The sequence below is a fragment of the Dipteris shenzhenensis genome, chromosome 17 (assembly GCF_047967505.1).
Source record: "Dipteris shenzhenensis isolate YYH24624 ecotype China chromosome 17, Dip_SZ_1.0, whole genome shotgun sequence".
NCBI classification, from domain to species: Eukaryota; Viridiplantae; Streptophyta; class Polypodiopsida; order Gleicheniales; family Dipteridaceae; genus Dipteris; species Dipteris shenzhenensis.
In genome coordinates, this window is record NC_141612.1 from 1,982,108 (window position 1) to 2,054,196 (window position 72,089).

The window sequence follows — 72,089 nt, forward strand, 5'->3', positions numbered from 1 at the left end:
AGATTGTACTCTGACTCCTTTTCAACCATACAAGTGTGCAAAAATAGTACGTCAAGCTAGCACATAATCATTGAATTACAAGCAGACAGGCATCTGACTACGCAACAAGCATAATCAAGTACTGAATGCGACAAGATCGAGCAAGTGCAAGAAGATTCCTTATCAAACTGCACTAGAGACACCTCAGCAGTAGCCAGTGACTACAGTGCTCTATTTCTCTCTTACATGGCAAGTACCTTGGTCCATGTCAGATAACTCTCAGGAGAAAACATCATCTTGCCGAATTAGCTATGCCTATTTCATAAGAAACCATGCTAGACTGGAAGCGAGCACACAAACGTATGATCAAGACAACATTTTCCACGATCCAAATTACACATCGAGTGGAACAAAGTTATTCTAATAACTCTGTGCATGGCATAGAAATAAGTGAAGTTCAAATCGAACTTAGCAAATTGATGGTGCAATCACCTACTGAAGAATTAATCAAGAGGAGTATTGCAACAAATTTCATAACATGCTTATTCGTTCAGGCTCAAAGGAAACTCAACTTCAATCCACTACCTCCACCTGCAAAAAGGAAACAACAACCTCAAGCTCAAAGACAACAACAACAGCCAATAATGCAGAATCGTTTAGTGAAGTCAACTAAATTCACTGGCGAGAAAGGACAAGATCAAGACAGTCATGTCGGACAATTTGAAACAAGGTGGCTGCAAGCGGATTCGGACAACTCCCGAACTTCACCAAAAAATAGCAGTTTGCAAGAATTTTTAATGGTAAGGCAATGATTTGGCTTATGCAATATGGTGTAGCTCATTTTTGCATCTTATGATGACTTGAAAATTGCATTTTTAAGCCGTTTTAGTAAAGAAAAATCTCCAAAAGACATACTCAAGAAGCTTTGAAATATGAAGCAAAAACATCTATTAGTTGAAGACTATGCACAAATGTTCATAAATCTGAACATGAGGTTGACAAACAATCAACAACCCACTGATGAACAATTGGGAGATTATTTTTGTAAGGGGCTAAACAAAGAATTACGGACAACAGTAGCTGGCAGAGATTAGCTTGGAGGAGTAAATGATTTTAACAACATGGTTTATGCTGCACAAAGAGTAGAACAAAGACTCAGCACAAAGTCAAGGTCTAGAAAATAGAAGAAGAAAAGGCATTTCGACTCTGACACAGATTTTGAAATAGAAACAGATACTAATGCAAAAGACGAGGAAAGTGATGCTACCAAAGATGACAATTCAGATGACGAAAGTGAAGAGGAAGAGATCTCAAAAAAAAAGAAAAGGCAGAGCAAGAACACAGAAAAATCAAAAGGCTCTTAAGAAGAAAATAGACAAGCTCTCTAAGCTAGAGCAAATGATTAAGGAGCAATTGGAAACTTTAGAAACACCCCCACCCTGCCCAAAGTTACTTGTGCATTTTGTGGGAAGGACAATCATGAGAAAGAGAGATGCTGGTATAATCCAAATTATAGAGGGAGTGTTCCTCCTCATGTACAAAACCCAAGCCCCACCCGTGGTAGCTAATCAGATTGCAATAGGTAGGAAAGGACAACAAAGATTCAACAATGCACCACCAAGAAGACCCAATCAGCAGAATTGGTGAAATCAACAAGGACAAAACCAGGATCAAGCATGCACATAATGTGGCATGGAAGGACACATACAAGGTCCTCAATGTGAGCTTTGGTGCAAGCACAGAGGAGAAATAGGAATCCCCATCATCAATTATAATGCAATAGGTAACGAGAATCAGCAGCAGTAGCCACCACCAAGTGTTCATATGGTGTACTTAGATCCTATAAATGAGTTTTACAATCAACAAAATCAAAGAAGTTAGGGTAAGTGACCAGATCTAAAGCTATAAAGCCCATGCCCGGCCTAGGAGATGCACCAAGGATGATAGCAAAACCAATGAACTAGCCCAATCAAGCACAAGTCAGAAATAAAGCTCTACAGCAAATACCTGACAATAATGCGGCAAACTAAAGCAAGAACATCACAACTCCAAAACAAGGGTAAGGCTCCTCTCGACCTTGGACAACTCCAAACACAGTCCGACAGTCTTTCGACAGAAAACGTCCGACATCAAGCTACAGCTAATCAACTTTAGCAAGGCAACATCCAACAACTTAACAAGGTTCCAGATACACACACAATAGTATAAGCTTCTTCCAACCAGCTATATATTCCAAAAGAAAAAAATGATTTGCTAGCCAGGACCAGCTCAAACTCAATAGAATAGAAAAACAATGGTGATAGGGTCAAGCTAACAAACATCAAAGAGGAACAAGCCGTTCCAATTGCAGACACCACACTGAAGAACACAAGTCAGATATAGGAAAAGGCCAAACATGAACATGAAGACCCCACACTCTTCTTTAAAGAGCTTTTGGATTCCAAAAAATAATGTTGGATCAACTTTTGGATCTTGTTCCAGCCTTCAAGAATCAATTATGTCAGAATTTGCATTTTACTGACGTTCCTCAACCAACAAATCACCCACAGAGCGATGATGAAGAGGAAACACCCAACATTTACACATCCAGCATTGAAGATGTAAATTATCAAGTCCCACTCATAGATGTGGATTATAAAAGGCAAAGGATCCCAGAAGTACTGGTAGATGGAGGATCAGGAGTGAAATCCTCTCTGAGGATCTATTTAAGAAATTTTGTTGCAATGAACTTGCACCAGCACCATTTCAGGTTAGAATGAATGACCAAAGAAGGATACAACCTCTTGGAATACTAAGAGGATAGGAAATTACCATTATGGGACTATCCTTTACAGTTACATTTGTAGTACTCAGAATGGAGGAAAGAGATTGTGCCTATTCCATGTTGTTGGGAAGGTCATGGCTGAGAGCTACTGCCAAAGTAAGACAAGACTGGGGGATCAGAAAGAATTACGATCAGGAAAGGCAAAAAGAAGTTTAAAATCAATCTCTCTTCAAAAAGAAGCTTCCCAAAACATGTTCAACCACTACAAGTAGAGGGCATCAACATGATAGCTGAATTTGAGGAAGATGAGGAGGAAATTTTCCTTAGGAAAAATCCTACTGTTTTCCCCATATTTGAAATTGATGTAATCAAAATCATTGATCAGTATACATGCTCAAATCAACAAACAAAACCACCCAACCTACATCCCATCACGGTAGAACAAAACATGGTTACAGAGTAGACCTTTCCTAGTCATTGCTGGTGTTTTGTATAGAAGAGGAATTGACCAGGTAATCAAAAGATGTGTCCAAGATCATGAGCAAAATGTCATCCTAGCTGAAGCCCATGGAGGACCAACAGGAGGGCACTTTTTTGGAGACATTATAGGTAAGAAGATTTTGCAAGCTGGTTTATGGTGGCCTATATTTTAAAAGATGCTCATAATTGGGTCAAAGCATGTTTGCCATGTCAAAGAGATGATAGACCATTGGACAGAGATAGGATGCCCCATCAACCAATTCTCCCCTTGGGAACTTTTTAGAAATGGGGATTGGATTTTATTGGACCCATCAAACCTCCAGCAAATTTTTCAGGTAATCAATATATTTTAAGTGCCACTGACTATTGTACAAAATGGATTGAAGCTGTAGCACTCAAAACATGCAAGGCTAGGATTGTGGCACATTTCCTTTATCACAACATTGTCACCACGTTTGGTATTCCTATTGAAATAGTGTCAGATAGAGGCACCCATTTCCTCAACAAAACAATTATGAAGATGACTAAAGGATACAGAAGAACAATAGTTGATCACCCAGAGGATTGGGATCAGCACTTGGATTCAGTACTATGGGCACTTAGAATAGCACACAAGGTTGCAGCTGGATTAACACCTTTTAGGTTGATGTATGGCTGTGAAGCAGTAGTACCTATGGAATTTCTGGCAGGTAGCTTGAGAGTGGCAATAGATAATAGATTATCCCCAAAAGATTCCATCAATGCAAGATTAGAACAACTTCTGCAGTTGAATGAGGATAGGCTCACAAGTTCACATACTACTGATATTATTCAGAAAAGGAGGGTAGCATGGATTGATAGAAACATTAAGTTCAAATTGTTCAAGAAGGAGAGATACTGGTTGGAAGAATACTCTCTCTCTTTGATTGAGGGTGCACAACATCTGTTTCAACAAACTCAAATGTGTCAAAGTTGACAATGATATGTCTTTGTCTTATTTGTTTGTTAAAGTGAAATAGCAGTATGAACAGAGAATTGCAACATTGGAGGTTTTGATTTAACTCAAATCGAAAGGACCTAACATATATACAAATATATTAATTTATGGAAAATTAGGCTCTATTGCTACAATGTTTCCATATATATTTTTTCTTTTATGACGTAGTTATCTTCTCTTTAAGTCCATTTGGTAACAATGTAGCAATTGATACCATTTTTTCTTGCAAACCACAACACTTTATTTTCGATCTTTTAGTTTGATTAGGAAAAAGAAATGTGGGGGGATAGGGCTTATTTCCTCTTTAAATTCATTTATAAATATTGCAGAAAATGATAGCATTCTTTTATTGATTCATAACAAATTTTTTTATCTTTTAATTTGATTAGCAAAATCGAGATGTGGGGGGCTATATAACCTATATGCCATTTAAACATTCACAAACTTGGAGACTCAATCACATATAATGCAATAAAGCAAGCAAAGAATATACAACAAAACATTAAATTCATTTACAAATATTGCAAAAAATGATAGCATTCTTTTATTGATTCATAACAATTTTGTTTGTCTTTTAATTTGATTAGCAAAATCGGGATATGGGGGGCTATATAACCTATATCCCATCCAAACATTCACAAACTTAGAGACAATCACACAATGCAATAAAACAAGCAGAGAATATACAACAAAACATGATGCATGAATAACTGTCGAGCCACAGCACCATCAAACCACACTTACTTCCTTCTAAGGACCAACGTTGTTAACAAACTAGCAGCATGAAAACCCAACCATACAGCTTAAATCCCTACGATCAAACCCATGCAACAAAGCTAATGCTGCAACTAAGGACCTGACAAACTACATTGTTGCAAGAATCTAATCACCCGAATATGCTAAGCACTACACTCTTGTCATGGACCACCATAACGCTATGATAAAATTCTTCCTAAATGCCATGGAGCAGCCTAACATACACATGAAACACCACTCGCCACTCTATTCTCCTCTACACAGCAAACCATCAAACCCCCAGGACATGCGCATGCTCAGATAGTCCATTCTTCTCTACACCACAGACCACCAAACCCTCAAGACACCCGCGCAAGCACTCGCCACTCCATTCTCCTCAATGCAGCAAACCATCGAACCCCCAGGACACACACGCATGCTTCATTCTCCTCTACACAGCAGACCATCGAACCCCCAAGACACAAGCACAAGCATGCACTTCATGGAAAACACCACCCAAATGTCCCAGCCTATGTTTGCAGTTCTGCAATAGACGCAACCCCAAAAATGAAGCCCAAACACTGAACTATAGAGCTTGTGCAACAATGGCATCCCCTCCCATCCACAACACTTGCATGTACTGTAAACCAAGCATTTGAACCAACAACTACAAAGAAAACATTCCCAAATCAGCTGATTCGACCTTTGGAGTCAGCCATCTCTGTATCAAAATCTGCACAGCAAGAGTCACACAATGCGTATACAACCATCGCAATCTCACAGCCAAACCAATATACACGCAAACATGCTTGCTTCACTCAATGCTTCTTCTAAATCGTGTGAGAGCATATAGAAATCTGCCTGACACAATCACCCCCATGCATCTATTTCTAATTATTTAGAGAGGTGCAAGCTAAGAATGGCTTACTCTATCTTCCCTATCTTACTGGAAAACAACACATGGGATGGACGTCCATCCCATCCAAGTTATTCTCCACCATCGTCATGCCGCACAACAGTAGAATCCACCATAGAAGAGAGAATCGTAGCGCGCCACAGATCACCACAAAGCCCTCGCCCATGACAAGCAGTAGAACCCTCCATAGGAGCCCATCACCCGCCCCAGAGATCCTATCCACCGCCACAGGGGCTGTCGCCCAAACGAAGTGAAGGCGCGCATTCATTACCTGCACAAAACAACAAGGTGAGTACCCTAATCTAATGCTATAACCCTAAACTAATCACTAACCTACTGATTAGGTTTGGCCAACTTGACCAAACACTAACTAAAAATTTGGATGGCCCTCTTTAGGGTCCATCCAGTCCACTAACCACTAAGGACCCTTGCAGGGCCAAAAATGAGGACTGATTTTCATCAATCGGGCCGTATGGAAGAATAGTTCATGTTGGCCACGATTCAATACCAACAAATGGCACTCAACATCTTCCGGGCATCTTCCAGTAGCACCATGAAGCACAAGTTGCCATAGCCACCCAACTCATTATGGCCAATCTCTAGGGTGATGAGCTGCAGCAATAGTTAACCAATGAACGACAAAGTTTGGCCATGCCCAAGCAATCGGAGAGGCCAGCATACAAATGACAAAGAAATACAAAAAGTAGGCAAGGGAGATGCAAACTTGCCTTAAGCAACTCGAGGACCAACTGGTTGAGGAGAAGTGTTGTAATGAAGAGCTGCACTAGCAGTCCCTCACCTTCCAAGATGACAATTTAATGCTCAAAAAGGAATTTGAAGACTACTAGGTGGCCAGGGGAGATGTAGGCAGTATCCCTCAATATTCAGATCTACGCACAGAGAGAGATAGCAATTGGCAACTACGGAATACTCTCCTCAAAATAAGTAGCAAACAGAGGACTTTGTGTGGCTCACTAGTGCATCCCGTTATCTTGCCACACAAGCACTTGGCCAAGGCATCATTGAAATCACATTCACACACTTTTACGCCACACTCACCGCACAATCCACCCCCTATAATTTTGATCTCACCACACCACTACCTTCTAATGCAATCCAAGCCCCTATCTGCTGACGCTTTATCTTTTTTTGCAAGCCCATTTTAGCCATGGCCTTTTTAGAGACCAAGAGATGGCCTTAGAACAACCCTTCGATATTCTCTAGCTTAACCTACACCTCATTATGTCAAAATTTCAAGCTTGCTATAGGGTACTCCAAGAGTCCTCTCTTTTTCCCATGGATGAGGACATTTTGCAACTATCTAAGCTTGATAACTTGTCTACCTACCCTAGAAACTCACATTTCTTGTATGAAGGCCTTCATGGTTCTTGGTGGTTGCAACACCAGGAATATCAATAGGCCATCGAGACACGAGAATATGTGCTTTATAACAATGTCCAGTAGGATACAATCGCATTCTGGATGCCATGCAAAAAATGTCACAAATTAAGCATGAGCAATTTTGATACAAGCCATGTCGCCTATACCGAAGAAATTCCAAAAGAAGGAAACAATACTGCCCTAGCCATTTTTTACTCCACCACACCTCCTTCCCTTAAAGATACCCCATAGCCTAGTCTCTACCGTCGACCTCGTCCCCTCCCGACACCTATACCGACAACCCTCCTTAATCATGTCATGCCCATCATACACACACACACACACCACCTCGTGCTACATCTTCTCATGCATCTAACACCGCACTTCCATCCACTGCACAAGCAACCACTGGCACTCACATCGAGACACAGGATCCACTGCTTGAGTTGCTCAATACAGTGAAAGATAATCCAGTCAACAACACACTGCTGCAACAAATACTCAACCTCTCCAAAACTGATACTCCTCCAGATCCTTTTGTAGCCGATCCATCTCTTGACGAGGAAGAAAATTTTCCCATGACAAAAGAGCACCAACTCCAATGAGAGCCCCTATCCCCTTATCTCTTGATTGGTTACTTGATCCCTTCTAGCCATTGATTAGTCTAGAGAAACTCCAACACTAGAAGATGCAGTTAGAAGGGTCTGACCTCCGGTTGGTTAATGTAATGGAGGTAAAGGCACTTACAACTTGCACTAGAAAAAGTTATCGATAATGGCGTAAAGAGCACCCTTGGGAGACCAGATGTAGATACTAGGATCTAGATCCTTCTAAACCTCCAATACAAGATGACAATGCTAGGATCTAGCCAACCTAGCACATTCCATTCCTAAAGCAACCACAATTTTGGACAATCTATTACAGAGCTAGTTGAGACTAGTGAGTTCATCCAACCTACATGCCAGCATCATCGGTGGACTTGGCCGTAGTCACCAAACAAATGACCCTAACATGTTGTCCAATTTTCCTTGCTCCAGCTTTCCCCTAGTCCCCACGATAGCGATCTCATATACCAACTACGCAGTTTCATGATACTTATAGCTTGTTTCCCGATCCTGCATTAGTGGCCACAGTACACTTTTTTTTGCTTATCATCAATTTGCTATGGGACCTTCCCGAACGAGGAAAAATAGCAAAAGAGCGCGACCTTTGCCTCGACTATGAAACTATCTTTGATTTAAATGAGGGGATGCCTCAAGGTCACGTTTAGTAATCTTCATGGCTATAATATTCACACCTACAAGGACATGCATCACACGCACTTCTAGAAGCCGTGGGCCCGATTTTGTAAAATCTCACCTCGACAACTCGACTGCTATTCACTTATGCAAGTAGACATTAGCTCCAATGTGCTACATCAAGTATGATCTAGGGATGGACCACGTAGGGGTAGTCAATAGAGCGAGCGAGAATTTGTTGAAGTGATAGGAAAATCAAGTAAGAAAAGATAGATCTAAGTATCCCATAAAATAATTTCTTAAAGTAGAAGGTAATTTCTCCATGAGATGTCTGGTGGGTGTAAGTGCCTCACATAGCAAAGCCGGCTCTCAAAAGAAAACAAAAAAGAAGGTATTCAAAAGGGGAGTTATGGGTCACATTTCTTGAAATTGGGTAGTCCAAAGTTAAGGACTATTTTAATGTGACCCATTTGGGTTTGGCAATTACTCTGGCGAGGGGGGGGAGGGCGATCACTCATAAACATGTAACATAGCACTTTAGTGCACCGAGGGGTATTTTTTAATGGGGGGACTTACATGCCTTTTTTGTGCTTGAGGGGATTTATAAAATAGCAATTTAACATAATTTATATATGTAGATTTATGAAGGGGTGTCACAATTTCAAGATTGAAAATGTAAACATGAATAGGGTTTTGAGAAATTACATGAGAAGCTGTAAAAATACAAGAATAGGAGTAAATTTTAACATGTGCTTGCTTGCACATGCTTTATGGGTGTATGAAGAGTGACCCCCCAAGCGCACTTAAAAGGTAGAGGATGTTAAAATTTGGCTATTTTTTTTGCCAAAATAGACAGTGTCTTCTCGCTCCCTATTATGGGAAACCTTGCTTGAAATTTGGTGCAACGGCTAGAAAAAATCATATCTTGATTCACATAATTTTTTAGGTGGTGGCAAAAGGGTTGATATTCATCTAAATCATGCCTTGTCATTTGATTTGATAATGTAGCATTATGCCATTTGGATTTGACAATCAAACGATGCAGGGATGTCAAAAAATCATCTTTTGGGCCAAAACAATCAAATCTCGACAGCTTGCAAAGATACATGGATGTAAAAATGTCATCTTTTGGGCCAAAACAAGGAGCACGTTAACGTGCTCCCTATTTTGGCCCAAAAGATGACATTTTCACATCCCTATATTGTTTGATTTACAGGTCCAAATGGGATCATGTTACATATCAAATCAAATGGCAAGGCATGATTATTCAACATGGTTGAAGGATGAGAAGAATGGCTCTGTGTGGCTATACTCATGTAAAAAGTATCTAAATGTACTTATGTAAAAAGTATATTTATATAGATATGTGCAGTTACTTTCACATTGGGATGTGTGGGGAAAAAATAAGTATCTTGTTGTTATTAGGCAAATTGATGTCAATACTCTCTGGCAAGGGAGTGTTGGGAAATTCAACCATGGTGAATGTGAGGTTGAAGGATGAGAATGAAAATGTTCATGTGGTCGTAGTCTAGGTCACAATAACAATGGCTTTCATGTTGCTAAAGATCAAACCTAAGAGTTGATCTAAGCGATGCCTTATTCATGTATTTGTTAGGCTTTAGATCCCAAAATCTGCCATTTTATAATCAGCATGAACTTGGTAATTAAAGCACTAACCTTACATTTTGCAAGGAGGATCACCTTGTGTTTGTTGCATGTCCATGACTTTATTCATTCCTTTATTCCTTCAAAGAAAGATAAAATGTGGTTGTGTGTCAAAATAGAAATTTAGTGTTCCATAAAAAATAAAAGCATTCTGAATTAGAGATGAAATGTTCTATGACAAAAAGAAACTATAAAAAATTGGGTTTTATCAATAAATGAATACAAATACCTAATGTAAGTATGAGCCAATACTGTAACCAATGTCACAGAAACAAATTTTTAGAATTTTACAGGCGTTTCGTCTAGAAACTTCCAAAAATATATATTTTGTATAAACTATCTTTAACCTATTAACCATGGACAAGGAAAGAAATAAGGGAGGATTGAGGAGAGAGGAGTTGCCACGTGTCAGTATTCTAGGATGTTAGATGTTAGAAGAGCAGAAGAGAAGAGACGATTGACGATTGACGTTTGCAATTCAAATCTGCATGCATTTAGGAACTATAATTCTCATCATTGAGATGAGACACTTTGCTGGTGTGATCTACGTCGATTCTCATGTAGTTGTGCTGCAAAGCTGCTCCAACCAGTTTGACCCTACTTCCTCCTACACTGGCGGTGCATCAACCTTCGTCTCTCTTCGGTATGATGCTCTTGCTTGTGGTATTTAGTGCATAATACTTGATAACATTTCTCCATCTCCGGAGGGTGTCCAAAAGCCGACCCTCAAGATGCACAGCTTCGTATACATACCTTGGCACTACCACGAGTAGCAGACATTGCATTGAAGACAATGTACTCATTTTTAGCATAAACATATCGTTTCAAGTCTGGAGGCATGTTTTGAGTTGTGTGTTGAAAGAGGAAAATAAAATGCACAGCGTAGGCCACGTTTGAAGGATAGTCTCCAGAATACAGAAGGAGGGGTGTGTCGAGATAGCAGGCTTGCTCCATATTGGCCGCAATGATGTGATTATCGATGCAATTACAAGTATACCAAATGCTAGGAGAGTGGTTTTATATTTTTGTAATGCAAATCCCTCGCGTTTAAATCTAGCAGAGCTAGCAGCCATTAAGAAGGTAACTACAGAGGATGGGTTTCAGAAGGGAGAATCAACAAAATAAAAGGGCTCCATTGCGCGAATCTAATACAGAGGAAGTGCCACAAGTAGAGTTGAGGAGGGTGAATCGGATATAAGCGGACAATGTTTCTTAGGGTATGTTCATGAGATAAAGGGAGGCAGCAAATGGTCTTAAATCTAGCAGAGCTAGCAGCCATTAAGAAGCTAACTACAGAGGATGGGTTTCAGAAGGGAGAATCAACAGAATAAAAGGGCTCCATTGCGTGAATCTAATACAGGAGGAGTGCCAAGTAGAGTTGAGGAGGGTGAATCAGATATAAGCGGACAATGTTTCTTAGGGTATGTTCATGAGATAAAGGGGAGGCAGCAAATGGTCTTGGAGGGATAGGAAAACGCCAGGAAAACATGAAGCTAGGTTGGTGACAGTTAGTAGAAGGGGGCGCGAAGTATGGAAACAAGGATTGCGAGTAAGCAGTGTGAGGATGGGGTTGGAGATGGAGGGGAGTATATGAAAGCAAAGAAATTGGATAACAATCTAGCATGGGAAAGGGGAAGTCTTGGTCAAGATCGTGCAGAGGGGTGGGACATGGTATGATGGAGATGGAGCAAATCAATCAAGATTCCTGATAGCCTTTTACAGTCAAGGTGTTCTCCGAAAGTATCGATTTAGAACTCCATCAATGATGATAAAGTGTTGGAAGCTGAATGTAGATGTTATCTTCTTCAATATTTGCTCAAGCTACGTATGACTATTGATCCGTCAAGTTTCAACCTTCCATGTAAATTAATTATTTTGCCACAGCAAAGCGCGGGTAGCACACTAGTATACGTTACATAAACACATATACCTCTTAGATACACACACACATACACACTGAGCACTTTGAAAATTCAAAAGACACAGGCTACAGGTGACAACCTATAGGCAAAGAGTCGAGTCTTGATCTATAGGCTATAATTTAGAAAGTGTTGAAGACAATGGACATTTGACATAGATCTTACTGGTTGCAAGTGCATTATGCTGGCACATGTAAACTTTATAATTCAAAATCAAGATTCATTCAACTTTCAAAATTCAAGTTTAAAGTTTAAACTTAAATTTAAATCTTTAATGCCCATTTAAAGTTTAAACTTTGAAGATACGCATTGCGAAAGATGGTATATGGATCAAATTTCATTGCTTAAGCCTTAAGAGTCAATCAATTAATTCAAAAGACGACAAAATGTAATACATGCCTGATGTCATAATGATATACTGTATACATAATCCATGAATCCAAGGTCCAAGCCTCAAAGGCCTACATGCCGTAGGCTACAAGCTATCTACTACACTCTAGTCTCTAGAGCTAGGCGAGAGCTAGGGCCTTGGCTCCTCTCCAAGATCTGCTGCCTCATCACAATGATTATTAGATGAATATGCATCCTCTGAAGAGGAAGAGGAAGTCCTAGGGTGCCAACTCAATATGTAATATGTTACTACCCTCGTCTAAAATCCAAGGTATGGCAGGACAAGGTCCATATATAATATGCATAGATTTGTTTAAAAGTTTTTAAATATGCAAGGGAAAAATATGAAAATTTCATGTCCCCCCTCCCACAAAATATAAGTTATATACCTTGAAAATATGCAAAATTTTAAGATTTGTACATGTTTTTCATAATATCTGAGGCCCAAGGGGGGGATCGGATGAGGGGGGGTAAAACAAAAAATACACTAAAATATGAAAACCCTTCTCCTTTCAAATTAATGTAACTTTTTCATGTGTTACCCAAATTTCAAGATGTAAAGACATATTTGAAGCTCTTTTGGTGTAGAACACAACCATGTTATTTTGAATAATTTCTACTCATGGCATATTGTTAAATTCATCTCATACTCAAGATTTTGATAGGTTTTCTCACTAAAGGGATTGGTGCCTCAGGGAGGAAGTATCACCCTCGAACCAACATGTGGCTTGCAACTGATTTGAGTCCTTTGAGTCTGTGGTGTTTGCCAATGCTTCCTCCTACTTTGTCGCATATTTGCCTCGACATCCTTAGGATGATGCAAGAACAAATACATGTGATTCCCCTGGTGAGGCTCGTGCTCTTCATCGCTATTAACCACGAATCTAAGGAGGAGCCTATGACGAATCTCGAGGCTATGGCAGGTGTCTCTGTATCCTCTACAGTAGTACCAGCAAGTACTTGTGGTGCACGAACTCGAGCCATCGAAAATGTCTAACGCTGGAACCTATCGCAGGAAGTCGTAGACATCGTTGTCCTCTTGACTTCGTCGGATGATAAACTTATCGACATGTTTCAGCTTTATCTTTTTGGTGTTACTGCTCTAGCTCCACCACTCAGGGCTTCTAGTACCACTTGAAGACTTGTATGTCTCAAATAGACGTAGGTTTGCATTTATATACACCAACTTGTTGAGCCGCTCCACGCTCAACCTGACATAAATTATAAAGTACAAAGAAGTCAATTCCCATGACTTAAGAGTTATTTTTCAAAATACAACTTATAATCTATATGTGTTGACTAAGCAATTAAGAACTTACTTGTTCTCTTCTCGGTGTGTATGTCTGCACTTATACTCCATATCCTCTCAATTGGACCTGGTGTGCAATCTTTGTGAGAGGATGCGAAGAGCTAGGGTCTGCAATGAGGGATTCAAAATCCCAAATTTCTCCCACCAAGTAAGAGCCCTGTTCACATTAAAAATAGAACTACATGCTTGGGTTTCTAGAAGATCCACAAAAAAAACCATAGTGTTTTGCCTACCTTGCTAGATGTTCTATAGCAACGTAGACTGTTGCAACTAGATTGACATGCACCGCTTGCCTTAAAATCCAAAAGATTGTTGTTGGATGCAAGCTTCTAAGAGGTTGTCCCCATAGATCCCCTACATCGGCTATGTAGGATGGCCTCGCCATTATGAGGGTCGTCCCCACAAGCACCGTCCAAAATAAGATCGCCACCTTTTGACGACGGTCTAAGGGGTGCCTGGGGGTACTTCTACAGTTGTCTCGTGGTGATACAATCTAGACGTGGTCGACTTTGCATCCCACAATCCACCGTGTGTGTAGCCATCTTCTACATCCATCACTGCCCCCATCTTCTGACATCACCCTAGAAAGAGGGTGTCGCACCTTCGCTCTCTGCAATATGAGGATGCCCTCTAGTTAGAGAGCCTCCTCGTGTAAAGTTGGAACTCTAGCAAGGAGATGCTAAGCCAGCATTGCTGATTCTAGCTTGTGAGCAATGAGGACCTGAGAGGGTTGTTGTTGCAGGTCGTTTCAGCCAATCGGAAAGAAGCTCGAAGTGTGGAGTGGAATGTTGAGCTAGAATTGGCAAAATCCTCACAAGTGTTGCATGCCCCTCAAAGAGTAGCCTACTAACGACAAAGGGTGGCTTACTAACGACACACCGGGTCAACAGGAGAGGTGAACTCCATAATCATCCGACGGGAGCGTCCTCCTCCCCATCATCACCGGCCTCTCCGGATGATCCTCGAAGATCACGCTCCATACCACAGGATTGGCACCAGATCGGCCGCAGGCGCTGCAGTCCTTTCTTGCAATTCCACTCTTATAGGAAAAGTCTGTTTTGCAAATCCGAGCACCCGCACGGCCTCTCATGATCCCCTGTGTTTGAAGAAGGGGTAGTAGATCTACGCCGAGGGAAGGGATGTTCTCTCTGCTGTACGGGTTGTGGAAATATCTGTTTAGTAAAGCGGAGTTTCATGCCCTCATACTGGGCATCGATAAGGCCGGGAAAACGGTAATTGCCTACACCCGATAGCCGTTCGTATGTATTCGTTCTTTTTTAAATCTGACAGTACTGTGGTTATTCTTCCCCTTGCGGTCGCTGCGTTGTGCACACATTAGCTCTTAAAGATCTGCCGTTTGTGTAGACGTTATTGGAGAAATTGAAGACGCTTTATTCAGAGCTTGAAGGGCTCCCACCTGATCGCATAGTTCCGACCGTGGGGCTAAACATCGGCCGGGCTGAGGCATTTAAGTCAAAGCTTATTTTTTGGGATTTGGGAGGTCAGGTACGACATCGTGATCTATTCACGCGTTGAGAATCTTGAGCATGGAGGAAGACTAACAATGGCTTGCAGTGGGTGCTCCGTCTGTGTTTTTTTCGTTGCTGTAGATGAAGTTGTGTAAAACAGAGAAAGGGGAAGTTTCCTGCTCTCCTACTAATCCGTGAAGCATTCACGTTAGGCCTAGGCTTGGGTCATCGAGTTTTCGATGGATTTCGTTAGTCTTGGATGAATGAGTCTTCGCTCGAGGCATTCCTGGTAGACTTAGATTAATGAGTCTCCGAGGGGTCTTTAGAAATCCAGTATGGCTGCTTATGCTTGGGCACTGATGTCGACATAAACATTGCTTTGCTTGCTAGATATATTTTTCAAAAAAATTTGTTAGCTCATTTTTCTTCTCTAGAAATTTGGACTTTAGAACAACAAAAATCTGAACTTGTATATACACTTAGATCAATGAGTCTCCTACGGGTTTTCTTTGTAAGGAGTTAGCACTGTGACGACCTATTTTGTCGGAATGGTCACCTCCCCATCTGTAAGCCCCCATATGAGGAGAGCATGAGGGAGGCTGGAGAGATTGGGGCTGTCACATGGGCAGCACATGAGCTGCCATGTGGGCAGCTGTCAAAGCAAAGGACAGGTGTATGGCCTGCAACAGGGCCCTGTGAAGGGTGTGCTGACATCAGCAGGGTACGGCCCCACTGTACGGGGCTGTATGGAGGCTTATCAGATCTGTACGGCGTTGGAAAAAGGCCTGGCAGAGGCGCAACAGGGCGGGGGTGACCAACAACCTGGTCGGCCAGTCATAGGGCTGGTAGGGCTGGTTCCAGCCAGCCTACCATGCCTAGAAATGGCAGGGCAAAAGGGGGCTGGACCCTGCATATATAAGAGGGCATCAGCCCTTGAAGTGAGGGCCAAAGCCCTAGTTTTGTGGGCCAGGGGGCCCTGGTTAAGTGAGCCCTTTTAGGGCGGTTTTATAGCAGCCTGGTCAGCCTGATTAGGGTCGGCCAGATTCAGGCTGCTGGTCGGTTTTTTGGGGCAGGCCTTGTGCCCTTTAAAAGGAGGGCCTCCAGCCCTCATTCAGTATCACTTGCAGCAGCAGTTGGGGAGCAGACAGCAGCAGCCACAGGCCCACCCTTGGACCTACACACAGGAGGAGAAGGAGGTTGGCATAGGGCTGCAGACTGAGCTCAAGGTGCTGCCCACCTAGGCTGGCTTCCGGACAGCAAGGTGGATGGGATCTAGACAGAGAGTCTACATATGCTCGAGGTGGAGCACGCGGGCTCAGAGATCTACAAGTGCCAGGCTTGTAGTAGAAGGACCTTTTAGTTTCTGGACGGATGGAAATATAAAGTGTTGCTTCTATATTTGTCTCTGAGCATTGTCTATTTACTGGCTTGCACATCTATGCACATAAGTTAAGAAGTTTGTGATTCCACACCCCACACCACACTGTGTGAGCTCCTGGGCAATTCTGTCAGTCTTCCGCTGTGCGTACCCTCTATTGGGTCATTTCTAACATATTTTGCCAAGGGGTGCGTCTACTGTTTTCACAAACGCTGTATTTATGGCCTGCCCTTGGGCTAGGCCTTAAGCGATGGTCATTTCTCTAAGAAGCAAAAATTCAATTTTAGTAATTTCGAAAATTTGGCCATCATTTTCTCCCCCTTTCTCTCTCTCTCTCTCTCTCTCTCTCTCTCTTCTTCTTCTTTCTTCTTCTTCTCTCTCTCTCTCTCTCTCTCTCTCTCAGCTTTCAGTTTGCCAGGGCAGGCCTCTTGAATGTATTCAACTTGTTTGTTGCCAGTATACACAAGTTTCTCTAAGCGTTCTATGTAATCTCCTTGATTTGGTAGAACTCTCGAGTCTTGACGGCTGCCTTGATAAGGTGAGCATATGGCACTCACTGCAGACACTGCACATAGCAGAGAAGCCTTGTCAACAGATTGTCATTGACATTGCACATAACAGAGAAGCCTTGTCAAGAGATAGTCATTGAAATAGAAGACTGTACACTTTTCTGGGGACATTAGAGAAACTGAAGACTCTCTTTTCAGAGCTTGAAGGGCTCCTGTCTGATTGCAGAAACATTGGCCAGGTTTAGGCATATAAGTCAAAGATAATTCTTGCTATTTGGGAGGTCAGGTGTGACATTGTGATTTATTCCCGTGTTGACAAAGCTCAAGCATGGAGGAGGACTAACAATGGCTTGTAGTGGGTGCTCTGTCTGTTCCTTGCTTTAGATGAAGTTCTATTATCCAGAAGAAAGGGGAATTTCCTGCCCAAGGGCAAAGGCCAGTCAAAGACACCAACATGCCATTGGGATGCTAAATCTGCTTCATACCGTTCAGATTTTAAGTTTGCTGTGTTTGCGATTTTCATCAAGCGAGCTTGTTTTTGAGGGTAGAACTCTTGACGACTGACCTGGTCAGGGGAGCATTGCCCTCACAGTAGACAAATGATTAGAAGTCTACATTGCACATGATAGAGAATCTTTGTCAGCAGGATACTCATTGACATGAAGACTGCACATAAAGCACATGCTATCTCTCCATCCTCTCACTCTCTTCCGGCAGTGATTATCCTTGTCACTGGTGGCAGTGGAAGTGGGGCAAGGGAAAGACAGAGGAGTCTAGTGCTGGCCCTTAAGTGACCTGAACGTGTTCTACAAAGAAAAGGCACAATTATTGACACATCAGATGAATTAAGGCCTAGATGTTCAGGATTTTAGCTTCACAACTGGCTAGAGACCAATATATTTGTCAGTGGTATGATCTGTCCCAGCAGGGAACGGTGAAAGACTACATCAAACAATTCCCTATTTACTCATGGGATTGATGAAAAGGGCAAGATGCTCAAGTTCATTCATGGTCTTCACCCTAGCCTAGCCTCTAATGTTTCTGTCCAGAGGCCCATCTGTACTTGGCAGGCCATGCAGCTTGCTGAACATTATGAGCCTAAGTATAACTTGAAGGAAAAGGGCATTGGTATTGGGCATTTTGGCAACAAGCCCATGAGTAAGGTTAGCACTAGATTTCCTGCTGTCTGGAAGTAGCTAAAGCGTATAAGGGTGGTGAGGCTAAGGCCTTGCCTAAGCCACCAAGCAAGGAGGATATGGGGGAAAGATTAGTTAAGCATCTCTCTCAGGCTCTCATGGAGGAAGGAAGGAAGAGAATATATGTTACTTCTGTGAAGAGAAATGGCGCTTGGACCATAGGAGCAAATGCAAGGCTAAATCACGAGCAAAACTTACTTGAAATTGAAGGTGGTTTACCCTCTGAGAACCCAGAAGCATAATATGAATTTCATGACTGTGTGAGTGATGGCCAAGATGATGATGTGGTCAACCATGGATCCAAAGAGGATCCCTCCTTCCCATGTGGGTCCACTCCTTGTGATACCATGGTAGATGGCAACTACCAGTCTAAGCAACTACCCACAATGGAGGTAATTGATGATTGCGGATGTTGGACGAGATTCAAATGGGAATTCTTGTGTTGATGATGATAACCTGTTTGGGGACACTCAATCTGTTCTGTACAGCATCTCTCCAGAAGCTATCATGGGCTCAAGTGGTACCCAAGGTCTCAGATTGATGGGGATAATCAATGGTAGATCGTCCACATTTTGGTTGATAGTGGGAGTACCCACAACTTCATCAACTCCCAATCTGTCCAAGCAGTCCCATCTACATTGGACCATGGCCTTAAAGTTAAGTGGCTAATGGTGAGCATTCCATCAGCAAACAATGTTGCCAAGCCACTCAAATTAAATTCTCTGGAGAGTATTCCTTTATGGGCGATCTACTTGTTCTAGATATGGGACCTTTTGATATTGTATTGGGCTGCGTTTGGATGGTCTTGAACAAGATGTGTAAGTTTCCAGAAACTGAAGGATGCTCTAACCTAAGATCCCATCCTTGTGTGTCCAGATATCTCTCAACCATTTGTTAGAAAATTAAATCCCACCAGAGGGTATCCTGTAGCGGAAGACCGATAGATGATACATGTGGAATTGTTCACTATGGAATCAAACTTCATACATTGTGTGTACTTCACAAACATAGATGTGTGTGTGCAAGCCAGAATAGACAGTGCATCCGAGACAAATATAGAAGCAACACTTATATATTTCTGTCCGTTCACAAACTGGACACAATACATTATATGCATGGCACCTCTAGATTTTTGAGCCCTCGTGCTCCTCTGAGCTTATGTAGACTGTCTGTCCAGAGATCCCTTCCACCTTGCTGTCCGGAAAGTGAGCCTAGGTGGGCGGCCACTTGTTGAGCTAAGTCTGCAGATCTTCAGCTTAGTTCACCTCCTGGGTAAGGCCCAACCACTCATAGTTCAAAGAAACGTTTCAATACCTAGAAACGTGAAACATTTCAAAACGTTTCAAAAAAACAGGGGGCGTTCAAAAATTGAGTTTGTATATTTGGGTCTTAATAAATACAAAATTTAAACCCTGCATACATATAGTATACTGAAAATATGTAAACTAAGCTTAAAAATCACTAAATGCCTATAATGCCCAATGATTTTGGAGTACTCTAGTCTGTAAGTTGTTACTAGCTAGTTGTTACAGAAGATTAGAGATACTTTAAATTAGAGTGTGAGTTTTGAACTTTAAAAATTAGTAATAAAGAGACTAGAATCTAGGTTACAAAGTTTAAATTTCAAACTTTTAACTAAATATTAATATTTTTTATTTAGGTTAGTACAGGTAAAGATACTCCATGTTTCAATCTAGGTTACAAAGTTTAAATTTCAAACTTTTAACTAAATATTAATATATTTTATTTAGGTTAGTACAGGTAAAGATACTCCATGTTTCATTGGTAATGATATGTTTCGAAACGTGTTGCAAGTTTCGAAACGTTTCGTTACCGACAATGAAACGCGTTTCATTGTGACTATGCAACCACTGCTACTGTTGCTGCTCCTTCCTGCTTCTCAGAGGCTGCTCCAAGTGATGAGAATGGAGGCCCCTAGGGCTTTCTTTTATAGGGCTGAAGCCCTACCCAAAATGGCCGACTATACAGCCCCTGCCAGCCGACTCAACTCCCCCTACCAGCTCACTGGGGGGAGGAGCCTATAATGCCCCTACAGGGCTCATTTGCAGGCTTTGGCTGGCCCTGCCTGGCCACATGGCATCCAGCCACTGGCCCAGGCAGTTCCAGCCTTGATTCTTTGCTCGAAATCTGCCCATAGGGTCCCAAAACCGTGCTGAACTGCTGCGCCTTCTTCCTGCCTCTGTCCTGCACCATTCCAGCCTTTGGAACTGCTCCAGGAATGCCCATACAGCCTGCTGTACTGCCCAGAACCTTGCTGATGTCAGTGCCCTGTCCATGCAGGCATCTCTTGCTGGAAACCCTGCCCAGACAGCCTCTTCCCTCCATGGTGGCTCTCCTCTGCCAGGGATCTCCTCTCGCTTTCTGCTGCTAACATGGCAGTCCATCTGCTGTCCATGTTGCAGCCCGACCATTGAAGCTGATGCTAGTGGTAGGGGCCTTGGGGCAGTGCTACAGTCACGTCTGTACATTCGTACTGCTCCCGTACAACCGATTGTACTTCTTGCAGACGTTGCGACAAAAGTACAGCCGTACAGTCCGTACTGTACTGACTGTTGCAGGTTTCTTGAGCAGGGTACTTTTGCAGGGTACTCTCGTAGGGTGGTTGTTTACAGGGTCTTCTTGCAGGGTCCATTTGCAGGCAATTTTTTGTGCATTGTGCCATTGCTTGGCTGAAGATTTGGAGCAGATCTGTGAGTGCTTTGCAGGCCATATTTTGTGAAATTGGGCATTCTGTCAATTTGGGGCTTTTTTGTGAATTTGCCCCAATTTTTGCTTAATTTCACCCCAAAATTTAGGGCTTTTGGTTTTGCACTGCAATTTATTGCATATTTGGGGCTTTCAGTTAATTTGCCCTCTTTTGGATGCGATCTCCCTAAAGAAATTGGGGCTTTTGGCATTCGGATGCAATCTGGCAGTTGAAAGATCATTTGGGAGATTTGCAAGCAGTTTTGGACTCAGTGTATGGATTCCGTACCTGCACGTCAGATCGGTACTGCTGCTGGAGCGCCGGTGGTACATCTGCTACCTCAGCGCCCCCATCCGTACAACTGTTGGAGCGTCGTACGGCAGCCCAACATTTCCACACCTCTGCATCTGTACAGCTCTGCGCTGTACATTCGGCACCAGCAGATAGCTCGTCGTCCGTACAAGCAGTCACGTCTGTACATTCGTACTGCTCCCGTACAACCGATTGTACGGACAGCTGACAGATCATTTGGAAGATTTGCAAGCAGTTTTGGACTCAGTGTGAGTCAAATTGTAGACTTTTGCCACTTCTTGCAGAGATACTTTGCAGATTTTTGGGCATTTGCAGAGCATTGTGGTGCATTTCAAGCCTTTGATAAGCCATGACAGTAATTGTTACTGTGGGCAGAATTTTTTGCCAGACTCTGGTTGTGCATTTTACATCTTAGGATGGGATTTTACTCGTCTATTTTGCTGCGTTTTTTTGAGTTTTCTGACGGAAATGGCTCAGAACAACCCCAATGAGGTGTTTGGAGTCCTCACATAAGAGGATAAGTTGGATGGCACCAACTACTTGTGGAGTTTTATGGTTTGCAACATCTTGGTTGGCAGACATCTCTAGGATTATGTCAATGGAGATGAGGCAAGGCCATGGTTGTTAAGACACTCGTGTCTTATGATAAGACACTTAAGACATGTGTCTTACCTTAAGACACCTTTAGACACTCTTGTTTTTTTTTTTTAGTGGGTTGGGTGTAACAACAAACATCGAGTTTGACTTAACCATGCTATCATTGATGGTGACTTCGAATCCAACAGTGGCAGTGACCTCGCAGATTCGGATTAGGATGAACCTTGAGAGATTTGCTCTTGAGAGTCAAAAGTTTCCTTTCAATTATATGTATTGAGATGCATATTTCATTCATGTCACATGTGATTGACATACTGTTGCCATGATCTTTATGTGTATTGATTAATGATGTTGGTATATAATCTATGTAGCCCTCTAGGCTCTTGTTAAGTCGTTTATCTAGATTTTTGAATATCAAGATTCTATTGTCAATTTAAATCTTTAAAGTTGTGAGTCGTGACTTGCAAGCTCTTGAGTCGAGACTCTTAACTTGCAAGATCTTGCAAGATCTTGAGTAGTGAGTCTTAACTTTAACTTTTAAGTCTTGAGTACATTGTTACTTCTTGCATTGTTTAAGTGTAGCTTATTGTACTTCTAGAATCAAGCAGCTAGCTATGTTAGCAAGTTGTACACTTGTATAATTATACATATATTAATTAAATATTTATTATTATAATGACGAGTCTTATCAAGACACTTTAGACACTCATGTCTAAAGTGTGTCTAACGTGTCGTGTCTTAACGTGTCTTACAACGATGGGCAAGGCCAGAATTTGTGGCTACACCTGTCACTCCTACAATTGGGGGCAGACGTAGAGGTCAAAATGCAGCACAAGTGATTGGAGCAGCGGTGACTCTAGTGGCTCCCATAACAGAGCAGAAAAGATGGGATTCTAGGGATGCACAAGCTCTTTCTGTTATTTCTCTTTCTGTCAAGAGGTTCATTATTCTTCACATTCGGTCATGCAAGACCTCAAAGGCAGCGTGGGAGATTTTAGAGAGCATGTTTGCAGCAAGAAATGATGCCAGAGTTTCCTTCCTAAAGAGAGAGCTATCTCATACGCATATGGATGAGGGAGATTCCATGAATGCTCACCTCACAAAACTTAAGGATTTGAGGGAACAGTTGCTGAATATAGATGAAGTTATTTCGAATTCAGAGATGATTTCCACCACTTTCAATTCTCTTCCTGAGTCTTATCTCGGTTTCCGCACGATGCCTTTTTGTCTTGCATTTCAGATTTTTCAGTGGATAGTCCAGATACTACAACCACTCTTGAGGATGACCCGTATGCTTTCTTGACTTGCAGTTATGATCCTTCAAAGGATGCATGCTCTTTCAGTGTCAATGAGACATGAACACTTGGTATTTTGATAGTGGTGCTTCTTAGCACATCACTTCTAAGAAGAGCCTTTTTGCATCTCTGCATCCATTTTCTTTAGAACAACAAAAATTCTAAATTTGTATGATTGGACTTATTCTAGTCTTACAAAGGTATATATTTTTGCATCTCTGTATCCACCACCTACTAAAAAGAAGGTGACATGTGCAAATAATTCTTCTTATTCAGTGTGTGGAGTGGGGACATCATACTTACATCCATGGATGGCACAGATTTCAGAATTACAGATGTTCTTTATGTGCCAGATATAAAGAAGAATTTGCCTTTAGTGTCCTCTCTCAATTGATGAGGATTTCAGGTCATATTTGATGATGCTAAGTGTGCAGTCCGAGACAAAGAGAATGACTATGCTTTGATGTTGTCTGGCACTTTGTATCGGGGTCTTTTTCAGCTTGACATTTATGAGAAAAGATCCGATCTTGCACTTTCAGTGAGCACTCCTTGTGCTGCGATGCAGAATGCGGAGTTATGGCATGTCATATATGGGCACATGAGCTATGGCAGCTTAATGGCACTTCAGAAGCATGCTATGGTTGATGCATTGCCTCCTTTGGAGTCACCTCCTCCTCATGCATGTGAGGGATGCATTCTTGGCAAGATGCATAGATTTCCTTTTAAGAAGGATGGTGTAGTAAGAGCTACTCGTAAATTATAGTTCATACACACTGATGTCTACGGTCCCATGAGGACACTTGCTTTTGGTGGTCATCTCTATTATGTTACATTCATAGATGACTTCACCAATTATACTTGGGTCTATGGTCTTAAGAAAAAATCAGAAGTGTTTATGCATTTCAAACACTTTGTGGCTATGGTTGAAAATGAGACAAGACTCAAGGTGTAGAAACTTCGCACAGATAGAGGGGGGGAATATATGTCTCATGAGTTTGATGCATTTTTTAAGGAGAAAGGCATCACACATCAGCTTACTGTGAGGCTTACACCTCAGCAAAATGGCAAAGCTGAGCGCAAAAATTGCACTCTTATGGAGATGGATAGATGAAAGGGAAGGTCAGAGGGAGAAGAACAACCGAGAGAAGGTGAGAGAGAGAGAGAGAGAGAGAGACACTCAAGATGCGGGTGTGAAGTGATGAGCCACACCACAAACTCATAGGTTTTATTAGGATTAGGTTTTTCCCCTTATGACTGTCTTAAGACAGTCATAGGTGTCATATTTTTAATAAAGGGGTGGCAATGTGCCTTTACCCCAACAACCTCCCACCTAAAGGCCAATATGCCGAAGGGGAGAAAAGAATAAAAATTACAGTAATATACAGTTACTGTATACAAGACCATAAAATAAGAGTGGTCTCATCCTAATCCCATGATGTGGCGGCAATGTGCAAACCGCTCTGTAGGCAAGCTCTTAGTGAGCAAATCTGCAGGATTATCATCAGTATGCACCTTCACAAGCTCAAGTCGCTTGTCTTCCAGTACCTCCCTGATGAAATGATATTTCACATCTATGTGCTTGGTCTTCTGATGAAAGACCGGATTCTTTGCCAACATGATAGCACTCTGACTATCACAATGCAAAACTGGCATATCTCCTGTAATGCCCAAATCTCCCACCAGCCGAGTAAGCCATATCGCTTCCTTGCAAGCCTCAGTGGCTGCAACATATTCAGCTTCAGTAGTTGACAGTGCAACGCATTTCTGCAACCGAGACACCCATGATATAGCACCTCCTGCAAATGTGAAAATATAACCGGTAGTAGACTTCTAGTTATCTGCATTCCCTACATAGTCTGAATCTGTAAAACCATGCACCAATGCATCTTGCCTACCATAGCATATGCACAAGTCTTTGGTACCCTTGAGATACCTCAAGACACCTTTCACTGCTTCCCAGTGCCGCTTGCCTGGATTTGCCATATACCTGCTGATGACTCCCACCGCAAAAGCAATATCCGGACGAGTGGCAACCATGGCATACATCAAAGAACCAATTGCAGATGCATACGGAACTTTGGCCATTTCAGCCTTATCATCATCTGATCTGGGGCTGTCCTTACTGCTGAGTTTTAAATGTAGGCAACGGGGTACTAATAGACTTCCCCCCCTCCATTTTAAACCTCTGCAGTACTTTGTCAATGTACTCCTTTTGTGACAGAAACAAAAGTCCCTTGGACCTGTCACGAGTAATCCGCATGCCAAGAATATGGTTTGCATCACCCAAGTCTTTCATGTCAAAAGACTTATGCAGTTGTTTCTTCAAAGCACTAATCTCATGCTGAGATTTACTGGCAATCAGCATGTCATCCACATGTAGAATGAGTAGCATCAAACTGCCATCCTTTGCCCGTTTGGTGTACAAGCAATGATCGGTCTCACACCTATGATACCCTTGGGACTGCATGAAGGCATCAAACTTCTTGTACCATTCTCTTGGTGCCTGCTTGAGTCCATACAAGCTCCTGTTGAGTTTACACACAAGCTGCTCTTTCCCTTTAACAGCATATCCCTCTGGCTGACTCATATAGATCTCATCATGGAGATCTCCGTGAAGAAAAGCAGTCTTCACATCCATCTGACATAAATCCATGGATGTCCTCATGAGCAACAAGAGCTAACACTGCTCTCAAAGTAGTCATCTTGACTACAGGGGAAAAGATCTCATCAAAACCTTTCTGCCTGCTAGCTGCACCAAGTCCCATGTATCATTTTGAAGTAGGGAGTCCATTACAGATTGCATGGCTTTCTCCCACTTCCTTTTCTCTGTTCTTCCCATAACTTCCTTGAAGCTGGAAGGCTCACCACAATCTGTCAGCATGATAAAATCAGCCACATTATTGGCTCCTGGAACAAACCTGTCAGGAGGCCGTTGTACACGGGTGCTCCTCCTAACAAAATGTTCCGGATTAGGCTGCTGTCCAGCCTGTTCGTCATGCATGACGGGTGGCTGTACCACCATATCTGGCTGTTCTACAGCCCCATTTGCTGGCATATTCAGTGGTGCATCATTGGCAAAATTATCTGGCTGATTTTCAGCCTGTATACCCTCTTGAACAGGGTTATCTGCAGCAGCCTGTTGCTGCATATAAAAGGGCATTCTTTGCTGTCCAACATCATCATAAATAACCCTCCTGTATTCCACAGGTTGCACGGGTTCCTTGTGTACACTATCCTCTTTAAAGATGACATCATTGCTGCGTATAATCTTCCGTTTAACGGGATCCCATAACCTGTACCCCATTTCACCTTCGTCACCATAACCCATGAAGATGCATCTGAAAGACTTTGGCTCCAGTTTGGTGCGCAGTTCTTTGCGTACATGAGCAAAGCACTCGCAGCCAAACACACGTAAGTGCTTATATGAGGGTGGCTTGCCAGACCACACCTCCTCTGGCACTTTCAACTCCAAAGCCTTGTTTGGCGACCTGTTAATAATGCGAACTGCTGTTTGCACGGCTTCTGCCCAAAAGCCATGGGGCAATGCAGCATAAGACAACATACATCGAACCTTCTCCTGAATAGTTCGATTCATCCGCTCACTGACACCATTTTGAGATGCATTATGAGGGGCTGTGAGTTCCTGTTTGATGCCCTTAGCTTCGCAAAACTGCACAAAAGCATGTGACACATACTCACCCCCATTATCGGATCGGAGGCATTTCACCCTGCGACCTGTCCGATTCTCAACCTGAGCGACAAACTTCTTGAAAGCATCTAAGGCATCGCTTTTATGCTTCAAGAAATAGACCCACACTTTGCGTGTGGCATCATCAATAAAAGTAATAAAATACTTTGCACCCCCTAGTGATAACTGTGGCATCTCACACAAATCAGTGTGCACTAGATCAAGCGGTGCTCTATTCTGGGGAGTTCTCCTCTTATGAGGAGTCACAGAATGCTTGCCAAATATGCAATGATCACAAGTAGGCAAATCTGAAAAAGAAAGAGACGGCAGATAACCCAAACGTGATAGTTCTTGCATTCCTTTAACAGACATGTGTCCCAACCGGCTATGCCACAATGAAACCTTTGGCAGCTCGGTTATGGCAACAACATGATTACCCACACTGGAAACATAAAGAGGGTACAAGGTATCACTCTTATAACCCTCAGCCACTACAACCTGGCCATCAGTAATCACCCATTTGGAATCCCCAAATGTAGGTGTGGTAACCACTGTCATCCAACAAGCCAGTGCTAATCAAATTTTTCTTGATTTGCGGCACATGGCGAACACCATCAAGCATAAATGTGCGTCCATCAGGGAATACTATTTGTATTCTGCCAATCCCTGCAATCTGACACGCATAGTTGTTCCCAAGATGAACAACTCCATGAGTACCTGTGTAGGAAGTAAACCACTCCCTATGAGGAGTAACATGAAAAGAAGCACCTGAATCCAAGAGCCAGGTGTGCATGTCATGGCCATCAATAACCAATGTGTGTGCAATTACAGCAGAAGAACATAATACCTCATGTCTGTCACTGTCACTGTCCTCTGCTCCAACATTCACTGCATCCAAGTCATCTACCTTGGCCTTGCCTTTGCCTTTGCTTCCACTGCCTGCATCCTTTGCTTCAGCCTTCTTGGCTTTCTGATCCCGTATAAACTTGAAGCACTTAGACTTCACATGTCCCTTCTTGCCACAATAAAAGCATTCAATATCCTTTTTACCACGGGACTGACTGCGGGATTTGGACTTACTAGCAGATCTCCCCTTCTGCTGAGTCTTGCCTCTTTCCTGTACTTGCAAAGCATTTGAAGACTTGCTGCCCGCATTATTTTTCCTGCTCATCTCCTCCATGAGGAGAGAGCTCTCTACATCAGCATATATAAGAGTGACATTCGAATTAGACAAGGTGGTCTTGAAAGTGTCCCAACTCTCAGGAAGAGTACACAACAAGAAAGTAGCCTTGAACTCCTCATCAAGGTTCAATCCCTGTGCAATAAGCTGTGTAAAGATGGCATTGAACTCACTCAAGTGTGAGGTCATAGCTGTACCTTCCTTCATGCGAAGATCAACCAGCTTCTTCAACCAATACACCTTACTGGCTGAACTCTTTTGGGCATACAACTCTGCTAGCCTCTACCATACACCATAAGAGGTCTTTTCAGCCTGAACATTGTACACGAGAATCACTGAGAGTAAGCATGATAGCAGCCCTCGCAGGCAAATCTAGCTCCTCCCATTCATCATCTGACATCCTAGATGGCTTGACACCCTTCACCCTTATGGGCTTAGAAATCTTCTTAAGCAGAAGTACATTCAAACACTGTTCTGCCCATAATGCATAATTGTGTGCCCCTTCCAACTTCTTTATGTTCAGAATTGATGATTCACTTCCCCCTGATGCCATATCAGATAAGGAAAGTACCTGACTCCCTGTAAGTCAAAAAAGACTGAATAAAATTCTGATTTCTCAGAAAAAACCTGCTCTATCAAGAGCCAGGAGCACTCATAATAGTGCTGTTTTTTACTGTCAGAAAATCTGCAGCAAAACAGAAAATTCCCTCCAGTTACTGTACCTTCTGACACACTGTACCGTGCTCAAATAGGCATAAAAACAGTAATTTCAGAATGCTGCAGCTGCTCCACAAGTGCTTTAACAGTGCATCATCAGCTGACAAAGCACAAAGCACTGCTGTCCTGATCACTTCTCCCACCTCAGATGAGGTATTGCACTGATTTTATATGCATAAACCACTTGTCATACATTGTTCTGTTCACTGAAAGAAAAGCTCCAGACTCTTCAGCCTGTCACAAACCTGCAACAGAAAATGGGACAAATCCCAAGTAATCACCCTTCAGCCAAGGGGATAAAAGGCATCTGAAGGTCTCAAAACAATAACCCAAGTGCTCTCAAGCAAAATCTGGGCAAAAGCCCCTTGATTTGACACCCTGTGTAGAAGTGACATACACAGATCCCAACGTACAAACACTCAATGATGAACCTTTTGAGCACTGTCAACGATGGACAGTTAGGGACCGAGTAAACTCGATGCGCCCTGGCCAAGCGTGGCTCAACTGAGGTTCTCTGAGTGTTGCACAAGAAATGTGACCTGCAAGAAAATGTCACCTCCACACTGCGGAAATCGAGACGAATGTGTGCACTCTGGCACTACACTACCTCAAGGCATACAAGGCATCAACTGCCGGGCAAAAGCCCTATGATCTGCTCACCCGTAAACTGAGATTCAAACCCAGTAAAAGCATATATCCTCTGTCAGATGCATAAATCCCGATATCTGTGCACAAGTCCTCCTCCAAATAGGAGGGAAATAAAAGAAAAGTACTTGCTGTACTTCACGCAATGCAATGCACCTCGGAAAAATTCCAAATCTCCTCGCTGTACCTGTTGTACTTTTCTCGAAATTGGAGATTTTCTTCTTCTTGCTCCTCGAATGCTTCCTAGGCTTGCGTGCCTAGATGCACGTTCAGTTGCACTCGTGTTGCACACAACTCGTATTCCAGCTGTACCAGTTGTACTTCAGCTCGTGTACTTGTGCAGGGTACGGAAAAAAAAAATTCGAAAAAAGAAAACTTCCTTGACGCAGATCCTTAACGCAGAAGTTCCTTGCGCTGCTCCCAATCGAAAAATGTACCTCCTTGTCGCAGTCCGTACGGCGATCCGTACGGTACGGTCGACCGTACAGTGTCCGTACGGATGTACGGACGGCCGTACGTCCGTACGCGATTCGACGCCCAGTTGCGCCCACGCGCTGCCTGCACGTTGCCCGCGCTGCTGCTTGCGTTGCCCTGCGCTGCTGCCTGCGTTGCCCTGCGCTGCTGCCTGCGCTGAGCTGAGGATAGATAGAGGGGGTGGGTAGGCCAGGGTAGGGGGGGAAGGATAGATAGCTTTGATACCAGTTGAAAGGGAAGGTCAGAGGGAGAAGAACAACCGAGAGAAGGTGAGAGAGAGAGAGAGAGACACTCAAGATGCGGGTGTGAAGTGATGAGCCACACCACAAACTCATAGGTTTTATTAGGATTAGGTTTTTCCCCTTATGACTGTCTTAAGACAGTCATAGGTGTCATATTTTTAATAAAGGGGTGGCAATGTGCCTTTACCCCAACAATAGATGCATGCTTACTAGTAAGAAGTTGCCTCACAAGTTTTGGCTCGAAGGCATCATGTGTGCCAATTATGTTTTGAAACGGGCTCCCTCAAAGGCTTTGAAGACAATCACTCCCTATGAGGCATGGCATGGGAGAAAGCCTTCAGTGGATCACTTCAGAGTGTTGCATATGCCTACGTGCCTGTGGAGTTTTGACATAAGTTGTCAGATAAGACACTTACGTGTGTTTTTGTTGGGTATAGTGCACAGAGTGAAGGCTATCGTCTCTAGAATCTTGCTTCTCGCAAGTTTTTTGTAAGTAGAGATGCTATTTTTTAAGAGAATTCAGCACATACACATGCTGAATTTACTATTTCAGCTTCTTCAGATGATGTTTTGAGGGGATGCTTCTTATAGCTTTTGGTTCCCCAGCTGAGACTCATGCTGAAAATCAGAATTTACAGCAACCTCCTCCTGATCCACATGCCCCGATTCAGCCACATGCTGATTTTGTACCTCCACAGGGTGTGGATGAAGTTGTCAGGCAAGAGATTCAAGAGATACATGCAGCCAAAACAGTTCTGAATTGGTTGCTACAGACTCTCAGGGAGAGTAGGCTCGAGGCACCTTTGCTTGGCAGGACTCGTAGTGCAGTAAGGCACGCAGGGATAATGTGCATTGGATGCATGCCCATGCACAATGAATTGCAGTCTATTGAGAAAAATCAGACCTGGGATGTTGTGGATTTGCTACCAAAAAAGCATGCCATTGGTACCAAATGGGTTTTTAAAGTGAAACGGAAGCCAGATGGGTCCATTGATAGGTACAAGGCAAGGCTGGTTGCCAAAGGCTATGCACAGAAGAAGGGCCTAGATTATGAGGAGACTTTTGCTCCTACATCTCGGATGACCACCATAAGGTCAGTTATTGCCATGGCTGCAAATTTTGTTTGGAATGTCCATCAGCTAGACATAAAAACAGCTTTCCTTAATGGGGACTTGCAAGAAGAGGTTTATGTCAAACAACCTCTTGGATTTGAACTTTCTGGCAATGCACTTCAAGTTTGCAAGCTGAATAAAGCTTTATATGGGCTGAAACAAGCCCCACGTGCATGGTATGCCAAGATTGGTGCATTCCTGGCAAGTAAGGGGTTACGTCATAGTCCCCTGGAAAGCACCCTCTACATCAAGAAGGATGGGGGGATATTTTGGTCATCATTCTTTATGTAGATAACATGCTGCTCACAGGGTCAAATGAGGAAATAATTGCAGATTTCAAAGCTGAGTTAAAAGCTGAATTTGACATGACAAATTTGGGCATGTTAAATTTGTATTTGGGGATCCAGTTCATACTAGACAAGGGTGGCATCGTTATGTCTCAATCCAAGTATGTGCAAAAGCTCTTGGATAGGTTCAACAAGTTATGTCTCATGGTTGAGTTTGCCCTTCACCTCCGGAGTGCCGACAGAAACTCAGTACAAAGACTTTGTATAAATGGATGCTCAAGTACGTGTGGGTGTGTGGATTTGTATGTGTGAGAGCATACTTCTATACTATGGTCTATACCCACTGTTGGGGTGTTGATGACGTCAGTGGGGATGTCATAGTAGCTAGTCCTTGTTATGCGTGATGGAGTTTATGGTTTTTAATCTTATGAGTGTCTATTGTGAGATTGAAACTGCACTATGTTGTCTTTTTAGAGGATGAGTTTGGGAATGTTCCTGGATTCATCTAGGTATATGCTTCTGTCGTATTAGCGGACATGCAAATTTCACGTTGTGAAGTTTTCGTCCAAGTTGAGGCCTGTTGGTATTGCGATAATTCTTTCTATCTTAAATGGTGTGTTGCCATTTCAGCTAGATTTATATTTAGATGCTTGTTTGGAAGAGACTAAAATGAAATCGTTTAGACTTCACAAGCAGTTGTAGCTTGAATGAAGAGATTTGGACTACCTTTTGATTAACCTTCTCCTTTAGTGCTAGCCTTCGTCATGGCTGAGTTTGCCCTTCACCTCCGGAGTGCCGACAGAAACTCAGTACAAAGACTTTGTATAAATGGATGCTCAAGTATGTGTGGATGTGTGGATTTGTATGTGTGAGAGCATACTTTTATACTATGGTCTACACCCACTGTTGGGCGTCGATGACGTCAGTGGGGATGCCATAGTAGCTAGATCTTGCTATGCGTGATGGAGTTTATGGTTTTCAATCTTATGAGTGACTATCGTAAGATTGCAATTGCACTATGTTGTGTTTTTAGAGGATGAGTTTGGGAATGTTCCTGGATTCATCTAGGTATATGCTTCTGCCTTATTAGCGGACATGCAAATTTCATGTTGTGAAGTTTTCATCCAAGTTGCGGCCTACTGGTATTGCAATAATTCTTTCTATCTTAAATGGTGCGTTGCCCTATCAGCTAGATTTATATTTAGATGCTTGTTTGGGAGAGACTAAAATGAAATCGTTTAGACTTCACAAGCAGTTGTAGCTTGAATTAAGAGCTTTGGACTACCTTTTGATTAGCCTTCTCCTTTAGTGCTAGCCTTCGTCATGGCTGAGTTTGCCCTTCACCTTCGGAGTGCCGACAAAAACTCAGTACAAAGTGTTTGTATAAATGGATGCTCAAGTATGTGTGGGTGTGTGGATTTGTATGTGTGAGAACATACTTTTATATTATGGTCTACACCCACTGTTGGGCGCTGATGACGTCAGTGGGGATGTCATAGTAGCTAGTTCCTGCTATGCGTGATGGAGTTTATGGTTTTTAATCTTATGAGTGACTATCGTGAGATTGAAACTGCACCATGTTGTCTTTTTAGAGGATGAGTTTGGGAATGTTCTTGGATTCATCTAGGTATATGATTGTAAGCCTATAGCCACTCCCATGGAGCTAGGGCTGAAGCTTACTATGTATGATGCAGGTGAATCAGTGGATGTCACACTTTACAGCTAGGCTGTTGGATGCCTCATCTATTTGTTCAATACAAGGCCTGCTATTCTGTATGCAGTATCTCAGGTGAGCAGGTATATGCACAGCCCAAAGACTACACATTGGCAGGCTGTAAAACGCTTCTTCTAGTATTTGTAAGGCACAAAGTCTTATGGCTTGATGTTTCCCAAGGGGGGTGACTTGCAGATGCATGCTTACAGTGATTTAGATTGGGCTGGAGACTATGATACTAGGCAGTCCACTAGTGGAAATTGTTTCTTTTTGGGCAAAGCGTGCACTTCTTGGCTGAGCAAGAAGCAATCTACAGTGGCTACGTCCTCATGTGAAGTTGAGTACATGGCAGCTTTCAGAGCGACAGTTGAATGTGTTTTGATGCGTTGTTTGTTTGCTGATCTTCATCTCTTATTGGAGGGTCCTTCTAAAATTCTCACTGATAGTCAGAGTGCTATAGCAGTGGCAAAGAATCCTATGTTTCATGCTCACACGAAGCACATTGAGGTTCATTATTATTATGTCAGAGAGAAGTTGTATGCTGGGGAGATCAGTATGATCTATGTGTCAACACATGACAATGTTGCATACATCTTCACCAAAGCACTTCCACGTGAGAAGTTTGAGGCATTTCGCAGTGCCCTAAACTTATCTCCTTTTGGTGATTGATCACTATGTTGTACACCACATTGGCACTGCCGGGGGGTATCAGAATTATTAGTATATTCTAGGCAGTGGCCAATGTAATGTAATAAGTCGGTTAGGGGCACTTTTTTCTCATTGAGGTTTTTTTCCCTAACCACAGTCCAATCCCTAACTACGGTTAGTGGATAGGATAAGGGTTTTGTTAGTTAGACAAAACCCCTCACTCTTTCTTGTACTGTTCAATTCTTCTATTCAGTTATTGAGTTCACTCTTGCTCTCACTCTTGCATTCTGTTCTCATTGTTCTCACAAGTACTTGGCTTCAGAGAATGATTTCGTGGAGATGTTTTCACGTATGTTATTGGTGGCCTCCTTCAAGATGCCTCTTGTTGTTGCTTACCCTCCATGCAAGCTTGGTAGACCTCTGCATTGTCTGCAATGTGTGGAAGTCTATCCATGAATCCGGATCTTGGCATCTTTGAGAGAGTCTTGTAGCTGATGTGCCCAAATCTCATGCCACAACTTTGAACTATTTGCGGGCCTATAATGCGCTGATCTTGTACAGTTTGTGTTCCTCATCTTCTCTTGCCGCGATGACTTTTGTCATATCCTTTGATCGGATCAGGACTTCTCTGTTATCAAAATTTGCCTTTATTTTGCCAAGTGTCCATTCCTAATGCTTCTCCCTTTAGTATACCCTCATAAACGTTATGCATATTAATTGCCTCTAGGCAATTAACAGCCTATAGCCAAAACAATCCATGCATAAGGAAACCTAAGGAGCTCCGAGTCCCATTGCACCCCTAATTAAGCACCTTGATAGGATGCTGTCTTTGACCTTTAGTTGAACCTATAACCTGCAACATAAACCACGCCATTGTTTCATACATAAAACCGACCAATATGTACAACAATTTACACATCTTGGTTACATCAAATTATATTATGGTCTCTATAAAGACTTCTGTCAACCAATCTTCCAAGGTCACGTTGCATTGAAACTGGAACGTAACATTGGGGCTGTTCATATTGTATTGTCAAGCCCGAGGGCAAGGATAATGGTAAGGGTAGGCTCGGCAAGGGCAAGTGATTGATAGGGTTTCTTGATATGAGGGCGAAGACTCTTTAGATAGTGGGAACAAGCCGACTAGACACTATACGAGAGAGGAGGTATTGCACGTTTGAAGGGGTTAGAGACTCGGATGTCAGATGGTCCCTAGATGGGGTTTTTGTTGGAGTTGAGGGCCATTTGGTGGCTCTGTAGGAGGCTTCAAATGGTGACAGCGTCGTCATCAAGTTTTATAGCACTAGCATTGGCCATTGAGCTTGACTGCCATGTGGCAGCGGATAAGGCTGCCACGTGGGCAGGTCTAGAGAGCAGGAAGATGCTCTCTAGCCAGCATAGTTTACTGCTATTTGGGCAGTGGCATGGGTTGAGAGAATATACCATGCACTTATTCAATATAGCTGAAGCAATTTAAACTGAAGAATAGTTCACATAAACGAGAGACAGAGAGGAGGTAGATGAGTAGGTCCATTGAATGGTGCCCAAAGCAGGCTAAATTAGAAGCTTTACCACAATACAAGAACAAGTACCTACTCTCTTCTTTCTACTTTATGTCAGTAGCCTCCAAGCCCTCTCCGATGGTTATGAATAGCATACAGCTTGGGGTCACTTGCTATCACAATGCATGAGTGAGATAATCCTAAGATGTATTGGAAAGGGCAGTGCAACCCCCCATGTATAGGTCAAGAAAGGCCTAGAACAGGCCAATCTCAGGTTATAGGCCGACGTGCTACGTGTGCAGTCTGCCACATCAGCTGACCAGCTACATGGACTGCCAACTTGTCCTGTCAGAGTAATATGGTCAATTCCCCATTTGTAAGCCCCCCAATGAGGAGAGCATGGGGGAGTTACACCTGTAGGAGTGTAGGGGGGAGGAAGAGGGATGAAGAGATTTAGGTGCTCGTTTGGGAGAGACTAAAATGAAATCGTTTAAGACTTCACAAGCAGTTGTAGCTTGAATGAAGAGATTTTGGACTACTTTTTGATTAGCCTTCTCCTTTAGTGCTAGCCTTCGTCATGGCTAAGTCTGCCCTTCACCTCCGGACTGCTGACAGAAACTCAGTACGAAGACTTTGTATAAATGGATGCTCAAGTATGTGTGGGTGTGTGGATTTGGATGTGTGAGCGTATTTTTATACTATGGTCTACACCCACTGTTGGGTGCTGATGACGTCAGTGGGGATGTCATAGTAGCTAGTCCTTGCTATGCGTGATGGAGTTTATGGTTTTCAACCTGATGAGTGACTATCATGATATTGAAATTGCACTATGTTGTTTTTAGAGGATGAGTTTGGGAATGTTCCTAGATTCATCCAGGTATATGAAGAGGCTGCCACATGGGCAGCACAGAGGCTGCCACATGGACAACATATGATTGTCCTTATATTTAATAGAGACCCACCCTTTAGGGCAATCTGTCCTGGAAGGGACAGCCACGGCATTGGCCATCCTTTGGGCCACATATGCACTCTATTTTAGAGCAAGAGTGCAGCCAATCTGAGGTGCCATTGGAGGGGCGCAATGGGCTACTTTTAGCCCAGACAGTGGGCAAAAATGGAGCAGGGACTTATAGGCCCCCTAAAGCCTGCCCTGGTCGGCCAGCTTCATAGACCAGTCGGTCTGTCACAGACTGGGTCGGCCAGTCTGGGGGGCGTTTCATGCCTTATGATAGGCAGGCACGCAGAGGCATTTGAGTAAAGCCCTCTGCAGACTGCTGAACAGCCCTCCAGAAGTGCGTAGTAGACATGAGAGGAGGCAGTTAAAGGCAGCAGCAAGGGCAGGGAATCCAGCTCCTGTTCCAGCCCTCATACTTGCATCAGAGCACTGGAGAATGTGGAGACAGAGGCATCGGCAGGGTGCAGCAAAGGCACCTGCAGATCCAGCAGTCCTTAACCATTGTGAAGCGCTCAAATAGTGAGCAGATTACATAGGCAGAAAGGGTGCCGACAGACGGAGAGTTTTGGGCTCCTCCCAGAGCCACTGCAGACCTCATTGGGAGGAGTGCAGCAGCAGGAGTGAGCATCATATTAGAACAACAGTTCGTGGCCTCAGTTTGAGCACTAGTAGGCAGCACCCCTGCCATCAGTATACCTTTTGTAACACATTTTGGGTCCTCTTTTTGGACATCCTTCTTCCATTATCAGCCGCTGTATCTTGCTTTCTATTCCGGGTCTGAGCGTGATGTATTTCTATACATGTGTGCACATCCCAAGTAGGATCTAGATTTCTCAGGTGTGATCTTGTGGTGTGTATGCTGTCAAATAGCCATCTAGGCAGCTCGTCTTGCTGTCATGTGATCAGCCCACTCGTCTGTGGGATAGGTTGGTGCATGTGGATGCCAATGCATCCTTTCTTAATGCCCCTGGTGTCTCCTCATTTGGGGGTCTTATAGGTGGGTATTTTACGTTTATGTCCAAAGGGGTGGAGCATTGATTCTCCAACATCAAGTGCCTTCGTGAACTACTTTTGTGATGAGTTAGCACATGAGTACTTGCTGAAGCTACTTGATATTGGACCTTGACGTGCTTTTTCTGAGCATGGAACTCAGGCCAGAACTCGCATCATCCTAGATCTAGCTGAGCCATACCACTTTGCATGCTTTGCACGTGAGCAGCCCTGATCCTGATAACCTTTGTAGGTTACTTCTTGCTTATCCAAGAAACATAGCTCCTGCCAGCATAAAAATAACCTGAATCACAAAAGCCAATTGAGAGTGTCCTCTGAGCTATACCTAAGAGGAGGGGCTGTCAGGGAGCATGGCAACCGTGCTCACTGGCACCATATATGCAATACTTTATACCAGCATATAATAATTACAGTGAGAATGATCTGTAACTTTTTATCTTTTACACATACTTCTACACTTGTGTTTTTAGAAGCTCTACTAGTATCAGCCCATGATTATAAGTTTTTCAGATTTAAATACTTTTTTCCTTACAAAACTGCTTCAATTCATTAATATACATGGAGACATCTTCATGCACATGAGTATAAAGGCCTACCTCCTCATATTAGTTTCCCTTATCTTAATATGTTGCCTTTGATTTGTTCAATCTTACAAAGCCTTTTTTAAAAACCGATTTATGTATTCTCATCTTATTTTTAACTTGTGGGAGTAACGAGGTGAAGCTTTTATCTCAAAAGTATATTTTACAAACGAATTAACGTTTGTGTTACAGTTAGTTTTATTTTGGCTCAATAAATGATGCGTTGTTATTTGACAGCTAGGCTTGCGGACAATCTGGGAGAAATATTTTGAAGAGGCCCATGCAGTAATTTATGTTGTTGATGCTGCTTGCAAGACACGATTTGAGGACACTAAGTCTGCCTTGGGTAATGCACCCTTGTGTTCAGTTGATTGTCTTGAAGGGAAATTTAGAATGCAGACTTTTGGTGGTGTATAGATTTTGAATTGAAAATTTAATTTTACCGTTAATTGTTAGGATTGATGTTTTGTTTTTAGAGAAGGTGCTTAGGCATGAGGATTTACAAGGTGCACCATTCTTGATTCTTGCAAACAAGCAGGTATCTACACCGCCAACTCTGAATAATGCTTTCTTCATTACATCCTTGGTGTAAATGTAGAAACACGCTTAGGCTCTTGTGTGCTTTTTGTCTCAATAGAGCATTTTGGTGTGTTGTACATCTAAGGAAGCTCTTTTGTTTTGGTATCTCTTTCCTTCTAGAGAGAGAGAGAGAGAGAGAGAGAGAGAGAGAGAGAGAGATGATATCTTTGTTTTAAAGTCCACCCGAGACCCGTCATGAAAAATTACAAACTTTTTATGTATTGAGTACCTGTTGGGCTAGCTTGTGTGCTAGTCCCAATACTTTGTTGCGATGTTCTAAAACCTCTTTCAAGTAGCTCCCTAGCTTCTTGGCTGGCTGCTCCAGCAGATTTTTTAAGTTATCTATGCTGCCCTCATAGCCTTCTTTGATGTGTGTATAAGCTGCTCATTTTCCACCTCCCTTGGGGGCAGATTTTAGCAGGTCCGTTCTTCTCGATCTTGGGTCTTGCCCACCTACCCTTTTTGACCTCAAGATCATGTGAAGTAGTTCTGATTTTGGAGATTATATGCCTTTTAAACAATGATATGTCTTCCCCGAGGTATTTCTGCATTCCATAGGTGTCCATCAAGTTGATTTCGTGTTTGTAGAGGTGCACTTTTCTCCCCGGGTTTTACCATATTTTCTATAGCATTTTCTGTGTTACTATCTCCCTGATTTACATGCATCTTCTGGTATATCGGCAGATGTTATACCCCATGATTCCATCCACTTCATTCCCTCTCTGTGCTAACCCATGGTTTGCGTAGCTTCCACCGCCTTATGTGGTATCCTACTGGCGTCCATCTTCCCAACTTGTTGAGATAAGCCATGAATTGACATAATGTTTCCCCTTTCAGAGGTATCATACATGTTTCAGCTTGGAGGATGGGGTAGGGTGTCTGTTTCTTACCCCCTAGCTCCCCTATTAGGAAACGCTTATGTAGAGTTTCTATTCTATCCCAATAACTTCTAGAGAGCCCGGGTGCCCAAGCTGGGCATCCGTAAAGATACTGTCTACACAAGCATGGTGTACGTTCCACAGATGTGCTTTCCTGCATTTGTTTTGGAAGGTATATAAAGCTTTCAAACCTCCTGGAATCCTCCTTTCCATGTATGCATTCCATTTGAAGTTGTCTGTGAAATCCAATTTATATGTGTTGACTGTTTCCAACTGTTTCCAGGGGCTCCCCTTCAAAGGTGACATCCACTTGTTTTTTACGAGGGGTGTGGGAGGTAGTAGCCAGTATCACGTGACATGTCGTGGAACATTTGGGTTGCTTGCTGTAGTCTGGTGATGGGTGAGCATCCGGTTCCACCCTCAGCTACCTTGGCTGCCATCTGGCAGGATATCATCTACACCCTGCGCTCCACTTGAGAGCGTGGGACCCAGGCTCTAGGGCAACTGTCGCGAGGCACACATGTTTCTGCAAGGCTTGGCCTGCAGGGTTTTTCTACATGTTCACTCGACGAGGGATTCGCTGGTTGTATAGTCCCCCCACTTGGCTGTTAGCCCCTGTACTAGAGATTCCGTAGGCAGTGAGCTGGGTTTCTCTAGAACAGGCTGGTTTTCTTCTTTCAGCCTTTATTGATTTTTTCCATACTCAGCACCTTCGGGGCTGCTGTTTTGTATGAATTTTTTCAAGCATTAATAGAAGGTTCCTTTCTTTGCAAAAATAAAAAGAAAAAAAGAAAAGATATTCCTTATCTTATGAGGGTATTTGTCTAGATATGTGAAGTCCGATGCAAGGCCTTATCATGCCACTTTTTATGTCAAACATTAGGAGTGAGACTGGCGCGAGAGCAGATTGGTTCAAGAGAGATTAAGGGCAGGCTGAGCTATGCATGTTGAGAGAAAGAAAGAAAGTTTATCGAAGTCTTCGAAAGACAGAAGGGTCTACGAGACTGAAGAAAACTAGAAACAATAAAGCTAAGGAGTCGGCCTTCCAGGGCTGATCTCAGAGAGGGAGGCGTGGAAGACTATAATATGGTCATTGCCATTTTGGCTGGGGTTTGCTATCAGAATTTTTATAAGCTATATTGTAGTGCTTATGGGGTTAACCACATGGCACAACCATTTGTGTATCCATGCATTTGATCGATTTTGTATTGATACGGCAAGGCCTAGCAGTGGTAATGTACTGGGCTGACAATTTCATGGTAGTTATGAATTCATGAAATATCCTTGTACGGCCTATAGTGACTTGTTTTATTTTCTTAAATTCAATGCTTTCTGCTGGTGTATTTGATTTCTTGTCTACTCTTGCAGTAAAATGCCTTTCTTTACACGAGGTCTGTAGTCCTTGATTTAACTAGAATTTCATCGCTAATTTCTGTTTTCTTTATGATGTAAGCTATGAGACAAGGAATATAACTACAAAAGATTAGACTTTTGTGACAAATTAATAGTACTCACTTGAAAGGACACATTTTCAGTTGCCTAAAAAACTTTACAAACTTTTTAAATTCAGGATCTTCCAGAGGCCGTCTCAGCAGATGAGTTGGCTAGATATTTTGACCTCAAAGAATTAAACGAGCGTCCCCATCTTTTCCAGTCTGTATCTGCATATGATGGGTATGTTATACTTGAAAGTACTCAGGACAACAATGAACATACAGATTGCTGTTGCGCTTGTAGAGAGTCTAGTTTATGACTCTTTACTTTCTGGTGCTGCAGCTCGGGTATCAGAGATGGAGTGTCGTGGCTGGTTGAAGCTATGAGAAAAAGCAAGCGTTCTGAGATGCTCAGGCAGCGAGCAGATGCTGCAATAGCAGTGTGAAAAAATTACAGATACTTACACGTGCAGATTGTGTAGAGTCATCCTGCCTTGGTATTCTTTGTAGGATACAAATTCATTCTTATTTGGATTGTTCCATCAACTTGAGAGAGTTTTAAGTTACGCTATCGCTTGAAGTTGTCTAGATTTACAAATATGCAATAGCAAATATACCCAATAGAGTGGTTTGAAAAGACTGTTCTGAAGTTCTAATGTTGGTTTCTTCTAACCTCTGGATGGTGTTCTATCAGCCAACATCCATCTTCTGGTACGGTTCTTCAAGTGCATGCTGATCTTTTTAATGAGGGAAAGGTTGGGGACTGGATTGTAGCGCACTATTGCTCGAGGAAAAGTGGCACTGCCTGCTTTTATTAGTATGGAGTCTTGTTGGTGTGTAACCTATATTTTACCCACCATGTTGAGCAGATCGTTTACTGACAATTTTGTATTGTCCTCCATATTGCTTTTGGCATTTAATGTACATGTATGCTGTCATGGCTGGCAGATAATTCCTTCTGAATCATACTCCATATTTTTTGACTTTGTATTAAGGCCTGCACTTATTATTGATAATCATGTAGCAATGTGGAACTATGCTGAGTTATGTTTCCCAAAGAAAAATTCTAGCTGTGCGCTTTGCAGGTGAAACATCAATCTTATTATTAGTATTTCTGGGGCTGTCCCTTAAGGCTGGTAGTTAAAAACTACATGGACTTTTGTCAGTATGTTAACAAGGGTAGCTCTTGGGAGTCTTGGGAATATGCGGCTTAAGTTGTTAAAGTCACAAGTTAGAGATGATAAAATTCCAAGGTTGAAGTTGTCTATGTGCAAATTGTTGAAATTCTGTATGGTGTCAAAGAAACAATATTGCTCGTTGTCTGTAGTAACGACAGAGACACGTCATTGAAAAGAATTGTTATGTGGTGTGGTTGCTTATTTCAAATCGCAGCATATTAGCACATCTGCCAACATAGATTTGAAGGGTTTGAATCTCTAGGATGTATGATTGAGTTGTTCTCAAGCATATGACAAAATGCATGTTGACTTTCGTAACCTGAAGAATATTCAAGCTTGAAGCTTCCATCTTGTTCTTAATTTGAGAGCCAAAGACCTAGCTTATTTTAGAGTTCCTTCTTATGCCTACTTTTGGAATGGGGTCGGAATTAACTTTAATGATATATCCCATTGAGGTGAGGAGAGAGAGATCCATTGGAGAGGCTTTCTTGCCAAAACTTCAAGTTGTCAAGGTCCAAGTTGTCAAGGTCCAATTAGCTTGAGTCGTCTCAACAGCGGAGCTGTTACCCACTAGGGTTAGAGAGACACTCTAGCTGTCGTCAGTACCTCTGTAACTTAACCCATGCACGTTATATCAATTGCAAAGATTTATTGATTCATAAGCTCGTTCTTGAACTGAGCATTCATAGTTGTGGTCATACATACTTTCTTGGGTAGTGTCTCATGATGTATATAGTAATAGAAACATCATCATTTTTCTTAAGATAATAATTTATCACATGGCTTATCATTTTCATAAGGAAATGGAATTAAATTACTTCATCGAAGGAAATTGACGATAACATACGCAACTAAGTAATTACTCATGGTGCTCTTTAGTGGCGGTATCTTTTTTGAACTTGCATCCATGTGCATGTAGTGTACCATTGATCATTAGATTGATTGGGATGTCGGTATGACCTTTTTTTGTGTGTGTGTGAGGGATCTTTTTTTATACATGCTTTGAGAGAGTGGAATGAAAGGGTGTGGTACAATTATTCATGCAATCATCTATGTGTCTAAGCGAAAGCATGTGAGTGCACATAACCTAGTAGTTAGGTAGGGACTACCTATATGTTTTTTTGTTGGGATTTTCATAGGGCAGTTAGAACTCATTCATCACTTCTGAGCTCTAGGTAAAATCGATTGATGCTACCTATATGTGCGAAGATGTACATATGCAAGTGAGTGCTCGTGATACAATTTAATCCTAACGAAGGAAGACTTGGTTTCCTAAATCTTCATTTTTGTCGGAAATGGCTTGCATGTTGTAGTAGTGCTTCAGTCGGCTTCCGTTTATTTTTGTGTTGAATTGGACTCCATCCAATGTTTTTAGTAGCACAGCTCTGATGGGATTCATCTTTCGTACTCGGTACAGTCCTTGACCTAGATACTTCAGTTTTCCCTTGTGTACTTTGGCATTGTATAACAGGACTAAGTTGCCTTCCTTGATGTCTTTAGCTTTAAGGTTTCTGTTAAACCATGCCTTTCTTCTGCGTTTTTCTGTTGTCATGGCATGGTAGGCGACTAGTCTTGTCTCTATATGCTTTTCCAACTGATAGAGTCTTTCTTTCAAGGATTCATGGTCTCCCATGCGTTCCTGTACTGCGATGCGTAGACTCGGTATTACAAATTCGAGTGGGACCACAGCTTCAAGGCCGTACACCAATTGAAAAGGTGTGTTCCCTGTACTGACCTTGAATGTGGTTTTGTATCTCCATAAGGCAGCATTCAGTTTCTCTGCCCAATCAGAACGCTGTGGCTCTACTACCTTGGTGAGAATAATGCATATTATTTTGTTGGTGGATTCTGCTAGTCTATTTTCTTGGGGGTAGTAGGGTGTGCTTTTTCTATGGATTACCATAAAGCCAGACAAGAGTTCTTGGATTACGTCATTGACAAAATGTGTGTCTCTACCCAACACAATTTCAATGGGGCATCCGAATCGGGTGATCACATTTTCATATAAGAATCTTGCTGTGCATTTGGCATCTGTCTTTCTAACTGCTTTAGCTTCAGCCCATTTTGTAAAGTAATCAGTGGCCACAATGATGTAGCGTGCTTGTGTTCCTTTTGCTGCTGGATGTATGGGACCCACATAGTCAATCCTCCATTTTTCAAATGGTTTTTGTGCAACAATTGGTGTTAGGGGATTGAAGTCTTTGTGTTGTGGTTTAATAGTCCATTGGCATACATCACAGCCTTTTACATATTCATAGGCATCTGCCCACAGTGTTGGCCACCAGTAGCCTGCGAGGAGAACTTTTCTTGCTGTGGCTTCCCTTTGGAAGTGTCCTACAATGCCTTCATGGACTTCACTCAGGATTGGCATGATCTCATGAGGCATTACATATCTTCATATCTGGTCCTTGCTCATCTTGTATAGTTGTCCTGCAATGAGTTGATAGGGTGCAGCCTTTAGAATCAATTTTCTGGCATCTATTGCTTTCATGTCAGGGGGTGGTCTTTCTGCTATTAAGTACCAAATGATATCTCCACACCACTCTGGAACAGCATCTATTTGAAATAGTGTGGCATCTGGTAACTCGTCTTCTACTCCAGTGGCTTCTTCTCCTGACTTGACCTGAGACATGTGATTAGCAATGTAGTGTTAGGCACCTTTGCGGACCACGATTTTGAAGTTGAATTCTTGCAGCAAGAGAAGCCATCTGGTTATTCTTCTTGTGGTACACGGACGGTTCACAAGATAAAGCAATGCTTGATGGTCGGTATAGAAGACAAAATCTTTTGCCAGTAGATAGTGTCGACATTTCTTCACACTATACACCATTGCTAGGGCTTCTCTTTCTGTGGTTGTATAGTTGATCTCTGCATCATTGAGTTGTCGACTGGCAAAGTAGAAGGGGTAGTCTTTCTTATGTTCACCAGGTTGACAAAGCACACTCCCAATTGCATACTTGGATCCATCAGTATGTACATGAAAATCAATATCCCAATTGGGAGATATAAGGATGGGTGCTGTGATTAGGCACCACTTTAAAAGCTCAAAGGCTTGGTCGCACTCTTCGGTCCATAAGAACTCCACTAATAATTTGTAAAGTGGTCTAGCTATCATGGCATACCGCAATATAAATCTTCTATAATAGTCGGCATGTCCCATAAAGACCTGTACACCTTTGGAATTTGTAGGAGGCAATTCCATGATGATTTTGATTTTGTCCATGTCAGTTGCAATCCCATGTTGAGAGACGATGTGTCCCAAAACAACTCCGTGGGTGACCATGAACTGGCATTTTGTTGGATTTAGGGAGATGCCATACTCCTTGCATTTGATTAGTACTTCTTCAAGACATTTAAAGTGGTCCTGTTTGTTTCAATGGATGCACAACTCATCCAAGAACACCTATAAAAACTTATTCAAAAATGACTTGAAAGCTGTGAACATGACTTGCTGGAATGTGGCCGGGGCATTACAAAGGCCGAATGGCATGACTCTATATTGTGTGCGTGCATGCATGCATGCATGTGTGCGTGTGCACGCATGCATGTGTGCGTGTGTGCATGCATGCGTGCATGCACGTGCGTGTGTGTGTGTGTGTTTAGATTAAAAAGTTCCATCATTAATTGAGCCATACAATTAATTCCAACAATTGGATAAAAAGTTTTAAAAAGGAAAACATATAAGGAAAAAATGTTTGAGGCATCTAAGTTTAAAAATGCAACTAGAGTTTGCAAAAATTTTGATCAAAATTAAGAAATTTTTAATAATATTGAGTTTGACAAACATAATATTGAAAAAAGATGTCGAATCCTTAGGCAGTCCAGGTTCTGAGGTCGGGATCCACTTACCTACCACCATCCAAACAAACTAGGTGTTAGAACATCATAGTTACATTTAGGTAGACAGGTAATGCCTGTTTTCCCCGGCTTGTTATCGCTTTACCTAGGAATATAGACAACCATATGGATTCTTAAGTGGAGTAAGGAGCGAATGAGTACATGGGTTAAGAAGGGATTAGAGGAGGTATGGGACGATTAGTTGGCTTGGTATGTGGGGTGGTTAAAAAGAAAGTGTAAAGGGAAGATTTCACAGGGTTACATAAAAGAATAATTCATAGTTAGGGAAGTAATCATGTGTGTGTGTGTGTGTGTGTGTTTAAAATAAAAAACCTTTTAACAACACAGCACACGAAGCTTAGATAAGGGTGGATAAAAAATTTATTACATGGTTGTTCATAAAACCAAAAGTTGGTATAAAAGTGTAAAAAATAGCAATGTTGGTGTAGTCCTGACAAGTATCTTATTCACTAAAGAGGAGAATCTACATACCTGCCACCATTCAACAAGAAAACATGATGAGAATCAGGCTAACTTAAGTTGGGAAGACAGGTCTCATAAACCCTCCTCCCTTGTTATCGAGGTCACAATAAATTAGAAGCTTAGCCATAACCTTAACCAGCACGATGTAAAAAATTAAGTTAAAAAATATGGGTTTCTTCAAGTGTGGACTAGGTTAGGTTGAGTGGTTAGGTAGAAGGTTAGGTGTGGAACTTGTTTGTAGAATAGCGAGAATTTGGAGGGTATGAGAATTTACTTGGTGGAATTAGAGGGAAATATTCAATGGAGATAAATAAAGGTGAGAATGAGGGAACCAAAGGAATAATTACTTAGAAAAAAGGGGGGGGGGGGGAGAAGGGGGAACTTTAGATATTCATTATTGGAGAAGAGGGGAATTAGATGTAGCTATATATAAGGGGGGAATATTGAGAAGAGGGAAAAAAGGAAGTAAAAATTGTTAGGAATTCATGCTCATTATGAGAGTAATAGTTGATTAAGGTTTAGAGTGGGTGGCAGTAATAGGACACTTGGCACTATTGCATGGTGATTGTCTACGTAGTTCTTCTAGGGCGGCTCTCTCAGGCGACATCCTCTTTCCCTTCGATTCTCATAGGTGGGTTGCCTCCATGAGAGTCGGGAGCTAGTGACCGTAAGCGTGACCAGGAGGCGATTGGAGGCTACTCTACTTGCTGGCACAGCTCTTTCATTGGAGGAGCTGGTGATCTCGGTGGTGTGGCTGTTGTCTATACGATCAGTCTAACGGATATGTAAGTATAGTGGAGGAGATGATAGGTGTGAGTTGTAAGCCTTTGTGGCAATCCAGACTATGTGCCCTTGTGGCTCTCATCGTTTGTTTTGAGCAACAAGCCCAGTAGGGATGAGCTCGTAATACTATTTAGAATTTGAGTCTTTTTCTTCTCAATTATAATTATCTTCTTCATCTCAATTCTACTCATATATATCTTTGCATGCAAGATGTGTTTAGAGGTATTTTGCCTATAGTGGTATCAGAGTTACGGTGCAATAATCTTTGTTTGGTGCTTGCATGTCTCAATCTTCGGTATTGTGGTGGTCAAATTCCACGATTGTGAAGCGAGGAAGAAGTACACGACACAATCGAAGCTCTTTGCAAACACTTGCAGAGGCTTGCTTCAGGGTTCTTCTAAATCCCCAGAGGTGGTGAACATGGACTCATTCAAAAAGGACAAACATGGAGGGATTTTAGTCACCTTTGATGGCACAAATTTTGCATCATGGCAGTTGGCAACTCATTTATTGTTCATGTAGAAAGGGTTGTGGAGTATTGTTTCAGGTGGAGAAAAGAAACCGAAAGAAAGATCGCATGATGCAAAGAAAATTCCAATCTGGGAGCAGAAGGATGAGAAGGCACTAGGATATTTTGGAAGAGCTCTAGGGCCAAAGTATTTCCACCATCTAGATATCAAAGCTAGTGCAGCAGACAATTGGCACACTTTGGAGACTCTTTTCAAAGTATACATGAAACATTCCAAGTCTAATCTAAAGAAAGATCTATTCGACTTGAAGATGGATGTCTGAAACTTTGAGAGTCTTTCTTAATCATATGTAGGCACTACTTCCACAATTGGGTGATCTTGGATCTCGAGTTAAAGACGATGACAAGAAGACTATTCTACTCAAGAGTCTATATTCTACTCAAGAGTCTACCATCTGAGCGATTCAGTGAAGTCATTCGAATTCTATGACTTAATGATGATATGAATTTTTTAGATTGTGTGAGCATGCTTCTTAGTGAAGAAAAATGCAACAGCTACACTTGGCTCGATGGGAAGGTATATGCTACAAGTGGTTAGAGGAGAAAGCAAGGACGAGACACACGTAAGTGTCATTACTATGGTAAAGCAGGACATCTTGAAAGATTTTGTTATACCAAGCAGCGTGAAGAAATCTTAAAACAAGATAAAGGTAAGGACAAAGCATTAGTGGTGGTGAGTGATCGACATCCATGCTCTCTGTGAGCGATCATTGTTGAGCATTTGTCAAATTTTTTTTTGGTGATCAAGCTCTTTGTGAGCAAGTTTTTGTTCTCTGCTCTTTGTGAGCATAAAGTTACAGTTTCATTATTTTGAATTGATCTCCCATTTTGGATGAGGGAGGGTATGTTAGGAGTTCATCCTCATTGTGAGAGCAATGGGTGATTAAGGCTTAGAGTGTGTGGCAATAATAGGACACCTGGCACTATTGCATGGTGATTGTCTACATAGTTCTTTTAGGGCAGCTCTCTCAGGCGACATCCTCTTTCCCTTCTATTCTCATGGGTTGCCTCCATGAGAGTCGAGAGCTAGTGACCGTAAGCATGAGCCAAGAGGCGATTGGAGGCTACTCTACTTGCTGGCATAGCTCTCTCATTGGATGAGCTGGTGATCTCGGTGGGGCAGCTCTTGTCTACTATCAATTTGACGGATATATAAGTATAGTGGAGGAGATAATAGGTGTGAGTTGTAAGCCTTTGTGGCAATCTAAACTGTGTGCCTTTGTGGCTATCATCGTTTGTATTGAGCGACAAGCCCAGTAGGGATGAGCTCATAATACTATTCATAATTTGAGTCTTTTTCTTCTCAGTTATAATTATCTTCTTCATCTCAATACTACTCAGCTATATCTTTGCATGCAAGACATGTTTAGAGGTATTTTGCCCACAAAAATATATAGAAAAAAGGGGGGGAAAACCTTTTAAGTATGATACTATTGATGTAAAGGTTTTTAGAAAATGAGGGAGACTAGTAGGGAAATTAATCAAACTTGCCTAATAAATTAGGTAGTACAGAGAGAAGGTTTAAATAAAGAGCTATTAATCAACGACAAATGTCTTAGGGGAAATAATAATAATAAATAAATAAAGGAGATAAGGTGATAGAGAAAAAGCAACTAATTTGGTTAGGAGACAGCACGAGATGAGTAAATTTAGAGGGACATAAAAGAAGGGAGAGGGGGAAGATATAATGTACAGGAGGGGGGAATTATATAATTAGAGAGGGAAATTTAGAGGGGAGAAAAAGGGAAGGGAGAGGGGGAAGGTAAAATGTAAAGGAGAGAAAGATATAAAATCATTAGAGAGGGAGGGGAGGGGTAATTAGAAAGGGAAAGAAAGGGGGGCAAAAGAAAGGGGGGTTTTAAATTAAAGGAAAGGGGGTTAATTGGGGTAAATGAAACGAGGGTAATTAGGGGGCATTGAAAACGGGGTTTAATGTGTGAAAGACAAAATGAAGGGAGGGATTAAATGTATGAAAGACAAATAATGGAAAAAGAGAGACCTGAGAAAGCAGCTGTGACTTTGTGTACATCAAACGGATGGACGAGATGATGACTTGAAAGACTGTGTGGCTACTCACAGGGGACGAACTCGAAAATGGTACACTCAGCAGGGTAGTACTAGGCGCTGGCGATCGTCTCATAGGGTAAGAAGTACTAAGAACTGTAGAGCTTGATAAAGGACTATGGAAGGGCAACCGTACATTGCTGCTCTTGATAGCCTCGACTATGTACAACATTAAGTAGTAGGGGCCATAAGGATGTACCTCGCTAAGAGCTTAGAAGAGAAGTACCTAAGCGCAGGAAGACAATGACAAGGATTAGGTACTAGGTCGCTTGGACTGCGAGAGTGGTAGATGGAGATTGCAACAATGATGTGATAGGAGAAGAGCTTGGGAGCCAGGCCCTTGAAATAATCGGATTTGGAGCATGTGAGACTTAGTGGAGGGGTTTTAAATAGGGAGGGATGAGGGTAGTCGAGGGGGTCGGATAGGAGAGGGATGGGAATATCGAGATCTAGGGAGCACGAAGAGGATAAAAGGCCATGAATGGCTGGTTGGTGAGTAAAGTGGCAGATTAAAAAATGCAAGTAGGGGGACTTTATTGAGGGTAGGACACAAAGTTAGGCCCTTGCCAATAGGATAGGATAGACACATATAATTTTAAAAAAAATTAGAGTGAAAAAAATGGGAATTTAATAAAAGTTTAAACAAGGAACGAATAAAAGGGGGATAAATTTAATAATTGAAAAAAAGAAAGAAAATAAAGGAAAGCACATGTAAGTAACTACAAGAATAGAAATTTAAAACTTAAGTACAATAAAAGGGAAAAAATGTTTTAGGGGAGGTAAAAATTTACCAAGAAAAAACCAAATATGGGGAATTTAAAGGAAGATTTAGAGAGAGAAAAATACAATAAAATTGAAGGGGGTTCCAAAAATATATAGGAAAAATAATAAGGAAAATTGGGATAATAAACAAGAAAAAAGTAATTAAGAAAACTTATTAAAATAAAAATTTAGGAGAGGTGTTCTTTTTTTTAATTAAATAAATTAAATAAAAAAGAGGAAAATTTTTTAAAAAATGAATGATAGTAATAAAAGAAGAATAAAGAAAATGTTGGAATTATTAGGAAAAAAGAAGGGGGAGATAAGTAAAGAAAAAAGGCCACAATTAATAGATAGTAAAGTAAAATAAAAAATAACATGGAATTATAGAGAATTAGGAAAACCATAATAATAATAAGAGAGATAAGTGTGTGTGATTATGTGTGTGGGGAGAGAAATATAGGAGAGAGAGAGAGAGAGAGCAAGAGTGTGTGTGTGTGTGTGTGTGTACCCACCCTTACCTGAGGGCACACCACAAGATGGGGGCAGGACACCCATCAAGTGGTGTCCACTGGCTCACCAACCTAGATCTGGATGTACTTCCAAACTTTCCTAGTTTCAGGGCAGGTGATGAAAAGATGGAAAACGTCTTCCTTTTTGGTAGGGCACCTCTTGCAGAGTCCTATCCCCTTGCCTATCCTCTCACTTCTGCAATTGGTCCAGACCCTTAAGGAGGATGAGCCACATCAGGGCAGAGTATTTTTCCAAAATATCTTTGTGCCAAATGGGTCAAAACCTATTCTACCACTTAGCTTGATTATCAGCAAGCTTCCATCTTGAGTTAAGAGTTTTGACTATGTCCTCAATGTAATTGTAGGGGGTAGGTATAGGGAGTAAGTGTGAGCTCCCAATCTAGTAAAATTATTTGGCTAGGTTAAGAACGTGCCCCCCTTTCTAAGTGACATTTCCCTACCAAAGGAGAATCATATTCCTAACTAGATCCTAGTGGCTAATCTGAACTCCCTTCTAGTTTTAGACCATGTCTTCCATCTAAGGTCCTACTTGTGTCAGAGTTGATTCCATGTTTGAAGGCCTTTTTTAAAGAGGATACTTGCTTTAGCAAAATCAACATCATTAAGGAGGGACTGCTTGAGGAAAATAGAAACCCATATAGAGTCAATGCCCATAAAAGCACCTTTGCCAAAAAATACTATCTAACTCTTAATTTTCTCAAAGGCCTGACAAAGAGATTTCCAAAGCTAGCTCCCCTTGGTATGGCAAGGTTCTAGGCTACATAGGGTAGAGAGAGAGGGGTAGTTTTTCCATTTGAGAGCTCTTAAGGGTCTAATGAACTTGGAGTTTCTTAGAAGCAGTTTAGCCCAATCAGCCTTAGGATGTAGAAAAGCTTTTATCACCCAAAAGGAAGCCAACTTGTAGGAATCCTACTAGATGTAAATAACTCCTAGACCTCCCTCAACCTTGGGTCTTTTATAGAAAGGCCACTTGACTTTGGATATTCTTCTTAGTGCTAGATCCGCCCACAGGAAGTTTTTGCAGACTGATATAGAATTTCGCATACATTGCACATCCATTGATAGACCTTCTCAGAAAAGCTAAGAATTTCTTATGGACCGAGCATCAAGATAAATCTTTTACGGCTTTGAAAGAAGCTCTCACACAAGCTCTTGTGTTGCAACTACCCAATTTCTTTGGACCGTTATTTGTAGTTGTAACTGATGCTAGTGGATATGGAATTGGAGCCGTGTTTATGCAGTTTGGACATCCTATAACATATAAGAGCCGAAAATTAAAACCAACGGAATGCAATTATAGTACATATGATAAAGAATTAACCGTTGTTGTGCATGCATTATGAATGCGAAAACATTATTTGATGGGAGTTGAGTTTCTTATCAAAACCTATCAGCAAAGTATCAAGCATTTGTTGACTCAGCCACCACTAATATCCGATAGGCACATCAAGTGGGCATCATTTATACAGAGTTTTCAGCCCATGATTCAGTATCAGCCTAGAAAATAAAATGTAGTTACTGATGCTCTTAGTAGAATGCCAAGTATTAATCACATCATTGCTGTAGAGACCCAGCCTTTCGAAGATATGAAGAATTAGGATCTAGACTTTTCTAATATATGGAACAAATTAGAGAATAATAATTGGAATCCTATGTTGGACTATTCATGCAATGATGGATACCTCTTTTATCAAAGGAAATTATGCATCACTCGACCCTTTAGACAAATTGTAATGGAAGAAATGCACCAACGACCATATATGGGACATAGGGGAGTGACTTCCACTTTACAAGTGATAGCAAGAGAATTTCATTGGCATACTATAAGAAAATATGTGGCTAAATTTTTGGCCGAATGCATCACTTGCCAGAAGATCAAGAGTTACAAAGGAAAGACCCCTGGATTGCCAATGCCTTTGCCTATTCCTACGCAACCTTGGGAACAAACATCCATGGATTTCATAACAAGTTTTCCTACTACAACGAATCAAAATGATATGATTTGGACGATAGTAGATCGCTTTCGTAAGCAAGCTTATTTCATCCCATGCAAGAAGACTTTAACAGCTTATCAGGCTGCACATTTATTCATCAAGCATATCTTTGTTCATCGTGGCTTGCCAAAGATTATAGTGTCTGATTGAGATTCGAAGTTTTGTAGTAATTTTTGGACTACATTATTTCATACTCTAGGCACTAAGTTAGATTTCTCATCAGCTTTTCATCCAGAATCGAATGGACAAACTGAAGTCACAAATAGTACTATTCTGGACATGATAAGGGCTTATGCAGGAAGTCAACCAAAGACTTGGGACAAATATCTTCACCTCTTACAGTTTGCTTATAATAATACTCCTCATTCTACAACTGGAAGAGCACCCTTTGAGATCATCTATGGGAAGCTTTTACCTACTCCTATCACACGATTGACCCATAGAGTGGAGGCAGCAGATGCATTTACCCATGACTATCAAAATATTCTCAAAGAGGTTCGAGAAGCCATCAAGAGAAGTACACAAAACAAGCTAATAAGAAACGAAAACACATGCCTTTTAAAGGTGATTATGTACTTCTTCGAATTGAGAAAAGAAGATTGAAGAGTGTTGAGAAATGGCCAGTAATCAAGATGTCCCCTCGTTTTTATGGACCTTTCAAGGTGATATAGAAAATCAATGATCTAGCTTATAGGCTTGAATTACCTGCTAATTGGAAAATACATAATGCTTTTCATATCAGCCTCTTAAAGCCCTTCAAAGGACCTTTACCTTTACATCCTATTTATGAAGAGGCTCCATTGATTGTTGATGAAGAAGAAATTCTAGAACCTGAATGCATTATTGATCATCAACATACCTCGACTCGAAAAGGAAATGTCTATACTAAATACTTGCTCAAATTTAAGAATCATCCAAGAGATGATGCTCAGTGGATGCCTGAGCGGTTCTTTCAAACTTTTCCAGACCTCATTAGTTCCTACAATCAAACATGCAACTGAGGTCAGTTGCAATCCAAGCAAGAGGGATGTTACGAAAATTATATTTATGGTATATCTTGCTTTGGACATTATTATTTTAGTTAAGTGTGACTATGGCAAAGTACTCCATAGGAGCGCACCGGACACGATGGGGATCCTAGTGGATACTTTGTGTGGTTAGTTGGGGACGCCTGACTAGTTTGTGTTTTACCATGCTAGATGGTCGATACTATGGGTGATTCCATGTTAATACTGATGTCGCTAGTGTTATTGGTGTTGTGCTTGATTATTGTGCTTTGAGCACGGTTATGTTAGGATTGGTTGATTCGGTGATTTGTTCAATCGATTGTTGAGGGTACCAATCGAGGTGTCGCACAGTGCATTATTTATGGCCATGGGCCAATTTTGTATTTCTTTATTATTGCGAGTTTTGAGCAATATATTTTGGAGTGGACATAATTCATTTTTGGGCCCTAAGATGGCTATGTAAAGCAAATCCCTCATTTTGGAAGAGAGGGATAATTTTGGCTCCTTGGTTCTTTTATGAAATACTCTAGATGAGGAAACATGAGCCACTCATCTAGGGGGGGAGATTGTACCCAATCTGTTATCGCTTTCGTGGTGTGATTGTGTTCTTCTTCTTTAATTGATTAAGTGGTGATTTTGTGTGGAAGAGAATTACTTTAAGGTTTCAGCATTGTTGCGCATTGTCATGTCTACTTATGTTGTCTATAGGTTGTACATGCTATGTTGCTTAGATGCAAGGTAGTGGCTAGCTATAAGAGGTAGTTAGCAGACTGAAGAGTGGATCAAGGTAAAAGTAGACAAATGTAGAGCATCTGAAGAGGACACTTAAATAAGATGGGGTGAGATGTAGGGGCAATTATAGAGGTGCAAGGAGCTCTAAAGCACAATTTGTATGTAGTAGAGGTTATAGAGATAGTGTAGAGGTAGGGAAAGCTAAATTATAGGAAGTGTATCTAGGCCCACATCTGCTAGAAGAACCAAGGTTCAACATCATTGAATGCAGCAAGCAAAAGGGCCAAAGGGCTATAGCTGAGCAAACATTGCAATCTGTGCTACTTGTGTTGTCATGTGCTCTGTCTATGGCATTGTTGCTATGTGCACTTATAGTAGCTTGTGTGTTGGTTTGTACCCAACATGAAGTGCTTGAAAATAGGTCCATCTATAGATGCAATTGTGGCAAGCTGGAAGGTAGCTGAGCTTGAAGACCATGGTAGATGGCTACAAGAACCAAAGTCGGCACAAAAGAGCGGTGATGAGTGTGGAGAAGCTGAAGTCATGGTGGATCCAGCAAGATTCAAAGCTCATAAGCTATAGAGTATGGTGCTCAAGACATTGGCTTTAGAAGAGAGGTAGGGGCAACACATCTTAGAGCTGATGGGATTATAAAAGCTATGGCTAGGCACAAGAATAGATTGTAGGTGTTAGAGACAAGCATTAGTGGTGTTGCATTTGACTAGAAGAGGTCGCATCATGGGCACTGAAGGGATTTGAACCTCTCAAAATTCATGATGATCATGAAATTGAGTGGTAAATGTTGCCAAGCAGCTGACTAAGCTAACTTGTAGCTAGTTGTAAGCAACAAAACTCATATGTGAGTTTGAACTATAGGAGCTTGATCTATCTCTAACCAACTTATTGCAGTCTCCTAGATCCCGACTTATTTTGAAATTGTTCCAAGATTTTTGCTTGGAGGTTTTTCTATCCCCTTATTTTAAATGGTACAATACAAATTAAATACACACATGCACATGTGTGTGCACAATATGCCTTTTGTTTCATTACAATAATGTATGTTCCTACACACAAGTAGATACTCAAATGAGTACCACCAAGTAGATCTTATTACAGATTAACCGCTATTTTCTTTCCCTCCTTTTGGAGTGCTAGTACATGGCTATTGCACATAGCTTCATACCTATAATTGATTGGAAGATGTGGTGGCCTTTTTAGTCTTAACACTTTTAGAATTTCTACAAAGCAATAGCTCTCACCTAAAATGGTTTTTTAGCCTAGCTTGCTTTTTTAAATCTGTACATGGAGTGGTTGAAGTAGCCTACCTTATCTATACCTTACTAAAGGCTTGTTATATGCGGTTGATTTGATGAGCTCACAAAGGTTTTTCTTGTTAAATCCATAACCTAGGATGAGGAATTTCCCCCATAACCTATCTTTCTCTTTTTTGGTTTTAGTTTGTTTTTCTTTTAGACTACAGACTTGTTATATACAACTGCTTTGATGAGCTCACAAAGGTTTTTCTTGTTAAATACATACCCTAGGATGAGCAATTTCCCCCATTTAGATATTCCAAATTAAGAAATATTGTAGCATATAATCGCTTTAGTTCTAAATTTGGTATGCACATAATAATCTAACTTACAGCCGTATCTATCTTACAAGAGATTGGATCTCCCATTTTCCTCACGATTAATATGGAATTCAATGCAATATGATGGTCTCCTTGCTAGTGATAGGTGGGTACCTTGGTTCTAAGTTTGTGATTTCCTTACTTCATGATCATATATACTTTGTAGCCCAGACACAACCTTTAAGAGTTTCACTTTCAAGGAATCTATGAGAAGTTTTCTATGTATAGAGAGTAATTGCATGAATAAATGTTTAGCATGTTGGAACAGAAGTCCTCTTGCAAACTTGGAAGTATCACAAGGAAGTTTGGCCGTTGAGAGGGTACTATCCTTCGATGAGACCTAGCATATTCTATAGAATAAGAACTCTATGCATGGATGGCACTTGCCTAATTTTAAATGTTTGCATATAGCATCTTGCATCACAAGACCTCTTCCTAATGACTATATATACCTTTGTAAGATAAGAATATATCCAATTGTACAAATTTAGAATTTTGGTTGTTCTAAAGTCCAAAAATCTACATAGAAAATAAAAGAGAAAACGAAAGTGAAGAAAAAAGAGGTACAAAGTTTTGAAAGACAAAAGGAAGAAATACTTAACAAGCAAAGAAACTCTTATGTTGTCATCACTGCCCGAGCATAAACAGCTACACTAGGTTTCTAAGACCCATAGAGCCTCTTGGGCAAACCTAGTGCTTACTAAATACGTCAAATAAACAAAAGAGAAAGAAAAAAAGAAATAAAGAAGAAAGGAAGAAGGTGACTAAGCAAAAATAAACAAGCAAATCAAGAAATAAAATCTTCCAAAAAAAAGAACAATCTCTCTCTCTCTCTCTCTCTCTCTCTCTCTCTCTCTCTCTCTCTCTCTCTCTCTCTCTCCGCCCTCACAGCCCCTCTGCCCATTGGTGTAGCTCCTCCCTCTATTCTGCTCTCCTCTACCTGGCTGCCTCTCCACCCTCGCAGCTCCTCCATTGTTGACTTCTCAAGCGGCGGAGAAGTCCTCCTCATTGGGGACTTCAACGCGAGGACAGGCGCCCGTCAAGTACCACTCCTCATCTTCAGGGATGATTTCATTCTACTGCCAGACATTGACCTTGAGGGAGTAGGTATGCTATGGCTTTCGACTTACAAACGAAGCCCGGTCACATCTTATGGGAAGGCCCTATTGTAGGATGCATGGTCTCATTATTTATAATGGTCTTGATATATGGCCACCTCAGGTGGTCTCACATGCTTTCCACATGGGGGAGGCTCCAGTGTTGTTTATTACATCTTGGGATCCCCTGCCTTTACATCTTGCATCACTGATTTTATTGTAGCACCTCTTCCTCCAGGAGCTCTGATCATACCTACATATTCTTCAGTATTTCCACTCCTCGTCGCACAGCACCTTCCATCCCACTGATTTCTTACTCTACCTATCATGACATATGCTTCAACTGCGATTCACTCACCTATTTACTCGGGCCGTCTATACATACTTCTCGCTTATATTGACTTCATACCCTTATTAGAGGACCGCGCTGCCTTGATCACCTGCTCACTACACAAGGTTGCTTTCCCTCACACCACTCGCTCCACCCGACCACCACCACCTGGGATCGTATCTCATAATAGTTGGTGCGATGATGAGTGCAAGGCTTTATGCCGTCAACTCAGATTCAAAACCAAAAAAAATCTACCGAGCGAACCAGAGACGCTACGCGAGTATCATCGAGACTGGTACGTAGAAAGATACTCGATTTTGTTCGTAGGAACAAGGAGTAACTATTGAACATTTTTTTTAGTAACAACTCTAAGGACTTTTGGTAGAGATTTCTAAAGGGACGGCGAACCCCCTCACTGCTCACTGATGCTCAAGTCTGGTATAACTATGCACGCACATTGTATGACATCCCAAATTAGCCAGTCCTCACCTCTCACATATGCCACATCCCACATCCTGCACCCTCTTCACTAAGGGGGGTGTGAAGGATGCCATGATGAAACTTCATAATGGCTGAGTGAAGGATCATGAGGGGCTATGCACTGAGTTCATTGCATATGGGATTAACCTCCTAGGCCCAATCTTAGCAAAGCTCTTTAATGAAGCTGTTTCTTTGGGGTTTCCACGCACCTAGACCATTAACACTATTTAACCCATCCACAAGGTAGGGGATCCCATGAGCCCAGAGAATTACAGGACATTATGATTGGACAAGTCATGTCCAAGATTTATGCATCAGTGCTTAATTTCGAGGTTAGTCGATTTGAAGAGTGTCGAGTACTTAGAGCAACAGCACAGGCTAGATTCCAGCGGGATCATGGAACCATGGATCACATTCTCACACTCAAGTGTATCATCAAGGAGGCGAGGACATGAAAGCAGTGGATTTACTATTGCTTTGTGGATTTCCGCAAAGCACTTGATACGGTCTCGAGAGGCCGCCTTTTCTGGCATCTATAGGATTGGGGTTATGACCAGGAGATCATTTGGGCTATCATGGCACTTTACGAGAGAGTCTCAGGCAAAGTTTGGGCAGGGTTTGGGTGGACAGACGAGATCATGAGCACTATTGGGGTCAAACAAGAGTGTCCTTTATCACCTACCCTGTTTGGCCTCTACATTGAGCTCAAGACAGTGATGCAGACACAAGGCGAGATGGATGCTCTCTTGCTAGCACTCTAATCCAGATATTGCTGTATGCAAATGATGCAACACTTTTGTCTTCCTCAGCAGAGGAGCTCCAAGGACAACTTGATGTGCTACAGTTTTTTGGTGAGTTTCATTATTTGAAGGTCAACCTTGGTAAAACCAAGGTTATGATCTTCAATACATCTCGAGTCATCATGCACCAACAGTTCACGTTTGATGGGTCACTTGTTAAGATAGACATATCTTGGGGTTGTCTTCTCTAGACCCATCTTCAGTAACCCGCAATGCAGGCCCCCCTGGGCAGGGGATACACTTCATTGGCCAGACTAGAGATAGTGCTTCCGCTCACACTTTCAGGATCCACGGGCCAATGGGCTTCTTTTTTACTCATTGGCCCGCCTGGCGGGGATGTATGGCAGCTCTTGTTGGGGGCCAGACTTGTCAAATATAGAGTGGGCTCGTGTGGAGCGGCTCCAAGTTCTCATGCTATCACGGATGATTCACGGTAAGCCATCCGTTCCTCACCACATCATTCAGGTTGAGTTTGGGTAATCCCCATTACAGCTAGATGCTGCATTTCAAGTCATCACGTATCTAAACCGAGTCAGGGAGTACGGGGATTACACTTATGGGCGCCTCAGACTACCTTGGCTAGCATTGTCCTCCTCTATGGCACTTTTGGCAAGAAGGGACTAGAGATGTTGGTATGCATGCACAGAGAGATGGTTTGAGCAACTAGGGCTCCACATGGATAGACTCCCTCCCTTCCAGTACAGTATGGACGCTCTGTTTTCTCGCCTCCTATCACACGAGGTCAACTAGGTAATCCGTGAGGATCTCTTATAGCTACACACATTCTGGACCTGGTTGGGACCAAGCGAACTCCATCTGAAGTTGAGCTTCTGCAGAGATCACTACTTGCATATCATAGAGGAGGGTTTTATTGACCCACCAGGATATACGTAGATCCACTTACCCCACTCACTAAGAATCTCTATTAGGCAGTTCCAGGTCTCTTCACATAGACTTCATATCGAGAGAAGCAAAGCAGAGGACCTACTCAGGGAGAGGCGCATATGCACATTATGTGACATGCAAGAGGTTGAGACGGAGGAGCACTTCATCTTCAGGTGCCCTATTTACTATGAGATCCAAGGGCATTTCTACTCCCTCTTCAGAGATAGCTCTAAGGTTTTGTTCCAATTCCTCTCCTACCTAGACCAAAGATGTTTGGTGGGCCTCATTCATAAGGTAGTCAGGCGCAGTGCGAAAGGATACTTTGATCACATAGACAGGAGCAGACTTCTTCCTTGGCAAATCCCTCTCAAAGCTCTTTCATGGAGTTCTTCCTACTAGATCACATGGACCCCCACGAGACGAGGCTTCGACATGATCGTGACCCAAAGACAGTGACTCGATAGCTCAAACAGAGGGTTGATGCACAGATTACACTTGGGGATATCCCTTCTTTGTTCAGAGTCGGATCCTAGCTGCCGACATGGGTTAATCTGGCCCTTGTTAGACGCTGAGCTATGACCAGGCGCTATGGCTAGGAGATGTCTTAGTAGGGATGCACCCTTAAGCAACCGAAAGCACTCTATCACCGATTTCATGCCTCCATTGTCCCATCCACCTTGATGTCCTGATGATGATGATGATGATGATGATGACGACAACGATGATGATGAGATTGATATGTAGTCGACCACTGACATGTCTATGTTGTACTTAGTACTATCAGGGTACTATCGTTTTGCATTTTTGCAATCTGCATTGGCATGGATGCTCATTTAGTAGCTCCACCCTTACAGCTCATTTTGTACCAGGTTTTTCACAGTCTCATAGACCCATCGGTCTTCTGAAGACTTTAATAATCTCTCTCTCTCTCTCTCTCTCTCTCTCATGTAAGAATGAAAGAAAGAATTTATAGAACAAATTAATTATTTAAAACATAAAAAACTATATAAACCCCTTACACTTATGTACCGCTTCCTACAAAGATGAAAAAATACATTCCTAACTTAGAAAACACATGCATACTCAATCAAACTCTCTTTTGAAACTAGAAGAAAAACAAGCTATTCATCTCCCCACTTTTTGTTTTCATCTTATGTTCAATCATTCTAAATATGCCTAAGGCCGATACACCATAGATAAAAGACTTCATATCTAAGATTGTGCGTACTTTTTTAATTATTTTTCTTGGATTATACCTGTTGTATATTAGTAAAGTGGTCAAATTACACATTGAATAATAAAAGACGCCCTTAGTTGTACGAAGGCGAGAAAATCTATTGAATTGGGAAGAAATAACTCCATATTTTGCTAAATCAGAAATGTTTGAGTCAAGGTGAGGCATTTTTATAATGTGTAAACCACTATATTCAGGTTGTTCATGTATGTCATATATATCAAACTCTAATCCTACGGTAGATTGAGAAAGTCTAAGATATAAGAAAACACAAGAATCCCCTCTTGAAGTGCAGTTCAATTCACAAGAGTCACTAGGATAGATTCCTTCTCCAAAAGCACAAGCATCTTTGTACATAAAGTCTTGAAAGTTTGGAACATCTGGTACAAATAACTAATCTATAAAACACCTAACTTGGCTAAGCTTATGTAAAATGATAGGGCAAGTACTGATAGAAATAAGACACTGCATAAACTCAAATTCATAAGTGAAAAAATTGAAGTTTGATAAAAAGATAGCATAGTTACTGCCCATAGGGATTCCTATAATTTGTTGAAACAAAGAATCACCTATTGTGATGTAAAGATTATCTAAAAGAAAATCTATCCAAGAGCAAATATCTTCAATGCTTACTAACTTTATGTATCTTTTCTTTTTAGAATCAATGTCATGATCTTTATAATGTAGCCACAAAAAGTCAAAACACAAAGCTATTTTCTCAACTTTTAGCACTTTGCATCTATCTTTGTCAAATTTGAACTTAAAAACTTCAGCCACTAGCTTTTGATTCTAAACTTCAGATCTTCTAGTTCGATCTTTGTATAAAGCATAGTAAAGTCAAAGGTTTGAAGAAAAAAAGGAGACTCTTGTTCCTAAATGTTTCGAGAGAAATTAAAATATTTAACAACAGTAATCACTCCTACAGAGTCATCTAAAATCCAGCTCGAATGCGAGGGGACATCTACCTCCTTTAATAAGTCCCTCCAAAGTTCATGGACACTAAGCAACATGGCTATGAAGCAGTAGCTTAGCCATTTAGAGACATCTGTCAAAGAAGTCTCACAAGCAGCTATAATAAATCTTGGCTTTTTGGGAGTTTTGTGAAACTTCCAAGCAACAAAAAGAAAAGGGATACTTGGATTGCAAACAAACCCAAAAGACTTGCAAAAATGAGATCAGATCCTTTTGAGAAACCAAGGCAAGGACATAAGTTTTGGCAGACGAGTTCACTTCTCTCAAAAGACATTCTACGTAAAACTTTTCGCAAATGAAAACAAAGTTGTTGGAACATTTGTCCAAGAAGAGTTTTATCTTCTTTAGAAAGATGGTTACTTTGCTTTGGGCAATTAATAGAAGGGACTCCTTCTAGTTTCAAAGCAACTTTCTTCAAAAATCTTCCTGATAAGATATTTTGATTTCCTAAACTTTCTTCTACTTCCAAAGAAAACTTTGAGATTCCCTTATCAAAAGCTTTTAAAAGGCAAGACCCTTTAAAAGACTACAATCGAAATTTCGTGCCTTTCATGAAAAGGTCTCTTAAGTTACTAGAAAGAGAATTGAAGTATCAACTTTGACTACATGTCCTAAATCAACATCAATAAAGCTTTGGAATCTCTTACTTTTACAACTTTAACAAGGTTCTCTAAGGATAGAAGATTTTGAATGCTTTGAAATCCTTTAACCTCTCTCTCCATAGTTGAAATCCTTTTGTCCTAAAGTTATAAGTACTTCCAATATAATTCTTTAACCTATCTCTGCATAGTTGAAATCATTTTGTCCTGAAGTTTTACGTACTTCCAAGCTACTACTGGTTCCAAATTCTTCTCAAAGAGAGAATCCATTACTTCAAGAGACTTCAAAATTGAGTTCAAGCTACCTTGTCTAGAGAATAAGTAAAAATAGAAATCAAGAGTTTCTTACTTGAATAGAATTCTCTGCTTTGAAAGGAAGCTTTTTACTTTTAAGAAGTGATCCAACAAAGTTTTAAGTTGTACATAATGGAGCTTATTTAGATTCAAATCCTCAAAAGAGAAGTTTTCCAAGATGCACTTAAGGTTGAAAATAACTTTAAAAACTTTTATTGAAAAATGACCAAGAGACATTAGTCTATCTAGGTAAAGAAGTCTTCTTTTATAGTCTCGAGAAGCAGAAACTCTTGGAACTGAGGAAGGTAAAGGAACTGAAGGTGTAAGATCGCAGGAGAGCTAGGACAATCCCGTAACGTAACTTTCCATACAAGGGTGGGTATATGACTATGTTGGTAAAGAGGAATGTTCAAGGGCTTGATTAGTCTATCTAGGTAAAGAAGTCTTCTTTTATACTCTCGAGAAGCAGAAACTCTTGGAACTGAGGAAGGTAAAGGAACTGAAGGTGTAACATCGCAGGAGAGCTAGGACAATCCCATAACGTAACTTTCCATACAAGGGTGGGTATATGACTATGTTGGTAAAGAGGAATGTTCAAGGGCTTGATATAAGTTCTCCACATCATAGGGTTCTTTTTAGAGGTTCTTTTATTCTTTCTAATGACTAGATGCATCATGCAGACTAGGACTATTACAAAGAAATCCAAGTATTGGACAGAACATGTTACTAAATAGTTGTGCATGCAAAGCTACTGAATAATAAATACAATTCCAATACTTGGAAAGACTGCCAACTATGTAACTTGAACGAGTACAAGGGAATCCAGGTATTCGATAAAAACATGTCATCGTATACCCACTCAAAAAATACAATTTCATCACATGCACAACTACCCAATACAATTCTGCTACTTGGAAAGACTGCTGACTACGTAACTTGAACAAATACAAGGGAATCCAGGTATTCGATAAAAACATGTCATCGCATGTACAGCTACCCACTCAAAAAATACAATTCCGCTACTTGGAAAAACCGCTGACTATCTATACCACAGCATGCTTCAGAACATAGAACGCATTAAAAAATAGAAAAACATTACTGCAACTTCAGACTTTCAATATGTTTCTTCTTAATACTCATTCACCGCATCATCCAAACTAATCTATTACAAAGAAATCCATGTCTAGTAAAAAATCAGTACCCTGCTGCTGAGAAAGGACGAAAAAGTAACTATGCCAATACAGCCCATATATACCACAATTATGAATGTGTACTAGAAACTATCCATCAATTTCAGTATACAACATCACTCACTGACATGATTTACAGAATCACTTAAGCTCTGGTACTCACCAATTCAGTGCTCCATCTTCTTTAATACCAAATCCATGGCACTGCTACATGGCTCAGGATCATCAGTAGAACACCCAACTCAAGTTGTAGCACCTTGCCAGTGAAGATGATGCAAACTTGAACAACTCACAACATAACTGCCTGAGATTCTGTTTTCAAACCAAATATTCCATTAATTTTCATCCTCAAACGACCTTTATCTGTAGTTCCACAGTTTCACACACTGATTTACCACATACTAAATGATGTATTGCTTTCATTGTCTTCTATCCTCTCATAACCATTATCTGCAACTTCGCTTTTCGTCTCACTGAAATTGTGACACGTCACAGCCAGTTGATATCCAGCTGTACTTGACCCTTGCTGTGCAACTTTGATTACTGGCAAGCACTCCTGTATTAGACTTTTTTCTCTCGCTTGACTGCTGCTTTTATTAATGGACTTCGGTCAGGTTTCCTGACATTCAAACAACATGCAAGCCCTCTGCAGAAGGCATGTTGAACATTGCATCTATCATCTCATACGCACATTGCATTGCTTCTCACACGCTTTATTCATAGCTTCAATCACTTGACTGCTGCTTTTATTAATGGACTTCAGTCAGGTTTCCTGACATTCAAACAACATGCAAGCCCTCTGCAGAAGGCATGTTGAACATTGCATCTATCTTCTCATACGCACATTGCATTGCTTCTCATACACTTTATTCATAGCTTCAACCACCAACCAGCTAAGCCAGCAGCTTGCGAGCCAAGCAGAAAGCTTTTGGAAAAAGCCACATTCTAGCTTGTCAAGCCACTCACTTTCTGTCACAAGCCAAATGGTAAACCAACCATCCTCTGTTTGCAACTAGCAGATGATCCCTAGGCTAGGCCTTCTAGCTATTTAGATATGTCTATATTGAATACATTTCTAGACATTTATATGGGCTTGAGAGAAGTCATATGGAATATTCCATGGCTCAGAGCTCATACTCCAGAACTTGTATATCACAAAAAATTATCCCCAGTGCATGCTCTAGATAGAGGCTATTAATAATTAGGGCTTTTGACTAAACAGAGCTGTCGTCATCTAATCTCCATTCACTAGCAACATTTACTACTAGTAAAAAAGACTGTAATATCATACGAAAACTTTCTGAGCCTCTGAAAGGTTTAGTTATATCTCAAGGAAAGGAAAACTGGCTTTACCAAAGCTATCTTATATTAGCCTAGTTTTGTAGTACTTATACACATGCAACTCCAGCAACCTAGGGATGCGTAGTACCCATAGATGTGAAATTCTTGTTCATTTGTGTAGCAGACGGTTTCTGACTGGCAGGATAAGCCAAGCACAATCCCATTGACGTATTGACAATCTGGATAATGTCAGGGAGCCGTTTCAAGAGTCCTTGAAGCTGGTTGAAGTCCATACCTTCTTTATCCAAGTCTATGCCAGTCGATTTGAGGAAGTTCTGATGGATCTTGGATATATCATAGCCATCCTGTGCAATTGCCATGACATGATTCAGCCATGATTTTAATTCCTTCAAAACTTGAACTTGCCTTGACAGCTTTGCATTATTTTCTTTCCCAGATGTGGCTACTTCCCCTAACCCATCAGAACATGCAGGCTGTCTTGAAGTTTCTGCTTCCATGGATCGTGCCTTGCATGCATCTTGCTTGGCAGGACGTAGTATGAGAAGCCCGTTTCTTCTTGTCTCTATGCAAGCTATATCTGGAAGTTCACTTAAGAGATCCTGAAGGCTAGGAAAACCCAACTTTTGGTCGTCCAGATGAATGCCAGTTTCCTGTTCAAAATCCTTGCAAAGCTTGGACAACTCGTACTCATCGTTTTCTTCTAACAGCTGACGAAGCCAACTTTTCAGCTTCTCTAAAATGGCATCCTTACTCCACACACTGGGTGTTGCATTGACATTTGTAGGTAATATGGAATTAAAGATCTTCAAAGATCCTTCCTGGTGACCAAGGCTTAAAGGCCGGAAGTCTGTTCCTTGGGATTCATTGGGTGAGTAGTCCAACAAAACCATTTCATTGACAGTCAATGGTGACCATCCTGTCCCAATTTTCTTTATCCATCTCTTCCGTTGTATGGCTTGTTGTAAAACATGTATGATTCTTCCTATGACTAATTCTTTGATGTGAGAGGAAGAAGCTTTCTTCAAGATCTGAGCTGCAGCATATCTGAGCAGAAAAAGCAACAAGTTAGAAAGCTGAATTAAGTTAAATGAACTGACTTTGCTGAAAGGTTACAACAAGTAATAACAAGCGATCCACCCATTCAGCCTGCATTTAGTTCAAATTTGATCAAAATCAAAACGTTTAGCATCACCGCATGATTTTATAATACCTGTTACCTGTTCTCGACATCCAGAAAGATGCCATTTCAGGAAATAAAGGGGATGAGATGTAAAGGCTTGCGTACATACCCATTTTGAGAATTCAAGAGAGCCTGCTTTTGTTCACCATACAACAAAAATTGCCGTAATTCATTCCAGATATCACGAGGATAATCGAACTGCATATTGCCAGGATCTATACAATCCCATGGCCCTGTGTTATTAGGAGGGAAGTACATGGCCAAACCTCGGCCTAACTGTGATTTAACAACCTGGCGAAGCTCTACTGCTTTGCTTAAAAATTGCTTTAGATCAAAGTTATCATGTTGTTGGTTCCAATACCGAATACAATCAAGTAAGTTGGCTTCAGTTGGTGTAAGCATATCACGTTCAAGTGTCTTCATAGCACAGTAAACCTTATCTAAAGAGGAATCATGTAAGCTTTTCCCTGAATGTGATTGCAAGGGAGATGAGGAAGCTACAGCATGATTTTGTGGGATAAATGCGCTGGGATCAGTAACTTTGGAGAAAGGTGGTCGAGCCTCTGCAATCTCTGGAGGAGCATACTTGACAGGTACCCTGGGCATCGATCCTCTAGGGATGTAAGAATCCTGTATAGCTGGAGATGGGGGTCTGAAGCTCACTGCATTGCAAGATGGCGCATTCGTTGTGAGGTGCTTCCTGAATTCATTATAATTTGGGGCTAGAGGCATAAAATGTGGAGGATGTCCAAAACCCATGCTGGATACAGTATTGGCAGAACTCTGAGCACTAGCAGATGGCCCCACAGGATGGATAGTATTCTGAACAATATGAGATGACCCCATAGTATGTGGATCACTAGGGCTTGCATTAGCACCATGATTGGCTTGAAGTTTAACAGAAGAAGTATTCATCATTGATTGTGTGATTCTTGTATTGACACCATAACTAAAATTTCCTTCAGCATGAAGCCCATGTCTGCCTTCATGTGATGATGGAGTAAACTGAGACCTAGAGTCTAGGACAGCAGTTCTAACACTTTGATTGTAATCTCTATTCACGTCCGTTGTCAAGTATCTCTTCTCTTCACTTTGCAGGCGGAGATTCTCAAACTGAGAAAAATCTAAGGATGTACAATGTCTACTCGCTGAAGTGGCAGAAATTGTTGTGGCTGCATTCCCCACGTTCTTGCCTTCCAAACCTAGGCCCATTTTCTGTGGTGAAGCGAATCCACTAGAAACCAAAGGAGGCCGTGTATGCATAACTGAACTTTTGGAAAAGCCAGATCCCAATTTCTGTTGGAACTTATCACTTGAACTTGAGGAGCCGTTTGATCCACCATTTTGCAAAAAATAATGCTCATCTGTTATTTCAATGGGCTGAGAAGACTCCCGTTCTGTCAACTGTCCCTTTGCCAAATCCTTCCAATGCCACACCTTTTTTGCAGCTCCAAGGAGAGCAGGCTTAACATTGTTGACAGGGCAGGCCAGGAGAATACTGTATCGCTTTAATCGAAGCCGATGTAATGCATTGGCAAAGTCACCATCTCCCGAAACGAGGAGAAGGTGAGCAGGAGGAGGATTATCCAAGGCCCATAGCAGCATGGCAACTAAAATTGCCTTATCAGCTGCATCCTTGTTCCCTGCAGAAGCGAACATATATGAATGGTCTCGATTATAAATTTTAGTTTTAAAATCAAAAGCATGAATAGCAATATAGAACAAGCAAAAATATATTTCCAAACCAGGCGATGCCTGCCAACAAACTAAATATATCATGCCACAAATAAACAAAATCTTTGTTTTAACCCTCATTGATGAGGTCTGTTTTTTGCTGTTTTTTTTTTTTGGGCGTAGACTGATGTCAAAATGTATGTTCGTACATGGATGCAAGCTTAGATTTTAATAGTGAAATTTTGTCAAAATCTCGAAAGAGAAGGGCAGACCCACTCATAATGAAAGCTACCACTTGGATAAAGACTAGCCAAAAAGGAGTCCCTATCTGCTCTCCAAGATAAAACTAACGGGGAAGACAAAACTATTTCATTTTGGTGTCTTCCAACACATAATTCTAAGCAGCATAACTTACAAATCTTGCAGAAAGTTTAATTATAACACTAACAAGACGAAATATGACAGAGATTTCACAAAGTGGAGAAGGCATACCAGCTAACATGGCGACGAGTTTCTGTAAGAATCTCGGAAGTAAACGCACTTAGGAGACTAGCCAGAAAGTAGTACATATTGCTCATCCGAGCTACAACTGCTCGCAAAGACAATATTATTTCCCTATAGTATCTTCCAACAAATACTTTTAAGCAAAATAGCTTACAAAACATTGCAGAAAGATTGATTACAACACTAGCAAGCTGTAACAAGACAAAGATTCCACAAGGTGGGATATACATGTTAGCTACCATGGCAAGGGAACTTTGGTGAAGTTAGTGCTTCAATTTTTTAAGCAAACACTCCTTGCTTGGTGGATATCATGACAACTATTCAATCAACATGGCAACATTACAATGGCACGGAGTTCTCCATCACCATCCAACAAAGAGCCATAGTTTGGACTGAGGACGGCTGCCACATGTTAGGGCTCTTCTACGAGTTTATGGACAAGATTGGAGAGACCATCAAACACTTCTTATCGCAAGACAAATAAGACTACAATTTAAGCTCATTGCTGCAATTTTCAGTCCATGTATGAGTTTTGTGATTCTTGCTTAACGCATTGCTGTGGTGTGATTTAGGTCGAGGACATCCGTGTCGTATGGAATGAGAGGTCGAATTGGTTCCACCACCCAACCCATGCAGTGGCACATGTGTTGCATCCCCTATGGCGCGCTCAAGAGCTATATGAAAATGAGAGTTGGACGAGGAGATGCAACAATACATACGAAAAAAGAGCGGGTGGTGATGGGGAGATGCAATGAAGATTGGAGGATCATCTTCTATTGTTCCACAATCGCAACCTCTCATTCCGTTGACCTACGGCTAGGCTCCAAGAGGTCTCCTGGTGGGAGAAATATGGCAGCTATACTCCTTCTATGCTAAGAGAGAACTTCACTAGTTAAGCAATTTGAAGTTATATAAAACAACAAGTTATTGAAACCTATCTTTGCTTGAATGGATTATGGCATCTTTGGCCAACAGGTCTTGGTCACTAAGGAACACATCCTCAAGACCACTAAGCCCCTAGCCTATACTTATAGGCTAGCTATCTTGTTTTATTGGCTTTAGCCATATTCTTAGTTAGGCTACTCTAAAGCAAGCATCCCTTCCTTTATGCTCAAGCCTCAGCCCAATTAGCCTTATCATGACTTGGCTAGCACTCCACTGCCAAGTATAGAACGCTAGCTCACCCCATGTAATCTAAGGAACGCATCCTCAGGACCCCTAATAATGAGCCCCTAGCCTATACTTATAGGCTAGGTATCCTGCTTTATTGGCTTTAGCCATATTCTTAGCTAGGCTACTCTAAAGCAAGCATCCCTTGCTTTATGCTCAAGCCCTAGCTCAATTAGCCTTACCCTAACTTGGCTAGCACTCCACTACCAAGTATAGCAGGCTAGCTCATCCCATGTGATCTTTACCTCACAATTGCTAGCTTTGGTCTATCCCTAGGTTATCCCTAGTGCTAGATTAGATCATGCGCTGACCCCAGATCTAGTCCTGGATCCTTGCTAGCTAGGAAGAGGGTTTAGTGAACCCTACACATGTGTTACGTCTAGTCATGGACGTAACACACCAGCTGGACATTAAGATCGCTTTCCTTCATGGAGATTTACTAGAAGAGGTCTATGTCACCCAACCTCAAAGCTTTGAGGTTTAAGGTTCTAAAAATCAGGTATGCAAGCTGGAAAAGGCCCTCTATGGTTTGAAGCAAGCATCGTGGGCATCGTATGCAAAGATACATTCCTTTTTGCTATGCTTTGGGTTTCAGAACAACGCTATAGAGGCCACTCTTTACATACGTCCGAAAGAGTGAATCAGAATTTCTGGTTTAATTATTTACGTCTAGTCATGGACGTAACACACCAGCTGGACATTAGAACCGCTTTCCTTCATGGATTTACTGGAACAGGTCTATGTCACCCAACCTCCAGGCTTTGAGGTTTAAGGTTCTAAAAATCAGGTATGCAAGCTGAAAAAGGCCCTCTATGGTTTGAAGCAGGTATCGTGGGCATGGTATGCGAAGATACATTCCTTTTTCCTATGCCTTGGGTTTCAAAACAACCCTATAGAGGCCACTCTTTATGTACGTCCGAAAGAGTGAATCAGAATTTCTGATTTTAATTCTTTATGTGGATAACATGCTTATCACTAGGCCAGACGCTCAAAAAGTTTGCAGATTTCAAGGCAGGTTTGTCAAATATGGGCTGGTTGCATTACTATTTGGGCATCCAGTTTGCTAATGTTGAGGGGGACATAGTGATGAGTCAATCCAAATATATTGCACAGCTCTTGCAATGCTTCCAATTAGAGGATTGCAAGCCAGTTTCTACTCCATTGGAGCCTAGCTTCTGATTATCCTCCGAAGATGGGAGTGCCCCATTTGAGGCCACTCTTTATTGGTAGGTTGTGGGCTGCCTCATTTACTTATGTCATACTTGGCCTGATTTGCACTGTGCCATTTCCTAGTTAAGTGGGTACATGCACAAGCCCAGCATGCAACATTGGCAAGCAATGAAGCGGGTCTTCCGTTACTTGAAGGCCACGCAGAATATAGGAGCATTCTTTAGTGATCGGTCTCCAGTGGATTTGAATTTTGTATGCATACACGGACAATGATTGGGCAAGTTGTTATGACACCCGCATGTCACATAGTGGCAACGTTTCATGCTTGCCTCTTCATGTATCTCTTAGTTCAGCAAGAAGCAGCTTACAGTTGCCACTTATAGTTGTGAAACTCAGTACAAGGCAGCCTTCACAGCTATAGTAGAGTGTGTTTGGCTCCGTAAGTTACTCTCACACATCCATGTCATCCAGGACACTTCTATGATCATCTACACTGACAGCGAGGGTGCTTTAGCCGTTGCACATAATCCAGTGTTTCATGACATACGGAGCACATTGAGGTGCACTATCATTATGTTCAAAAGCGCCTAGCAGCTGGAGATATTCAATTGTCCAATATTCCCACGAAGGATAACTTAGCATATATCTTCACGAAGCCTCTACCACGACCCAAGTTCTATCATGACAAGAGAAATCACTAATCCGTGATTAGTAGACATTAAAACATTATTATATATTATACACCAATGGTGTAACATGTATATGTATTTATGATGGATACCGACCAATTTGTTATGGCAGTGGATCATCTCAGT

General features: G+C 41.6%; 2 protein-coding genes across 6 annotated transcripts in view; one reads left to right on the plus strand and one right to left on the minus strand.

Moving 5' to 3' along the window:
• Positions 1-14,427: 14,427 nt before the first annotated feature.
• On the plus strand, positions 14,428-41,920 carry GB1 (GTP-binding protein 1). 3 transcript variants are annotated; one of them, XR_015542444.1, is made up of 7 exons: positions 14,428-14,983; positions 15,117-15,257; positions 38,208-38,316; positions 38,447-38,508; positions 40,998-41,101; positions 41,204-41,366; positions 41,555-41,915. XR_015542444.1 is itself a non-coding variant. In XM_087388164.1 (6 exons), exons 1-6 carry the CDS (start codon positions 14,891-14,893, stop codon positions 41,304-41,306), a joined length of 612 nt encoding a protein of 203 aa, XP_087244290.1. In that variant the 5' UTR covers positions 14,428-14,890; the 3' UTR covers positions 41,307-41,920. The 3 variants fall into 3 exon arrangements, 1 of the variants encoding a protein (XP_087244290.1); XR_015542443.1 differs by having other exon boundaries at positions 41,204-41,357; positions 41,555-41,912; XM_087388164.1 differs by having other exon boundaries at positions 41,204-41,920.
• A 22,311-nt stretch (positions 41,921-64,231) lies between these two features.
• LOC147891513 (uncharacterized) overlaps positions 64,232-72,089 on the minus strand; it is a 17,056-nt gene continuing 9,198 nt past the window's right edge. For all 3 annotated transcript variants that reach the window (XM_087388275.1, XM_087388273.1, XM_087388272.1), the window contains 2 exons: positions 66,866-68,399; positions 64,232-66,620 (listed from right to left, as the gene is read on the minus strand). In XM_087388275.1, the coding sequence (XP_087244401.1) occupies positions 65,687-66,620; positions 66,866-68,361 (2,430 nt within the window). In that variant the 5' untranslated portion in view covers positions 68,362-68,399 and the 3' untranslated portion in view covers positions 64,232-65,686. The remainder of the gene's footprint in view (positions 66,621-66,865; positions 68,400-72,089) is intronic.

Coding starts and splice junctions, on each gene's coding strand:
- GB1 (XM_087388164.1), top strand. CDS start 14,891: ATGTTCTCTCTGCTGTACGGGTTGTGGAAATATCTGTTTAGTAAAGCG. Junction 14,984..15,116: donor TCGATAAGGCCGGGAAAACG/GTAATTGCCTAC, acceptor CCGTTTGTGTAG/ACGTTATTGGAGAAATTGAA. Junction 41,102..41,203: donor TCTGTATCTGCATATGATGG/GTATGTTATACT, acceptor CTGGTGCTGCAG/CTCGGGTATCAGAGATGGAG.